The sequence below is a fragment of the Boleophthalmus pectinirostris genome, unplaced genomic scaffold, assembly GCF_026225935.1.
Source record: "Boleophthalmus pectinirostris isolate CB_2022bp ecotype Guang Dong unplaced genomic scaffold, ASM2622593v1 HiC_scaffold_21, whole genome shotgun sequence".
Taxonomy (NCBI): Eukaryota; Metazoa; Chordata; class Actinopteri; order Gobiiformes; family Gobiidae; genus Boleophthalmus; species Boleophthalmus pectinirostris.
Genome location: NW_026571175.1, coordinates 6,055,584 through 6,127,672, shown reverse-complemented (window position 1 = coordinate 6,127,672; position 72,089 = coordinate 6,055,584). Strand labels below are relative to the sequence as shown.

The following is a 72,089-nucleotide window of genomic DNA, read 5'->3' as shown; positions in this document are numbered from 1 at the left end:
TCGCCTCCAGTGGATTTTACAAAAGTAAAAGAAACATCATCCTGGGAGGAGGGATCCTGTTTGTGGCTGCAGGTAGCATGAAGATTATTCATTTATTCTGTCATATATATATATATATATATATATATATATATATATATATATATATATATATATATATATATATATATATAGTATGTATGTATATATATGTATATATATACATATATATCTTGAGATTGAAGCAGGTATCTAGATTTGAAAATAAAAAACTTAAATAATAAATTAATGAATAAATACCTTGATAAATTTAGCTACTTTTATTGATATAGTAATAATAGAAATGTGCATGAGGTAAGGTGGATCATTTTGAAGATATATATGTATATATTGTGATTTTATCATTTAAATTCAAGATTTCATAGCACATATATTAAAAACTCAAATCTCACACAGAGTTTTTGCAGAAGACATTATATTACCTAAGTATAGTAAATCCAGCCTCTTCTAAATGTGACAGTTCAATACGGTATTTTTCACTCAATAGATTTTGTAGCCCTGTGTTCAGATCACTGCTTTGGACACAAATGAATACTATTCATACTTTGTAATGGCATCATACTGGGGGTGTTCTACATGTATCTCTTTGGTTAGCGCTCTCATCTCAGAGCAAGAAGGTCCTGGGAAGGATTCTGGGGCATTGCAGGGCCGTTCTGTGTGGAGTTTGCATGTTCTCCGGGTGTTCTTCCAGGTGCTCTGGTTTCCCCTGCCACTAAAAACATGGACAATAGGATCCCCTTTGTGACCAGGACTCACCTGAAAAAAGAGATTCTTAATCTCGGCGGGACTATCCTGGTTAAAGTTCAAATAAAATAATAAAATAAATAAATAAAAATGTTCTGCACACATGCACACAGCCAAAACGACATTCACAGTCCTGTTGTGGGTGACTAACTGGCTGTAATTTTATGTGTGAGAGACTTGTTTAACAGCACAAATCATCTCACTTGTTGTAGTTCCAACCAAGTTAGTCCTTTCTGTTCAGACTGTGTTAAAATAAAGCTCAGTTTAAGTCTAACTTAAGATCTCGAGTCATGCTTTCTGTTAGTTTTACATGCCCAGGAAATGTTCATAACATCAACTGCAAAGCATCAATATTGTTCAGGCTGTCTCTAAACTACATATTTAATGTATCTTTTGGGTTTGTTTTTACTCCAGGTCTGAGTAACATCATCGGTGTGATCGTGTACATCTCTGCCGCCCTGAGTGACATTTCTCCCAAAAAAGATGAGGACAAAAAGTGGCACTACTCTTACGGCTGGTCCTTCTACTTCGGTGGTCTCTCCTTCATCCTGGCTGAGATGGTTGGAGTGTTAGCCGTCAACATTTACATCGAGAAGAACAAGGAACTTCGCTGCCGATCTCGCACGGACCTGTTCAAAAGCACCACCCACGCCGTCCTCCGCCTCCCCAGCTACCGGTTCAGACGGCGTTCCCGATCCAGCTCCCGCTCTACAGATCCTCCACGTTCCCAAGAAAATTCGCCGATTGGAGCTTCGAAATCTTTCAACCTGCCTCCTTCCGCACCGCCATTTTCAGTCGCGACCCTTCCCAATCCGCACCACAGCTCCAGCGCAGGAAGCGGAGGCGATATTTCCATGTATACCTTATCTCGGGACTCCAAACTGGGCGCTCCCCCGCTTTACGGCACGGTGGACAGGGCGACGCTGTACCAACTCCACAACTACTTCCCCAAAGATTCGACCGGAGGCAGCGCTGGGGGAGGAGGAGGGGGAGGAGCCATAAACAGCGGGACTCTTCCTTCCCATTCCAAGTCAAACCTAGCGACGGCAGCGGCTCAGAACACGGCGCCGCTCAACACGTCCACGGCGACGTCCGGGACCACCCAGCAGCCCCCGGTTTCCACGGCGACCATGGAGCGAGACCGCGGCAACGTCGGAACGCTGGATCGGCTCACGGCCAAACGGGATCGCGACAGCAACTCGGATACGCTCAACAGGAAGACCACCCCAGTGTGAAGGGGAGGGGTCAAGGCAGTCACCAGGGACTAGAGGTTAGATATAGAGAAAGAATAACAAAGAAAGCCATAGTTTGGAGTTTTATATGAATTAATGGCATCCAAAACTTGAACTACGCAACCTGTCGAAAGTTTGAACACACTTGTTTATTTCCATGATTATTTACGTTGTAGATTTTCACTGAAGGCATCGAAACTATGGATGAACACATGTGGAATGTAGTAAACAAAAAATTATCTCAAAATGATTTGTTTTAAATTTTGGGAGAGAGCTACCTTTTTCTTTTATCATTGCTTTAGACAGTTGGTATTCCTTGACCCTGACATGGCAGACCTTGAGGTGAAAACCATTTCAGGACACGTCATTGTAAAACTCATTGAGAGAAAGGTTTGTAGTTCTGTCAAAGCAAAGGGTGGCTCCTTGAGCTCCTTGTATAATTCTTCCTAATTCCACATATCTTGCTTCATATATTTGATGTCTTCCTTATGTACTGTATATAAAATGTAGAAAGCAGTAAACATAAAGAAAAACAACACTGAATGAAATGGTGTGTCCAAACTTTTGACTGGTATTGAGATTTAAGCTCCTAGTGAAATAGTTTGAATGAAAGCCCTTTTGTAGAGCCCTGTCCCAGACTATAAACAAATATACGAATGAATCTGATGTTTTGAACATGTAGAAGAAGATCCAGAACTAGAGCGACAGTTTAACTGAATAGCTTTTGTTGACTGATTACTAAATTTGATTAACATTTTTCTAATTACGACTAGACTAAAACTAAAGTTTGACGATATTGTAATAAAAACAGAAAGTTTCTGGTGACTGACTTGCTGTTTGTAAAGGAATCCTTATAAGGGAAATGTGTGGATAAACACTCAGACTGTGACTGTCCTTTGAGCCTGTGGTACCTGCAGCATAGACATAGAAATCTATAATTACAAACATACAACTTCTGACCAGTCCTGCCTAAATCTCGAGCTCATCTTCTGTATTTGTTGGCAATTGAACGGTAATTGTAATCTGACTGAAAATGCCAAAGAAAAGAACCATCAAAAATTGTTAGAAAATAAAGATATTAAGTACAGAAAAAACAAAAATGTGGCTGTTTATTGCCACATTGCTGCCACAGTGAGAACAGGTAGACGGTGCTCTTGAAATAAGGATCAAAACTTTAGACACAACAAAATCCAAGTACTCCAAAGAAGTTCAAGACCAGTCTTCAAGTCCAGTCATAGTCGAAACATGTTGGCTTTGGCCATTTAAATAAAGGCCTTTTAACAGTACTTTTCTTCGTGCGATGTTTACTTCTTAGGAGTGCCTGGATTGCATTGTGTCTAAAGATAAAGATAATATATTGGATTTACCGACTAATTTTGGTGACGTATTGACTTTCCGGAAGCCCCATTTAAAGACCCATATCAAACTCACTGATCATTTCAGAGCGGAAACTGACCTCACTACAAACTAACCAACATCAAGTCTATCTAGCTACTGCTTCACTCTACAGCGCACCAGCAGGGGGAGTCCTTGTGCCTTCAAGCAGGTGCACTATCATACCTAAGACTAATCGTATTATATATTTGTACTGCCATTCGCCTATTAACTTGCTCTTGAGTACCTTTGCTGTGGCATTTCCTGGTTTATAACTTAAAATAACGACCACACAGCTTTTTCCATCTTCATTGTTACCTATACGGGAATCTGGTGTGAGCTCGCCATCTTCAGGCAACAGAGGGAATTACCATGAGGAAAAAAATTAACTAGCTATTAAGCGACATGCCCCATTATATTAACCTAAACATGCAGTTGTAATGAGCGTGATTTGACGGCAGAAATGGTTAGAACGAGTCCAGTGATGATTCATGGATTTAAAAACAGCAAGTATTTTCTGAGGCAAACTAAACTAGACTGAAACTGAAAACTAAAAATACAGCTCCATGTACGTATGTATGTTACGACACTGTTAAAACCTTAAAGGTATACTGCGCAACTTTTCTGGTGGACGATCCGCTACCTGCTTGTCTCCAAAGACATGTTATTGCTTTGCCTGGAATGTTCCATAGTATGAATTTAAACATTTCCATCTGTCATTCATGAATTACAGGCGTTTCTATTGCTCAAAAATACAATGATCCCTTCTGTGAACAGGGGCGACTCTCCACAGATCTGAACTGTAATCGTCTCCCTCGTGATAGGTTAAATCTATACTGTGGAACATTCCAGACAAAGCAATAATGTTTCCATGGAGACAAGCAGGTATGGGACCCTCCACTATAAACGTTACGTCAGTTTTTGTGATAATGTGTTCTGGTCCCAAAGGCTCACGGGACGGTCCACAGCGAGTGCTCCACAAAGGGCTGTTACCGCGGGCGACGGGAACGGGGCAATTCAGTTTACACTCAGGGGGCGGAGCTACACTTTCATTCACAAACTTACCCCAAACCATGGAGCATACCCAACTAGAGATTAGAGACAGAGAGCACATTATAGTGTACAGTAATAGTCCGACTTTATAATGGACCAATGGTTAGTGTTGAACATATCAAAGGACTGCATACTCGAAATGTACATGTGGGGGAACTTTTTCAGTCTTCAGCGCTAACTTAACTAGATATATACTATTTCAACTACTAGAATAATGAATACACTGCACAAAAGGACGATCTAGAAATTAAAAACTGTTAAAGTGCATTATTTGAATTCAGGATTTTAATCTTTATTTGAGTAGTTTTGGCTCTGTGTTTGATTTTTACCGACTTCAAAACATGAAAACACAACACGTGCAGGTCCTTAAATGGTCCTCTGTGATTTTAGGTGTTTAGCATGTCTTATTAAGATATGATAATTTCAAGATATAGAAAAAAATAAGAAAGTGTAAATGATTTAACATTAAGTAAAATCATGTTGGACCTTTTAGTTGGGACGTAACAATAACCGAAATATTGTGATATCATATCGTCAAAAGTCTCACAATAATATCGTGGGCTGTTACAATATATATCAACTTACAAGTTCCTTTGCTTAAATCAGACATGTCCAAACTATGGCCCATGGGCCAAATGTGGCCCTCAGGCAAATGTTTCTTAGCCCTCAGGCTTCCAGATGAATTGGCCCAAATTACCTTGCATCAATTAAAAATTAACTTTTTACTGAAGGTTGTTTTTTTTTTTTTTTTAAATCTACCTTGATACAGCTAATATTTAATATTTAGTGTGCGATTTTAAGGATTTTAGCTTGAATAAAGACTGAGGGCTCATTCTAATATGTTAAACATGCACATATTTGAATTATTCACTGTATTGAGCACCAGTCTACGGCCCTCGATCAGCTCTCTGCTTCATCTGTGTTTGATGATGAAAGTTTGGACACCCCTGGCTTAAATACATGGTTTTATAGTAGCAACATCTTATGAACTTCGGAAACTACATATCCCATGATTCATTTCAGTGCAAACAACATATAGAGATATGTATTTTACTTGGGATTATGTTATTATTAAATAATTCACACCAAAATATTGTCAAGGTATTTTAAAAGCAAAAAAGTGTATTATCTACAACTAGCCTCTCCAAAATATCCAAAATATCACAATAAATACCGTACCGAGAGATGCACATCGTGATAATACCGTAGCGAGGCATTTGGATATCGTTACACCCCTACCTTTAAGTAAATAAGTATTTTGACTACTGCTAGTGTTAATTCTATCAGTGCTACTACTACCACTACTACTACTACTGTTGCTACTACTGCTATTACTACTACTACTGCTACTACTACAACTGCTTCTATGACTACTACTTATGCTGCTAAACTACTACTGCTAATACTACTACTGGTACTAGTGCTACTACTAATAATACTATGATTACAAATAGTGCGACTGCTGCTACCACTATTTACCTACTACTATGACTCCTACTACAAATACTACTACTGCTACTACTACTACTCAAACTAAGATTACAATTCTAAATTCAAATATAGTAAGTGAATCTAGAAACCTTTTTTGCAGTGTGTATTTTACAAGAAGCACATACATGTCTGTAAATGGTTTTGGGTTCTCTTGAGATTGTAAAACCTTGAATATTGGTATCTCATTATCTTATTCTTATCATGTTGCTGTTGTTTCTACAATTGTACTGGTAATTGCAGGGTATTTTTACATTTTCTATCTTTCATTTCCTTGCTTTTGTTGGTTGTTTTAAGTGGTGTCACGTGGACAGCATGTGCACTGGAGTCAGACCATGTCCTTGTTGTGGTTGATGGTTCGATTCCCTTTGTTTTGGTTTAGTTTTTTTGTTTTAGTTTTTTCTGGGGGAGAAAGAGGACTCCTCCAATGGGACTAATGCCTTGCTCAAAGTGTCCATTACCCCCAGTTGAGGTTGCTACAGCCATATTTACAGAACACAACCGGCAACCTTCACCCTGTTTCTGAAGTCGATGTTTGAGAATGTTTTTGTGTGTATTCATAGTGTGTTCAGACCTGCAATAACGTGGGAGATTGCGGTGGATGGAGTTTAAGGCTGCCATAAAATAAAACAAAACAAATGAACATATGAGGAACTGTTGGTTGCTCCATTTAGTCCTCTTCAAGCGAACTCGAGTTCGTAACACCTGAGGGTTCGGTTCGGTTAGTTTCATTTGGTGCGGACTATCGTTCCACTGAGGTTCGCTTGTGACGTGAACACTAACTGGTCTTGATTTGGCCCAGTGCAGATTTTTTTATTTAAACAAGCTTTTGTAGTGCTCTGAGCATGAACAACATAAACCCCTAGCCTGATTCATCAGCCGGTTTCACTTCATAGAAACTGTCTGACCTCGCAGTGTTAGAATTCGTTTGCTCGACGGTAGACTGGTACTTTTTATCATTTAACCAATCACTGCTGTTTGGTAGTCACGTATGTAATGTGCTGCTAACGGGGCTGCCAAATCAATTAGGAAGAAGGACAATAATGTCTTTCCCCTTGATAAAATTCACCAAACATTCTCTTTATTCCGGCTTTAAATCACCGGTCTCAGGAATCGCTGACAACACTGAATATATGGGCTCTTCGCTGATTGGCCGGTGCCCGAACTTGCCCTTCCTGGGTTTTTGCAAATCATCTAGTGTATTTTAATTCTTGACCTAGTCGCTGAAGAGAAATGAAATTAAGCGGGGGCACTAGGTGGCACCAGCCTGACTAATAAACCCCAGAAAGATGATCAAAACGGGAGAAACGGGCCATGACACGACGTACGGAGAGGAGAAAATTAATGATCGCTGTTATTTTATATACTTAGACAAAAGTATCACAATTTCTGGGACCGATCACCAAAAACAGTGGAATTGAGGCTAATCAGGTGCACAAAGTCATAAAGTAAAGAGCTGTGGCTGATCCTCACAACATATACATGGATTTATTCTGGTATAATTCTCTGGTGTTCTGTACAGTCATGTAGTACAGTCTTTATTTCACCGACAGTGGTAATAAACCTGTCATAACTCTGTGGTTAGTCGCCCGCACGTATCCTGCAGCCGTCACGTTGATGAAGTTACTTTCTCCTGCTCTGAGGCCTCGCCAGCTGTGCCCGATGGTCCTGTGTGGAGCGCATATGTCTCTTGTAATGCGAGATCCAGACATTGCCAAAATATGATCCATCTTAATTTTTGTTGACAGGTAACAGATCAGGTAGGGACTTTCCTCTAGTCAATAGGCTAGCACAGTTTTTACTTTATTCTTGTTCTCACCTCAGGCAAGGGGTAGAGTTTATTTTCTCCTGGTTCAGTTCATTTTAACTGAAGTTTGGTGAGAACGTGATCCACACCAAATGAAAACTAGTCCCCAAATGAACCGGACGAACACGTGTGAAAGCACCATAAGTGTTTAGTTCCACTTTTAAGGGCCCATATTACACAATTTTCTGATAATGCTGTTTTCTCATCACAAACAGACCTGGAGTTGTGCTTCGTTTCATTCAAACATGTTTAAAACACAATCCCTGTATATTTAAGCTGAGTTCTCTCTCAAACAGAAAACACTTTGTTCCACCTTGTGATGTCATGTTGTAATGAAACAAAACACAACTCCAGGTCTGTTTTTGAGGAGGTAACAATGTTCTAACATGTCTTAAAGCTCACAAGAGTCCGTTTTGTGTAATATGGGATCTTTAAATTAACTCTCTTTCCATCAGTCCAGTGAGGTTCATTTGGTCTTCCGATAATTTATGTTATTAGGTTCTTTTTTCAGACCAAGAGTTTGTTTTCATACCTGACAGTTTGGACTGCTCGCTAGCGCTCTTCCACAGAGTCACGTGATGTTACTGCAACGTGTCTGGTCATCTGATTTATACAAGTTTTGGCGGTGTCTTCCTACCGGTGGAGGCAGGACGACAGCAGGACTATAAACCGGGACGAAGGGCTTTTTTACTCTCACACACTTGAGATACTGACCTGAGGAAGTCGGACTGCAGATGGCGCTGTCGTCCTGCCTCCATTGGTAGGAAGATAGCGCCAAAACCTGTATAAATCAGATGACCAGACACGTCACAGCAACATCACGTGACCACTCTGAGGAAGAGCGCTAGTGAGCAGTCCAAACTTTCAAGTATGAAAACAAAGTCTTGGTCTGAAAAAAGAATCTAATAACATCTCTTTCCATCAGTTTTCATGGAATTTTATATATCACTGACATAGAGGGATTAGAATATGGATTTTTCTTTTTGCTTTTCATTTTTGTTCACCAACTTCCACTTATAAAACTATAAATATTTCCAGAGCGAACCCATGTTATTGCAGGTCTCTTAACCATTGCACTTTATTTCTCTGACATACTGGTCTTCTTGCACTTTCTCTTGTATTCACATTTGCACAATTTCACTTTAGTTTCCACACTTTGTCCAGGTTTGTTCAAGTTTTTAATGTTTTTTTTTTCTTTTCCATGACCAACGTAGCCTAAATACTGTGTTTTCTAATGTGAGATTGTAGTGTATGTATATGTAGGCAATAGACTTTATATTACCGTTTATTTTGGTGGTGATTTGTGATATTATCGTCCGTTTGTTTCTAAGCTAAAAAGACCTAACTGTGAAGTGGTCTATGGGTTTTTCAGCAGTCTACGCACTCATAGAAATATATTATGGAGTATTATTACGACTAAAAGTAAAAGCCATTGTAATGTAATGAGTGCTTAAACTTCTGATGGTGTTAAACTGGTGAATTTCCACACGAGACCGAAAATGTATAAAACAGGCTCAAACAGGAAGCAATACATTATTCTGATCCACTGGACAAAAAACACCCGTATAAGGTAGATTCATATAATTATAAATATATAGATATATTCAATAAAGTTATATATGAAATGTTGTGTCATGTATTATTATTTTTATTATTATTAGAAATATCCTCAACTGTTTTTGAAAAGAATAAACTATGAGATTCATATTTGGGGAATACACTGTTACCATGGTGATAATCTTGTGCAGGAGATATTTAAAGGTATATTATGTAATTTTTCTGGTGAAGGTATACATTATACTTAATTGCCTCTCTGGAAATGATAGTATCCATGGAGACAAGCAGGTGACACCACAAAGCCAAGTTACAGGTCAGATCTGTGGAGAGATATCCCCGCTTACAGTACAAATGCATGCTTTTTAAGATAACATTTAATTTTTGTGATAAAAAACACACACTTGATGAATTTTTGGCCTCATCCACACTAGTACGTATTCAAGTCATTTTCATTGCGGATGCAGTGCTCGTTCATACTAATCCGATGGAAAACGGCTCCAGAGATCATTCTTAATTCAGCCACTCCCCCGTTGAGAAAGTTTGTGGCACTTATTTCAGAGAAGACCTACCAAACTTTGAGGTCCATGGTCAGAGGAGAGCAGTGTTTCAAGATGCAGAAGCTCTTTTGGTCAGTCATCATTCTCCTGCAGAGCCACAGGCCTCTGGAACACCCTCCACATGAAAGTATATCATGTTCAAATGATGAAATGTTTGTAGCCTGGCCAAAAGCTTTTAACCAAACAAACTTGTACACATGAATCTGCCCTGTATCAATAAAGTAACATGAACTGTAAATGTGGCCATAGCGGCTTGTCAAAGCCTGATCCCTTCAGACCTCAGAAGCACAGAGGCCTGGACTTGGTAGTACTTGGATGGGCAGCTGTGGTTACAGTAGTATCTTACATCACTGAGTGTGGAGTGAATGAATAATGAACTGTAAAGCGCTTTGGGTATCTTGAAAGGCGCTATATAAATACAATGTTTAATGAATAATTAATTCATTAATTAAATATGTAACTAGTGTATGGATAGGGCTAGTTTTACTTATTGACTGACTGGATGAATGATTACATTGATACACTGTATTGTATTTTATTGGCATGAACACCATGTACAACACCAGCCTGTCCAGGGACTGAAGGTGGAAAGCAGCAATTTTGCTATAACCTGCACACACATATGAGCTCTTAATGTACCTCAATGTTTTAAGTGCATTGTCCCTAAAAAATAATCTAATAAACTAAACTAAACAAATCAAGTGTCTTGCCCAAGGACACAACAACAGTGCTGAACTTTTTGGCAAAACACCTTAACCAACTAAATTACGGCTGCCTTATTTATGTAGATGGAAATTCTGTAAGTAAAACTGTTCCATGATTAAAATTTTTTTTTTTTTTTTTAACGATCCACAAGCACCTTCTTATTAATGTTTAGTGCCTTGTCAAAAGACACAAAAACAGTATTTAACCAGCAACCTTTTACTATTTGATGAATTACTTTACTTACTTAATTACTTTAAAATTCTGTAAGTCAAAGTATATTTTAACAACAAAGCAATCTGTCAAATCTAACCTTTTCGAGAAGACGGTAGAGAAAGATGGATGATTTTGACAGCTCAGTGCGACATGAACCTCATTAGGCCCACACCGAGCAGACAGGGGGCGCTCTGGGACACGCTGTTAGCTCTGACGATGATTTGTGAAACTCTTTTAATTAGACAGGCCCCAGGTTTCATGTTTTTACACATTTGAGACGAAGTTTGACAACGAAAATAGATCCTCTGGCGCAGCAAAGAGACCGAGTGGGAGGTGGAGGAACGTACAAGTTGTAGCAGTGGGATTGTGCGCTGAGTTTGTGCTAGAAAGTGTAACAAGATACAGATTAGAAACACAATGTCTTTTTATAGAGAAATTAGCATTCAGATGATAATGTTAAAGAGCCCCTTATTACGCTGTTTTCTGATCTGTTACAATGTTGAGTTTTGTTTCATTCACATGTTTAACACACACATTCGACATATTTAAGCTGCGTTCTCCTCTCAAATCGACGACACTCTGTTCCACCCTGTGATGTCATGTTGTAATACAGGCAGTGTTGGGGAGTAACAGATTACATGTACCAGAGTTACGTAATCAGAGTACAAATTATGAGTAACTGTATTCCGTTACAGTTTCAGTGAGTGGTAATTGGATTACAGTTACTTTGTTGAAATAAATGGATTACACGGCAGTATTTTCCTGTTTTCCTGTTTTCACATTTTGGGCTATATCCCCCCCCCCCCCCCCCCCCCGCCTTTTTTTTTTTTTTTTTTCAGTAATTCCACTTATTGCTGGAAACTAAACTAGGTCTAAACTAGATCTAAACCATATCTAAAACAGGTCTAAAACAGGTCTAAAACCAGGTCTAAACTAGGTCTAAACCAGGACTAAGAGCAGGTCTAAACTAGTTCTAAACTAGAGCTAAACCAGGACTAAACCAGGACTAAACCAGGTCTAAACCAGGACTAAACCATGCTAGTCTTTGCTGCTCTACAGCAAATCAAGTAATCCAAAGTATTCAGATTGCATTACCCACTTTAAGTAATTTAATGGATTATGTTGTACGTACGTAATCTGTAATCTGTAGGGGAATACATTTTAAAAGTAACCTTCCCAACACTGAATACAGGAAGTGCTCCACTGTGATTCAAAACTCCATACACTTTCACTAGAATCATCTGGATGATTTCAGATCTGAAATTGCCAATCTCTACTGAATTAAAGGTAAAAGGTCACTGTTAACTTGAAAACTACAACGACATGACATCACAAGGTTGAACAGAGCATTTTCACTTTTGGAGATGTAGACAGGCTAATAATATAACTCAGCATGTGTGACTGAAATAAAACACAGCTCCAGGTCTGTTTTTGAGGAGGTAACATGGCTCAATGTTCAGTTACAGATATAGAATAATGATAATAATAAAAGAAATACCTTGAAAATCATGTATTCTTTATGTGAGTACACCTGCCTCTTCATAGATCTGACTTATAACTTGGCCTAGTGGCACTATTTGATTAGCCAGGCTGGCGCCACCCAGTGACTAGGTCAGGGATCAGAATACAGTAGACCAGGCATGTCCAAACTATGACCCGTGGGTCAAATGCGACCCTCAGACAAAGTTTTCTTGGCCCTCAGATGTCCAGGAGATTTGGCCCAAATGACCTTGCATCAATTAAAAATTTACTTTTTATTGCAAGTTTTTGAATATCTTCCATCATAAAGCCAGTATTTAAGTATCTTAGCATAAATAAAGAACTGATGGCTCATTCTAACATGTTAAACATGCACATATTTCAATTATTCACTGTACTGAGCTCCAGTCTGTGGCCCTCGATCAGCCCTCTGCTTCGTCTGTGTTTAGATATGTGGCCCTTGATGAAAAAAGTTTGGACACCCCTGCACTAGACAGTTTGCAACCCTGGAAGTTGCCCATGCACCAGCCAATCAGTGAAGAGCTGTGAAGCTGTGACATCAAATTCAAGCGCCTGTCTGGGTACCTTTTGTGGTACAGCACAACAGTAAAGTACCGGGGTGATTCATTTTTGAGGTTATTGCAGCAGCCCTAACTCACACAGGACTAAACCAGGTCTAAACCAGGACTAAACCAGGACTAAACCATCATCTTGATGGGGCTGCACTGCATGTTGTCTCATGAAAAAAGCACATTACAGTTTTTGTGAAGGGCCCCTCCCTGCACTGGACCCTGGTTAAACCGGACTCTTCAGACCCCTCCAGTCCAACGCCCCTGGTGGTAATAAACTATTGTAGCCACAGCTGCCCTGGGATATAGTTGAATCGACACTGCCAATCTGCACCATTGGCCTGTCTGATCAACAGTCACTAGGGATGTAACAATAACCAAAATATCGTGATATCGTATCGTCAAATGTCTCTCAATAATATCGTGGACCTTCACAATATATCAAATCACAAGTCTCTTTGCTTAAATTAAGAGTTATAGTGCAGAAATAGCTAAAAAAAAAAAAGAGAGAGAACTACATAGACCATGATCCTTTGCTCCATTTCAGTGTAGACTACATGAAGAAATAACAGTTCTAAGCACTTTTAAGTCTTAGTTCTTTGGATTAAATCTTATCAAGGCATTTGAAGAGAAAAAAGTAGCATATTAACAGTTTGGTAAGTCTCCACAAAATATCGCAATAAATATCATACCGTGAGATGTATATAGTGAAAATATCGTACAGAGAGATTTGGATATTGTTACATCCCTAATTGTGAGCCTCTCCACCATACTGTGAGCTTTCCCACGATATCGCAATAAATATCGTACCGTGAGGTTCATACCGTGATGATATTGTATCGTGAGACTTGGATATTAGTACACCCCTAACACTTACACACTGCAAATTTCTCTGATCTGGAAAAGATTTTGAAACTTATATCAGGTTATTCATCTTGTTTTCAGATTTATTATCTACTTACTAGTTTTGAGGCTGTTTCATTCTAGTCTAGACACAAAATAAGATAAGATAACTTGTCAAGTAAAATGATCTTGCTGCATGGACAGATAATTTCACTACTTTAAAGTCCATTTTTGATAGATTTAAGTGTTTATATCTTCATTGGCATTCATTGTGGGTGAAGTATGTCACCCTACGACAACAAGCAGGCTTTGAACCATCGACCTATAGATTGGGTGAGCATTCTAACCAATAAACCACTGCTAAACGAAGGCACTTAACTGGTCCCACTGAAGGAAATTACTCTAAATTATGTATATTTTATTGACAGCATTTGGTTTGTTGACTCGTTATTGACCCTCCAAGATATAACAACAAATGATACATGAAAGTTGCATTTGAAGGAAAATTGAATTGTTAAATAATGATAGAACCGTTTAAATGTCTACGTAGAGTTTGTAGGACCTGCATAAACCCCCGGATCCCGTGAGCAGGTTCACAGCACTGACCCCGGGCTCTGGTCTGTCCTCCTCATTATCTCTCATTACTCTGAAGAACCCTTTTCACCTCCTCTATCACTGTAATCACTCTCAAGAATCCTCCATCACTTTAATCAATGGAGCTCTGAGGTCCAACACAAACTGCTGAGTCCACACACACACACACACACACATATGCATGATGTGGTTTAAAGGGCCTTGTGACTCTTGTGTAGCCTGATTCATCAGCTCATTTTACTTTGTGGAAACCGTCTGACCTCGCAGCATTAGGATTCATTCACTCAACGGTAGGTGGATACTTTTTTTATTTAACCAGTTGCTGCTGTTTGCTTGTGACATAATATAATGTGCCAAATCCTGTAGGAAGAAGGGCAATAACGTCTTCCCCCTTGATAAAATTCACCAAACATTCTCTTTGTTCCAGCTTCAAATCCTTGATTTCGGGAATCGTTGCCAACACAGAATCCATCTCGACCGCTTTGTTTACTCTTGTGCCGTACCACAAAAGGGATCCAGACATGGTTTCACAGTTCTTCGGTGATTGGTCGGTGCGCGGTCTACAACTTCTGGAGTTCTTGCAAACCGTCTAGTGTATTTCGATTCTTGACCTCGTTGCTGGAGAGAAATGGAATTGAGTGGAGGCAGTAGGTGGTGCCAACCTGGCTACCTCTTGTGAGCTATAAAGGTGCATTGTGTAAATCTTCTGGTGGAGGATTTGTCAAATGCTTTTTTCCCCCCAGTTATTGCGTCTGGAATGTTTCGCAGTATGGCATTAAACCTTTCACTCTTCATGGAGACCAAACCAGACCAATAGATCAGATCCCGCTCACAGTCAGAATATTTTTGAGCTAAAAAATCAACAGTAATTGAATAAATGTAAGGTAGAGCTGTTTAATGTCATACTGTGGAATATTCCAGGCAGAGCAATGACGTATCCATAGAAACATGCAAGTGACAGACCCCAACTAAAAACTTACATAGTGCACATTTAAGCCAAGTTATAATGTTGTTACAAATCAAGCCTGGATGCATTTTGTTTCATTCACACATGTTTGAGTAATTCTTTTTACTAGTCTGACTACATCTCCAAAGTTCAAATTGCTCTGTTACACCTTGTGATGTCATATAGTGGTAGTTGATTAACAGTTACCTTTTACCTTTAGTTCAGTAGAGCTTGGCAGTTCTGGTCTGAAATAATCCAGATGATTCTAGTGAAGGTGCACAGCAGAGGTGGGGGCTTGCAAGTCGGGACTTGGACTTGAGTCAGACTTGAATCACTATTTTCAGGACTTGAGACTTGACTTGATAAAATGGACTAAGACTTGGGACTCTACCTGGACTAGAAGGTCAGTGACTTGGGACTTCACTCTGACTTGAGGCCTGTGACTTGAGAAAACATGAGAAGCATTTTCTGTTTGTATTCTCACTGCCTTTTTTTTAACTGTTTGGTACAATTGCAGTTTTTTGGTCAATTCTTATTGCTGTGTTTTTAGACTGACTATATTTACCATCTGTTCAGGGACTACAGATGAAAAATAGCCTCTCTGGCTACTTCTGGTACATTTACAGCAGTGTTGATTAATGTGCACTGTCCCTGTTAAATAAACCAAATAAATTCATTTTTAAATCTGAATTCTTTCTGACCATAATTATTCACACTAAAATCTTGTCAAGACATTTAAAAAGGACAAAATACCATTTCTAAAACTCTTATATAAAGACTCATATATAAATATACCATGACTTTTTAATTACAATTTAGTGTAAAATTCATGTAATTGCAAAAACCAAAGTTCTTTGGTTTAAAGACTTGAAATGATTTAAAGCTCAAAGGAGATGACTTGAACTTGACTTGAACTTATGGGCCAGTGACTCGAGACTCGACTTGGATTTGTCTGTATTTGACTTAGAACTTGACTCAGACTTGAGGTCAAAGACTTGAGGCTTACTTGAGACTCACAAAACAAAGACTTGGTCCCACCTCTGGTATAGAGTTTAAAAACACAGTGGAGCACTTCCTGTATTACCACATGACATCACAAGATGGAAGAGAGTGTTTTCTGTTTGAGAGAAGAACTCAGCCTAAATCTGCAGGGTTTGTGTGTTAAACATGTGTAAATAGAATAAAACAAAACACAACTCAAGTCTGTTTGTGATAAGGGAACAACATTAGAATATGGATCAGAAAATAGCATCATACGGACACTTTAATAATTATCAAATTTTTATAAAATTTTAAGAAAAAATAATCTGTATCTTACTTTTGATTATAGCTTGAGAGAGAATGGAGAGACGAGATGGAGAAGAAAGAGAGGGGAAAAGACGGAGGGATAGTTAAGAGAATGAAAGAGAGATGGAGAAAAGAGAGAGAGGTGTCATTCACGATTGCCTCCTGTCTGCTCGTGTTTGCTCCTGTCTGCTCCTGTCGACAGCCCCTTAAATCTGATCCAGCTCAACGCGCCAGGAGCAGAGACAGAGGGAAGAGAGAGGGAGCGAGGGATGTGTCAAGGAAATGTCTAGAAGCATTTAAACTCTCTGCACCCTCCTCGTGCTGCTGGGATCCTACTGTAGCAGGATTTATTCAGTTAGATTTTCCTTTAAGATCCATTATGTAACTTTTGAGTTGGGCGTCCATCACCTGCTTGTTCCTTTTGTTATGTCATTGCTCTTTCTGGAATGTTCCACAGTATGACATTAAATAAACAGGTGGTTTTATAGCCCAGAAATATCTAGAAAAACAGGCGTACTGAATGTGAGAGGGGTTTTCTCTCCACAGATCTGACCTGTAACTTGGTTTGGTTTAGTCTCCATGAAGATAGAAAGGTTTAATGCCACACTGAAACATTCCAGAGAAAAATCTCCATGGACAAAAGCATTTGACAGCCCATCCACCAGAAAAGTTACACGACGCACCTATACATTTCAAACTCAGTGATAATATTTAGACAATAGAATGTGATTTTCAACATTAAATCATAGTACTTTCTTTTATATTACAGTATAGTCTTGTATCTGCATATACTAGTCTATGTGCTCTTATAATTGTTCTGATACAGCTCAAGATCATTCTTAAGCGATTCAGGAAAGCTTCATTGAGGGGATGGAGGATCAGGTTTTGCATCTAACATCTACTGATGGAAAAAAAACAAGGTGGAACAGAGCATTTTGGGCTTCGGAGATGTAGAGATACTAAGGCCTCGTTTACATGTGCATGGGTATTTATAAAAACAGAAACATTTCCCTTCGTTTGTGGTCATCTTTTACACGGAAACAGCAAATTCACCTCTGAAAACGAATCTTTCTAAAAGACTCCAGCTAGAGTGGAAATTCTGGAAAACTATGGTTTTGCGTTTGCATGTATAGTAAGATAAACAAGAGTTTTAGGATCTGACGTGCCAAAAGTGAGACCAGTGTTTATCTTTTGCTCTGATGATGATGATGAAGTGTCAGAGCAGCAGTTGCATTTCTTCTGGTGTAAACACGGTAACACTTTATAATAACTACACCTTATTTAGCCTTAATAAAGCATGAACAAAGGCTTAATTAATAATGAACAAAGACTTAATAATGATTCACGCTTAGTAACTACTTAATTACTACCTTAATTCGCACTTGCACTTAATTTGCCTGTGCTGTAAATAGTTACTCATAATTATTTCATACTTAATTACTCATGAACTAACCTTTTGAGCATTTATTAATCATTGGTAAACTATGAGAGAATGATTTACTAATAATACAATGAAATGATCATTCAGGCAGCTGTCATCTGTTAAGTCTTTTTGAGAGCTTTTCTAAAGTCAAGACAAATTATGCTTTATTAAGCATTTACTAAGTGTGAATCATTTTTAATTAAGTCTTTGTTCATGCTTTATTAAGGCTAAGTAAGGTGTAGTTATGATAAAGTGTTACCGCAAACACTTTCATGTGTTTGCGTTTGCACACAGAGCTGATAGATCATATCCATGACCAGACACCAATGAGCTCAGAGGTCAGCAATTTTGCCACTTCTTTAACAGCCTGCTCAGTAGTGCACGTTTTTCAAGGTATTTTTGGGTAATTACTTACAACTGTAATGAAATAAATGCTACAGGTTTGAATCTAATCCAGGTGCCGCTCAGAGGCTCAGTGCAGTTATGATGGCGCTCGATGGTGTTTGTATGCGGACTGATGTAGACGAAAACCTTTTTTAAAACAATGCTATCTGCACAATGTCAGTTTGGAAAAAGGTGGGAGAGAAATATTTGTTTCTGAACATACCCAGCTATGTGTAAACGTAGCCTCATAATGCAGCATTACTCAAACATGCGTGAATGAAACTAAACACAACTCCAGGTCTGTTTTTGACGTGGTAACAGCATTAAAACATGGCTTAAAGTTCAAAAGAGTCTATTTTACGTCATATAGTACCGTTAAAGCTGCACTATGTAACTTTGCTGTGTTTTGTGTCTTGGCGTGTATCTTTAACAGACTTGAAGGTTAAGAGTATAAAACCCGTGGTGTTTTTTTTACGGGAGCTTTGAAGGAGCCAGAGCCGTGAGCAGAGTGAACAATGAGAGACAAGAAAGAGCCAAGCGCGTTCAATATTCATGTGGTGTTTAATAATAAAATCAACTCATTTATTCTCCATTGATTCAGTTCAAACAGAGCAGAGACTCTTCACTTCGCACTCACAGCTCCACACGACATCGGACCAGAACAAAACCAGACATTTTAGAACTTAAAGGTGCATTGTGTAACTTTTCTGGTGGGGGTTTCGTCAAATGCTTTTCTCCACGGAAATGTTTTTTATATGCTTTGTCTGGAATGTTTCACAGTATGACACACTTTCTATCTTCACAGAGACCAAACCAGAGCAAGTTACAGGTCAGATCTGTGGAGAGGCGACCCCACTCACAGTCACAATGCCTGTTTTTCTAGGTATTTTTGAGCTCTAAAACCACCTGTAATTGAATAAATGTAAGTTAGAGCTGTTTAATGTCATACCGTGTAACATTCCAAGAAAAGCAATGACACACCGTATCCATAGAAACAAGCAAGTGATGGACCCTCTACCAGAAAAGTTACACAATACACCTTTATAGTCAGTGTGTAACTTTTTAGCCAAAATTTTCTTCATTTTGGTTAGTTTTTGCACTTCATTGGACAAAATCTGTTGTGTATTTATCAAGAGTGGGCTTGCATCTCCACAAACCCGACTCTTACTTGGCTCAGAAGAAGGCCTGCTGCTTGTTTCCATAGAAATAATGTTCGTTTGACAATAATATTCCACTGTTTTTAAGTTAAAATGTATTTATCTCCATGAGTACAATTTTAACTTTTTATTTCCATGGAATTTTGCAAGTGACGTTTCACCTCCAGAAAGTTACATACTGCGCCTTTAACACACACTTTTTGTCACAGTAAATGTTGACAGTGAATAAACAAAAGCATCTGTACATAAAGCAAGGCGAAAACTATTACTCAAACATTACAACATGACTAAAGACTCTAAATAAAAATGTGTTTTAGCGAGAAGGACTTTTAAGAACTGTTCATTATTTTCAACATAGTAGTCCTGTGAAAGCGTAGTAATTAATGGCTTCAGTACACAGTAGTACACAGTATAAGTAGTACACAGTATAAAACAGTTCAGACGGTAAGCACAAAATACACAAACGACATGTAGCGTGTAGCTTTGTTTTTCATTTACATCACTGAGAAGAAAATAACGAGAGGAGACCGTTACCACCGGCTTCATTTTGGATTTGGTACTAAATTATAAAACAGTTAAGATCATTTTAAAAGTCTATCTAAATCATATAAAAGTTTCCAAACGAATGAAGCGGCTGTATGCGGTCTCCAAACCCTGCTTCAGAAGTTGTAAGACATCAGGACAGTTTCCCAAAGACATCAGAGTTTTACAAGAACGTGAAGTGGACGCTAAAGTGGAGAAAATGAACAAAATGCAAATATCTGTGTAGCAAAATGAAATTGTTTGGCATTTTCTTGATGCAGTGTAGTTTTTGTTTTGTTTCTCTGCTTTTGGCAACACACACTTCTCATTACATGTCCCTGGATCTTTTGAAAAAAAATACAACGTCAAATTGGTAGAATAAAGCTTCTGTCATGTCTTGAGTGGATTTGGAATTGTTTTGTTGTTTTGCCAATAGAACTTTTATTTTCTCGTGCAATGTTTTTCTCTCATTTCAAGGGAAAAAGTTCAGATTTTAAGACAAGACAAGAGTTTTTTGTTCTTTAAACTGTAATATGACTTTTTTCAGTTTCAATTTTTACCTCTAAAATGTACTTTAATGCAAATCCCCCCCACTACTCACTTTTTCAGCAGCACCCCCTTGCCTAACCAATTTTCTGTGGGAAACACTGATTACTGTTTTTCCTTGTTTAAAACTTGAGCACTTAAGTTTTTTTCAGACTATAAGGCGTACTTAAAATCCCTTTATTTTCTGACAAATCGACAGTGTGCCTTATAATCCGATGCGCCTTCTGTGTTAAATCTCGTTGTGCTCACTGACCTCGAACCAATTTTCACATATATTCCACTGAGTCGTGTCCTTTAGTCTGACAGAAGCTGATTTTATTTTTATATCATTTATAGTTTATGCAAATGAGCCATGTGTTTTAAGTTTTGTTTCTGTAAAATGTAAACAAATGTGTGCAAAGCTGCATTAAACACATTGTTACTCAATCTATATTTGAGTCGTCTTTGTAGGAAATAAAGTCTCAAGTGTCGTCTGTTTGTTTCACTTAATGCGTCTTATAATCCGGTGTGACTTATGCATGAAAATAGACAAGAGAATTTAACATTATTGATATTGCGCTTTATAATCCGGTGTGCTTTATAGTCCGAAAAATACGGTAATACTAATTGTTCAGAGACATGATCACTCAGTCAACAATAAAATATCCTCATTAATGTTTAATAATGGTCACAAGTTTATTTTGTGATTTATGAATAATGTCTGTTGACTTGGGTCGAGAAGATTTGTGACTTTTAAAATATGGGTTCCCAGAAAAGAAGTTTGGGAAACACTGCTCTAATGAACACTATTTAAAGATGCACTATGTAACTTTCCTGTTGAAGGGTCTGCCACCTTCATGTCACCATGGAGATGTCTTCTTTTGACTGGAATGTTCCACTAAACGTTTCTATCTAGTCTTTAATTTACTTACTGTTTTTATTGCTCAAAAATACCTTGAAAAACATGTATTCTTACGTGAGCGGGCTTGCTTGTAACTTGGCGTACCAGCTGGAATATTCTAAGCAAAATAATGACATCTCCATGGAGACAAGCAGATGCCAGACTCCACCGGAAAATTTACATAGTGCACTTTTAATTGAAGCAGTTTTAAAGGAGGGTCTATTAGAATGTTCCACAGCATGGCATTAAAAACTTATCTATGTTGCATTTATTCCAATTAAAAGTGTTCAATATCTCAAAAATATCTTGAAAAACATGTACTGTATTTTTTTGGACTATAAGGTGCTCTTAAAATCCTTTCATTTCCTCAAAAATGTATTAATTCTGGTTGTGCTTTCCGACCTTGTACCGATTTTATGTGGTACACAACGCTCAAAAATCTGTCCAAAATGTTTTAGTACAACTTTAGCTATGAAGTCACCACTTGATGGATTGTTGAAGCATTATGGCTACTGTAGTCAAGAGCCTTGCTGAGTAAAGGGCAAAGTATAGTTCTGTGTCAGCATTTATGACATCAATGAAATGTTACAGAGAATATATGTCCATTCTTATAATCTTGCACATTTTCTGTCACAGAAAGAACATATATATTCCACTGAGTCGTGTCCTTTAGTCCGACAGAAGCTGAACTGCATCAGGGCACAAGGAATGAACTGTTTTTTTTCAGCGCTTATAGTTTATGCAAATGAGCCATGTGGTTTTAAATTTCATTTCTGTAAAATGTAAACAAACGTGAGCAAAACTACTTTAAACACATTATTACTCAATGTATATTTGAGTCGTCCTCATAGAAAAAAAAAAAAAAAAAACTTAAACAAGCACAATCAGCGATAGCAACCTGGTCCCCGTGAGGCGTCGGTGGAGTCAGTTCATCACCACAGAAGCAGTTTATGAGGAGTCCAGCCCATATTACATGATCATTATATCCACAATGTAATGTGTGTATGTGTACAGGCCCATGAACATTTGTGTGATATTGGTCACACATGAGAATGTCTGTGTTTACTAGAGTGTAACGAAAATGTCATTTTTCATGAGTTGTGTGTGTGTTAGTTGTGTGACTGTAGATCAGTGTGTGTGTATCACCAGAAAAACAAGAAATGGAAATTATTTTCATTCCAATTAGAATTTTAACGGCTACACTGAAAGAGAAAGGAACTGTTATATTTAGTGATTATCTGGAAAACTATGAATATTTTACTATACAAATGCACAGAATTACCACTCCTGTTGCTCTAGCTTGATCGTTGCAGAGTTATAACCAAAGACGCATATTTGACCTTGGTTACCTTGACCTTCAAGTGACCGTGACCAGTTTCAACTTGTAACATCCAGTGTACCCTGGTTATGTGTGCGCCAACTTGTGTGATGATTGGGTGAATATTTTAGGCCGCAGATGGTTCAGAAATTGCCAAAATTGTCTAACCTTTATAATGGTGTGACCTTTCAATTGACCAGTGTGACCTCAAATGACCTCGGATCATCACCAAACTTCGTTTTTTTTTTGCGGCTTCAGGCACGGGAGCTTGACCCACGTACCAAATTTGGTGACAATCAGTCCATAAATGGCGGAATTATTGTGGGTGGACAGACACACAGACACACACACACAGACACACATACAGGGTGAATACAAAACCTGGTCAATCCTTCAGGGACCAGGTAATGATCCACCCACATTCACATTCATAATGCACATTCACCAAGACAAGGAGGCAACGCCGGGTGAATTATGCTACGATCTGCCAAACGATCGTGGACGCCTGGGCTAAGGATCAGTCTCAAGTGTCGTTCATTTGTTTTGCTTAATGCTACTTATAATCCGGTGCACCTTATAGTCTGAAAAATACAATATTTTTAGCAGCCCCTCCATGGATCTGACCTGCAGTGTTGGGAAGGTGACTTTTAAAATGTATTCCCCTACAGATTACAGATTACATACACCAAAATGTAGTTTGTAACACAATCCATTAAGTTACTTAAAGTGAGTAACGTAATCTGATTACTTTGGATTACTTGACTTGCTGTAGAGAAGCAAAGACTACGATATCGTAACATAAGATGTTTTTTCTGCTAAAAGAAAATAAAAAGCCCAGACTTTACTGAACCGTATTAAAAATATTATTGATAGAAGATGAGGAGACACATCCACACAGCATGGTTTAGTCCTGTTAAATCCTGTTTTGGTCCTGTTTTAGACCTGGTTTAGACCTGGTTTTAGACCTGTTTTAGACCTGGTTTAGACCTGGTTTAGATCTAGTTTAGACTTGGTTTTAGTCCTGGTTTAGTCCTGGTTTAGTCCTGGTTTAGTCCTGGTTTTAGTCCTGGTTTAGACCTGGTTTAGATCTGGTTTAGATCAAGTTTAGACCTGGTTTTAGTCCTGGTTTATTCATGGTTTAGATCTGGTTTAGATCAAGTTTAGACCTGGTTTTAGTCCTGGTTTATTCATGGTTTAGATCTGGTTTAGATCTAATTTAGACCTAGTTTTAGTCTTGGTTTAGTCCTGGTATAGACCTAGTTTAGATCTGGTTTAGTTTCCAGCAATGAGTGGAATTACCGGGGGTGTATAGCCCAAAATGTGAAAACAGGAAAATACCGCCGTGTTATCCATTTATTTCATCAAAGTAACTGTAATCCAAGTACCATTCACTGAAACAGTAACTGTAACCGAATACAGTTACTCATAATTTGTACTCTGATTACGTAACTCCGGTACATATAATCCGTTACTCCCCAACACTGCTGACCTGTGACCTGGCTTTGTGGCTCGTTCACTTGCAGATCGCTGAGTTCAACACCATTCTGTACGATATTTATTCAAGGCCAAGCAATAACATCTCCATGGAGACAAACAGACGGCAGACTCTCCCCGAAAAAGCTCCACAGAGCACCTTTAATTCTCCATGGTCTCAGATGAACATGTGCTGAGGATACTTTTACACAATTTAAAGTGGTTTTAATGTGGTTTATGTGAGTTTAAATGGTCTATATTTGAGTATTCAGGAGGTTTAAAGTCTTGAGTGAAAGATCTGAGAGGGATTTGAACACAGCGGGCTCCAGTCTGTTCACATGAGACTCACAGACGACGGAAACTGCACACATGGAGAAGTCTAATCCGATGTCTTATATTATCTAGTATCTTTGACATGTACTTTGGAGGTACTTTTATGACTTAAAGGCTCTGTGCACTACTTTTATTTTGTGTAGTTCAGGAAAATGTACCATGCAGTGTGTTGTTGTTGGCCTTTGCTCGGTCAGCTCCTGTTCTGCAGCTTGTTCTCAACACCTCAGCTGACCAAAACTTTGATCTGCAAATCGACAGCACTGTCCAGTATCTTCGCTCTGATTGGTTATTTATGTGGGCGTGGTTTATCTGCTTTCTTGCCGGTGTGGAGCAAGAAAAAAAATGTATGGTTTTGAGTCACAGCTGGTGGAAACGATGAGAAAATACAAACGTCTATACAACACGACGCATGACTATGAAACTGGCAAGAAATTCATGGTGGGAGATCGTGGACATTTTAGGCTCAGATAAAAATCAGTGTAGAAAAGTGTTTGTCAAGTGTTTGTCAAGTTTGTGAAAGCCAAAAGACAGGTCACCAGAAACAAAGAGTGGTCAGGTTGGAGGATGAAAAGAAATCCCCTTGCTCTAAACCACAGGTGTCAAACATGCGGCCCGGGGGCCAGATCCGGCCCTCCAAGACCTTTAATGTGGCCCTCGGCTGATTTTCTACTAAAATATTTTAATTATATTTTCTATTAAAATATTGGTAATTTTCTGCAGTGCTTATCAGAGCAGCGTCTCCAGCGTCTCTGTACGTGGCCCCTCCCACCAGAGCAGCACAAATGAAGACTTGTCTCTTTCCAAACGCTCTTAAAGGACGATCGTTTTGACTGTTGACCGTGACACCTTCATCAGTAAAATGTCAAAAATGAGAAAAGTGGAGCCAAGTGCAGAATTTTCCAAAAAATTGACTTATTCTTATTTGTAAACAAGTTCATGTTAAAATGTTGAAACTGCATTTTTCTTAAAGTTTCAGGTTGTTCATAATATTATAATATTTTGTAAAAGAAAAAGTTCATCAATTTAAAAAGATTTCTGTAATAGATTTGTGTTTCTCTGCACAAATATTTGAACTTATTGTTATTTTTGGGGGTTTATATGTCATGAGTTTTCTGATCCGGCCCCTTTGGGATCAAAGTAGATTGGATACGGCCCCCGGACCAAAATGAGTTTGACACCCCTGATCTAAACCTCCCTGTAGTGGCTGAACTCCTTCATCAAACACAGGGAAACGTCGCCAATATGACTCTTGATCCAAGTCAAGTGGAGGTAACATATAAGCGAGGGGGCGGGGCAGAGCGAGGGGGCGGGGCAGAGTGAGTGGGCGGGGCAGTTCGGCAGCAGAACATTTTTTGAAGTATGAAATGTCAGAGCCCAAACAAATTTTGCTCTTGTTCTTATCACCTGGTTTGCGTTTCGGTGTTGTGTTTTAATAGACGAGTATCATAAAGAAATAATTAAGTGTAGCCATAGACTGTATATATAAATGGACATTGTCCCAGCCGGCTCCACTGACTCTGGGTCCAATTCACTTTGTATTGAAAAACCATCGTCCCTCTCTCTGTAACTGCCTCAATATTTTGGTCTTAAAATGTTCATATTAACCCACTCTACATGATCCTGGTGTTTTGTTTGGTTTTTTTCTTATTCCTAATATGAAACTAGGCTTCAAATTCACACTATAACCTTTGGCCTCAGTGAGCTTCATTTGACTGGACCTGAACTAGCTCTGAACTGAGCTCTTTTTCATTTGATTCAGCGTGTTTTTGATTCTAACCAGTAGCAGCACCTGTCAGGGACTATCCCACTCTCTATGTTACAACTACGAGAGAGAGAGAGAGAGAGAGAGAGAGAGAGAGAAGGCGGGAGAGAGAGAAGAAGGGAGCACGAGGGACAGAGAGAGAGGAAGGGAGAGAAGAAAAGAGCGAGAGAAGGGGGGGGTGGAGGGAGAGGGAGAGAGAAAGAGAAGAGTGAGAGGCAGAGAGAAAGAGAAGCAAGGAGGGAAGGAGAGGAGAGGAAGTGAGAGAGAGAGAAAGGGAGAGACAGTGAGAGACAGAAGGTTGGAGAGAGAGAAGAAGGGAGTAGGAGGGACAGAGAGAGAGCGGACGAGAGAAAAAAAGAACAAGAGAAGGGGGGGAATGGAGGGAGAGGGAGAGAGAAGAGAAGAGAGAGAGCAGAGAGAAAGAGAAGCAAGGAGAGGGAGAGAGAGAGGAAGTGAGAGAGAAAAACAGAGAAAGAGAGAGAGGGAGGAAGTGAGGGAGAGAGAGAAGGAGGGTGGGAGAGAGAGGAAGGGAGAGAGAGAGAGAGAAGAGAGGAAGGGAGGAGAGACAGACAAAGAGAGAGAGAGAGAAGGAGGGAGGGAGAGAAGAAAGGAGGGATTGAATAAGAGACTATTCCCTAATTAAATTAATGACTTTTAATTATTGTGTTATTACTGAAAAAACATTGTATTATAATATTTAACATCTACAAAAAAAAAAAAAAAAAAATTCAACAAAACAAACAAAACAAAAGTTGCTTTGGGGACATATTCATCGTCGAGTGAGTTTGTGGTAAGACATGACTACACTGCAAAAAGTCAAATCAAGTTCAAATGACTGGAGAAAATATGACCTTGATTCGAGCAAGTTTCACATGACAAGTCAAATAATCTACCAGTGGAACATGTTTTTCTACTGGAAATATGAAAATACATCTTGTTACATGATAAAATCTCACGAGAGTTAATTTTGTGTAATATAGGAGCGCTAAAAGAAGAAACTAAATCTTACTGCTTCTGCTGCTACTGCCCAGATTTTACTTATAAACTTTCCCTTATGTTGTCACCTCCTTGTTTCCATGGAGACAAAGTTTAACGCCAAATTGTGGATCAAGACAGACAAAAGCAATGACATCTCACAAAATAATCCCACTATTTCTCCTCAGCTCCACTTACACAGAAACAACTTGATGTCATTGGGAAATCTTGAGCTCTTTTCACCTTCCAGACCTGACCTGCAGTGCTCCCTCTCTCCACTAGGTGCCCCCTCTGCCGCTGCTTCTGCTGCTGGTGCCGGCTTGGTTCTTGTGGGGGAGGCAGCGTTGCCAGGGACTGTAGGGCAGAGCGAGCAGCAGGAACAGGACTCCGCCCACGATAAGCACCGCCCCCGCACACCCGATACAGGACACGGACCAGGCGAGCTCGTGGTGAAGGGGCACGCTGTGGTCGCTCGACAGAAACGCCAAAACCGACTGATGGAAGACGAGCAGAGACAGGAGCACCAGCACACCTGAAGACACAACAGAAGAGCGCAACAGATCAGCCCACATCAAATTCATTTTACCCCTACATTTATAAAGAGAACAAATTACGTTATTTTCTGGTCTATGTTATAATATTGTCTCTTTATCACAAACATATCTGCAATTGTGTTTTGTTTCATTCACTCATGTTTAACACACAAACCCTGCACAAGTTCTTCTCTCAAACAGTTCTTCTCTCTGTTTTTAAACTTCATACACCTTCACTGGAATTACTGGATTACCTCTATAGTTTAAAACTACCACTTCATGACATCACACGGTGGAACAGAGCATTTTTATGGAGTAGGAAAGCTTTCAAAAATATTTGTGTGCATAGAATAGAAATCCATGCATATTTATGAAATCCATGTATATTTGTCTGTAGTTGAGCATAAAATAAATATTTGTAAATTCTTGAATGAGTCCAGTTGTACATAAAATGTTTTGTATGTCATTTATCCATCAGAATACGAATTGAAAGGTTACGACATCAAGAATTACAATCACAAAATGAAAATTTACAATTACGCTTTCTTTAGTATGAATACGAATTCACAGACGCGACTTTACTGTCAAAAATACGTGATCACTTCACTGGCATTATTTACTGAGGAGAAGAAACATCAATCGAGATGCTGGATTTTTACACCGCATACGGACTGAACCAGGACTAAACCAGTGTAGGGACAGGCCCAGAGGTGCACCTGTGTAGACTGTCGAATGACTGCAGACGAAAGGACCGGCACGGAACCCCACAGGGTTAATTGCAGCCGTCGCCCGATCGCACATTGCGGACACCCTGCTCCACAGGCTTGGGGTTCTCTCTCTCTCTCAAGTCTAAGTTTCGTCCTGGTTTAGTCCTGGTTCAGTATTTGTGAAAACTTTCTTACTCCATACATTTTGAGCTTTGGAGACGTAGTCACACTCATAAGTGTTACTCAAACATGTGTGAATGAAACAAAACACAACTCCAGGTCTGTTTTTGATGAGGAAACAACATTCTAATGTGACTTAAAGCTCAATCTTGCATAATATAAGACCTTCAAGAATAATTTCAATACTTGCTATAACGTACAATACAAAACAAAACATTTCACTAAAAATGTCGTATCATCTATGTTTTCGTTTTACTTAATGTATTAGTTGGTTAGTCTTTAATCTGCAGTTAATTGTTAATATTTGAGTTTTGGGGGGAAAAAATCACTAGGATGACCTATGATTCATTTATTAACTAATAACAATCATCAAAACATCAGAACAGTTCTGATGGCCAACTGCCTTTATATTTGTGTAGCTTTAGAGTGATAGAATATTAACACAGTTGCCATAGCAATTAACAATTCAAGACAAAAATCATCTTTTAATGGCCAAAGTGTCATCTACAATAAGCAATTAAAAGTGTTAAAGTTGGTGAAGCCGACTGACACCTGCAGTCCAGCTTTTACTTTCCTTTGCACACCTCACTGCTTTTCTTTAAAACCACACTATGGAACTTTATCTAAAAAGAGACAAAAAAGAAAAGAAAAGAAAAATGTCGTTGTTTTGATTGTGTTTATTGGATTGAAAAATTCCTTCTCCTTGTTTCCATGGAAACGTTCCTTTGGCTATTATCCTTCACAGTATGGAAGTAAAAGTATCTCTCTCCATGGAGAATGGTTACATAATGACATTAAACTCCACACATCTGACTATATGTCCCTGTGCTGCACTTTACTCCTGATGCCCTGTCTGCTGCTGCTCACACTCTTACATATGAGCTGCACTCAGTGTCTTTATTGTGCTCATGTTTACACTAGAGATAGACCGATATATCGGTTGGCTGAGCTTATCGGCCATTGGTTGCTCTGGATTCCAAACAATAAACATAAAAACAAAGTATCACATCTCTACTTTACACTCTGGGTTTATTGGATGAGCTTTTGCTCCTGGTGTATTGCACTTTACATCCAAACTATGCAATGTTTGATGCTCTAAACCTAATTTTGTTGTGACAATAACAATAAAATCTCTTAAATCTTGAGTTTGATTTTAACTTTCTATTTCCATTCAGTCATGCAGGTGGCATTACACCTCCAGAAAGTTGCATACTGTACCTTTAAGCTCTCACAACAAATATATTTAAAAGAGTTATTTTTAAACTCACCAAACATCATCCACCAACTGTTGTGAGCGAGCTTTCAAACAACACTTCTGTGACCCAGACAAGAGCAATTAAACTCCATTACTGTGCTGTTAACCCCTGACCTCCTCCAAACAAGAGCTGCTCTCAAAGGTCTCCTCTGACCATGTTTCAAACCAAATATTTCTGATTATTTTTGTCTGTGCTACAAAAGTCCACTCTCAGTTTGAGGCAGTCTCACAATTCTGGGTTCAGCCATTGATCCAGAATGAACAGGGAGTTCAAATGAACCAGGTCAGAAATCTGTCACCTGCTTTCCCCAAGCTCGTCCCTCTGGATATGTTACTGCTTTACCTGCAGTGTGATATATGTTCAACTTATTTATCTTCTACTGATTCAACTTGTATTGCTTAAAGGTCCTATATTATGCTAAATATTATGTGTCTGTGTATATATATATATATATATATATATATATATATATATATATATATATATATATATATATATATATATATATATATATATATATATATATATATATATATGTATGTGCATATGTGTGTGTGTGTGCATGTGTGTGTGCATTCTGACCTGAGAGGATGAAGCAGACTGACGCAGGTTTGAGGAAGAACAGGATTTCTTTGCTCAGGGCCATGGTGATGCAGATGGCTCCCATCACCATCAGGAAGAGGCTGAACATGGCCAACATGGCAGATGCCATGCTCAGGTCTGTGCACACAAACAAGAGGATTCATGTCAAATACACTCAGAAACAACTCTAGCTTCCATTGCAAAAGAAAACTCATCAACTGTCAACTGGACAAGAGATTTGAAGAGTGAATACATTTCTCTGCCAATCAAAGAGGCTTCTTCAGTTCTGACAGAGCGATGTCAAAGTCTCTGCCTTCTGTCTCAAACTAACACTAACACAGGGGTGTCAAACTCAAATTCACAGAGGCCAAAATTAAAAACTGGGACTAAGTCGTGGATCAAACTAAATATTTATTGAAAACTTTTGAACAACATCTGCAACAACATCTGCATAATATAAAATAATAAAATTGTATTTCTCTATAGCCTATCTGTAGTTTTTGAACTTCTTTTAAATTTTGTTTTTCTGTTTTGTTTTGTTTTCTTCAGAAGCCACCAACCAGTCAAAAATAACAACTTGCTTCAATGAAAATCAAATGTTTCAAATATGAACAGTCAAAAATCATAAAGAAAACATTGATCCCAGCTCACTGTGCTAGACTGTGATTTACTCTGATTCACATGGCTCCAAAGCAGATACAAATACTTGGCTTCTCTTCTTAGATACAAGTTCATCAAAGTAGTAGTATTAGTACTAGTAGTAGTAGTATTAGTGGTGCATGTGCCATTTGATATGAGCTCGTGGGCCAAATATAATTATATTGCGGGTCAAATTTGAGTTATTTGTGGTAAGGACTGACTGTTATTAGACCATAAGTGTGAACTGTCCCTGGGTCTGATTCAGGATTGTTCCAACTCCTCATGGCTGGTGGTAAAACAGTAAATAGTTACAATGGCATTTTTATACAGCACTTTGCCACCTTCAGGTCACTCAGAGCTCATGGAACCAATCACACATTCACACGCACATTCACACACACATTCACACACACATTCAAAGGTGGGTTAAGTGTCTTGCCTGAGGACACAATGACAGCATTTACCTTTAATTCATAGGTAAATGTATATATCACTTTCAGTACAAACATAAAGGTCCCAGGAAAAATCTGTCATATTTGATATTTGTTGGGGTTTTTTTTACTCAAAATGACATACATAAATCAGAGGCTACAACACATGTGCCCAGGACTGAACCAGGACTAAACCACAACCAGACCGGGTCTAAACCAGGACTAAACAAAGACTAAGCCAGGACTGAACCAGGACTAATCTTGTACTTGCGATCGAGAGAGAGAACCCCGAGTTCGTGGAGCAGCATTGCTCTGTAGAAGCTGGAATCGCACCGCTAAACTGTGCATCTGACCACTCTACCAGTGATCTGTTATCACACTCTGCATTTGACCCATTCTTCAACCCCACTGGACAACCTGGTCTTGAGTTAGTCTTGGTCAGGAGTACCTTAACTGGAGGATTTGATCTGAGTATGGTGCCTGTTCGGGGCTGATAGTAAAAACCAGAGTGTCTATTGTAAATTGACCCAGGCACAGGGAGAACTCGCAAACTCCACAGACCCGGGCGACCAGAGAACGGCACTTTCTAGCTGTAGACGAGAGTGCTATATCCAGTGTGGAGAATATGGATTGCCATTATATTCCAGAGCCTTGAGTCGTTTCTGTGGCTGTTACTGTGCGTGTCTTGTAGAGCGATCGGTCCCAGTTGTTAACAGTGACATTTTAATATATGCTTTCCCCTCTGAGAGCCTAATGCATGATGGATGTGCTGTTTCACCGACGCACTTGAACGCATCGTGGGTGGAATAGATCTCAGCCACATAATACAACCAGGCCAGAGGACAAAGAGACAGAGAGAGAGAGAGACAGGGACATCACAGCATCGTATATTCATGTAGTGTTTAACTGCACAAAGCTAAATGTGTGCTGTGAAAGAGACCATTATACTGTTTTCTGATCTATGATATAATGTGTCCTCATCACAAACAGACCTGGAGTTGTGTTTGTTTCGTTCACACATGTTTATCGCACAAACCCTGAATATTTAGGCTGAGTTCTACTCTCTGTTCCACCTTGTGATGTCATGTGGTAATACAGGAAGTACTCCACAGTGTTTTTTATTTTGTTTTGTTTTTCTGGTATTTCCAGTCTGCATTGAATTAAAGATAAAAGGTAGCTGTTAACTTTAAAACTACCACTACAAGGCATCACAAGGTGGAACAGACCTTTTGAGCTTTGAAGATGTGTACAAGATGTAGAGAAACAAAAGTTGGTGAATGCTTGGCTTCACACAGTAAACTAACCAAACTTACTTCTGACTCCGTCTCAGTGATTGTTTTATCATGTCTGTGGGGAAACTGGCCCAAGTGGTCGAAGTAGGAGTCAGATGAAAAAAATGCACCTTCACCAAAAAATATTTATTGCATCCTCCACCGAGTTGAGGGCAAAATTAAATACATATTTACAAAAATAACTGTGCTTAACTAAAGCAAAAGCAACAGAAACGAACAGAACAAAAGAAAATACCCCACAGGCACCCGGCTGCACTGATGGTGATCTCCTGACTGGTTAAACCGCTTCCACTTTTATAATGCCCAGAAAGGAAGTCCCTCCCCCTGGGTTTGCACCAACTCACAGGTTAGATTATTGTAACTTCCCTGTTTTCCTGGTGTACATACGATACTACATATGATTCTTATATCTGAGGCCTAAATCCCCCTTTAAATTAAACAGTGCTCCAAATAAACTAGAACCACTGAAACCAAAATCTTACAAACCAATTTCATTAAACAAAAAGAACCGAAACTGAGGCTTCCCTCCACATGGTCTGGGCCAACACCTCCCCCTGAGCCTATAAACCCCCTCTTTTGTCTCCAGACCATGTGGAGTCACAGGTAAGGTGGTAAGTTAAACAAAATGAATTTAAAGTAAGTGTGTACATGGTGATCAATTTAACTAAACAAAGACTAAATAAAACAAACCCGGGATAGTAATTATTTAGCTGTTTAGTTGACTTGATAGATGTAAATGAAATAAAGTGAAAAAATGGGGACAAAGGCTAGTGATGGGCAAATGAAGCTTCAAGACACATTGAAGCCTTTCATCCAGTTGGTTCACTCTAGCGCGAAGCTTCTTGAAGCTTCATTTGCTCTAGCAGGACATCTACTGGACACAAAAATATCAGTTGACATGAATTTGAAGTGTGTGACATTTTGCAGAAAGCCTGTGAATAAAACTGTCAGCAAAATAAAGAAGTATGCAAAACATGTTTATTGTAGTGATGGCAGTGTACTGTGTATCTATGTACTGGCAGTATGGAAAATGATTATTTGAAAATGATGAAAATGGAAATCGCAGCAAAATCCGAACCATTTCCTGAATCAGTCACGTGGTACAGCCGGGCAGCGAGGCTTCGGACGTCATCATTTTCAGCTCCTCCCCTAAATGAAGCAAGCCTCGATACGCGCATCGTGGAAACGCCCCCTCCCTACTCGACTCACGCTTCGAAGCCTCGACACGGAACGTCACATCACTAGACAAAGGCCCTATTTGTCACAATGTCCTTTATCCAATAAGGGACATAACAAAGTGGGAGCTCTTCCAGGATTTGAACCCGAGACACCTTGCAGTAATAATAAAAGGTTACTTGAACGTATGAATGAAACAAAACACAACTCCAGGTATGTTTTTGAGAAGGTAACAACATTATAATGAGTGTAGAATCCCTCAGTCGTCCAGGTAGAATCCATGGCAAAGATAAACTCAGTTTGTCAACTGGACAAACGTGTAGGTCGAAAACGTTACACAGCTCATCCAAACTGCAAAATGTTTTCAATCTAAATAAGCATTTGTGCAGCTGACAAATTGAATTTCTCCTTTGCCAACATTATAAGATGGCTTAAAGATGCATTGTGTAACTTTTCTGGTGGAGGGTCCATTAAATACCTTTCTCCATGGATTATGTTATTGATTTGTCTGAAATATTTCACAGTATTTCACAGCATTAAACTTTTCTATCACCATTGAGACCAAACCATGCCAAGTTACTGATCAGATCTGTGGAGAGGCGACCCCACTCACAGTCAGAATGTCTGTTTTTCTAGGTGTTTTTGAGCTATAAAACCACTTGCAATTGAATAAATAGACTGTAAGGTAGAGCTTTTTAATGAACATAGAAAAAAGAAAAAAAGAAGATGATGGACCCCCACCAGAAAAGTTACACAGTGCACCTTTAAAACTCACAAGAGCCCATTTTGCGTAATATGGGACCTTTAAAGCCCCACTGTGTACCATTTTGGTCAAATAGACTTACTTTTGTGCGTAGTTTTCTGAAACATCACTGCAGTTTCTCCTGTCGTGAAGAACTTGAAGTAGGTGCAGTTTGTCTCTGAAAAAACAAAAGAATTAATCATTAGGTTTTGAGACACGCAAAAATTGCATTGGTTAAAGCTGCACTATGTAACTTTTCTGGTGATGGTTTGGACTGTTGTTTCTCCTGCTTGTCTCCTTGGTGATGTTGTGTAATTATGTTGCAGGTGTTTTTATTGCTCAGAAAAAACGGGAATTCTGGTGTGGTCAAAAGCTTGTCTCTATGGAGATAGATGAGTGTAATGCCATGCTGTGGAACATTCTAGACAAACCAATAACATCTCCATGGTGACAGGTAGTGTTGTTACTGTATATAATGCGCTGAATTCAAAATCGATATAATGGATTGACAGACCTACTGAACTTAAAAAGATTCTTCTGACAAATGGATTGATAATTTGCAGGTGATGTAGAGCGACCAGATGTCCTCATTTACCCGAGACAATCAGACCAGACGTTCCAATTTACTCAGGACAGTCCCAGTTTTAAGCCCTGTGTCCCCTGTAACAGCAGATTTATCCAGAACCATTAATTTGTCTCAGTTTTATACAAAAATGTTCCAGGCGTCTCTATTTTAGACCAATTTGATACCTGCAAAAAGTAAAGAGGCATAAATTGTCATTTGTTGAGGTAAAATACAGAAAAGCTGCTTAAAAATGACCAAAACACAAAGACTATGTGTCTATACTGACTCACATGTTCATCATGAATGGTCTCAGCAGAATAATTTTCCTTAATTATGCACCCTTTTCACAATTTTATGATTACTAACCACCAAAAAAAAAAAAGATGATTTTATTTTGAAAGTCTGGTCATCCTAAGCTGATGTCATTAACATTCCCTGGGGGTGTGATGCTAACTAAAGGCACTACTCCGTTTGAAGCTCTGTTACTCAAGTTAGACATGAATACATAATTGGAACTACCACAACTGAGCAGATTTTTACTGTTAAACAAATCCCTCTGGTGGAAGTATCGATCTATGTTCTCTCTAACATTTTAGTCACATTAGTCAACAATTTTTCACTTAGTTCAAAATCAAATTACTAAATAGCTCGACTTGCTCACAGGCTTTTTAAATGTGTTTTTTATATCAAAAATTAAGTTTAAATTTTTTGGCTGCCAGCAGGTAACAGGGGGGTGGGACCACAGGGGGCTGGGACGGGCACAAACTGAAAACAACATCAGAGTACCTCAAGTTTATATGCTCGGTTTAGCCAAAACATTTTAAGTTTTAAGTCTGGGGAAACTACTTTTAAGGGAAAAACAGCAAAGGGCAAACTCGTTCTTAAAAATTATAATAACATCTTTCACCTATTTTGGCTGCACCTTTTGACTTCTAGTTTGGTTACAGATAGGGCCAGACAAACTCATATGGAGTTGATGGATTCAGGTGATTTGATGCTTTCCATTGATAAATAACTTTCATATGTGCACATGCATTAGAATTGTTCTTTGCAAAAGGTAATTCTAAAAAGGTAGCATTTGAGAATTCAGATAGGTTGTGACATTTGGGGACATATTTGCTCTTTGACTGAACTGTGTTCATTTAATCTGAAAGTGATTGGTCTGGCTGTTCTGTTGAGTTTCCTCTGATTACATATATATTGTATTTTTCGGACTATAAATTGCACTGGATTATAAGGTGCATTAAGCGAAACAGACGACACTTGAGACTGATCCTTAGCCCAGGCGTCCACAATCCATTAGGAGATTGTGGCGTAACTCATCCGGTGTTGTCTCCCTGTCTTGGTCAATGTGTATTATGAATGTGAATGTGGGTGGATCATTTAAATTTGTTTTTTTTATTTCCTACAAGGAGGACTCAAATATACATTGAGTAATAATGTGTTTAATTCAGTTTTGCGCACATTTGTTTATATTTTACAGAAACAAATCTTAAAACTACACGGCTCATTTGCATAAACTATAAGTGTTGGAAAAAATCAGCTCGCTCCTTGTGCCCTGATGCGGTCAGCTTCTGTCGGCTGCTGATGGTGAGTCTGTTCTGTGTTTCTATCAAGTTAGAGATGGTTCATGGGAACTTTTCAGAGATAAGTCTGCAGGTCATATATAGTCCATATATATGAATGGACATATATTCTCTGTACCATTTCATAGACGTCATAAATGCCGACACAGAACTATACTTCGCCCTTTAATCCGCAAGGTTCCTGACTACAGTAGTAATGTAGTAATGCTCCGACAATCCATCAAGCGGTGTGGTTTAGTAGCTTAAGTCGTGCTTAAACATTTGGACAGATTTTTGAGCACCGTATACCACATAAAATCGATTCGAGGTCAGTCAGCACTACCAGAATTAATACATAAGGCGCACCGGATTATAAAGCGCACTGTCGATTTTTGAGAAAATTAAAGGATTTTAAGTGTGCCTTATAGTCATAGTTATAAAAATATGGTATAGAGGCTTTGCACCGTCACGTGTCCCCCATGGCAACGGTAACTACACCGCCATGACACCGGGTACGCTATGTCATTGACTTCAGTAGCATCGGAGAAACATGGGCAGGTTTTGTTGTGTATTTGGTTCTAGACGTTTTGAATGGGATAAAACATTTCGTTTCTTCACTGTTCCTCTGCAATTATCGAAAGAAAGACACGGATTATGGCTAGCAAAAATAAACCGCAAAGAGATTTCCTATGGTACCATCAAGACACCTGAAGTTTCATCAAGGTATTTGCTATTTAAATTGTTTCATAGCTTATTTACTGAAAGAAGCACATTTACTGAACTAAAATTTCATTCATTTATCCAGGAAAACCCGCACTAGTTTACAATTCAACGAACCCACACTGGGCTCCTATGATCAACATGACACACGAGTCGAAGAGTCTGTGAGCCGAACTTCGAAAGAATCGGTCATGAAAAGATCCTCGCGAACGTTAGAAAGATCCGCTCACAAAAAGCGATTAATTCTAGAAGATATAGTTGTGGATAAGCAAGACAATAAAGAAAACATGGGTCCTACGATGTGTGACATGTTTATATGTGCGATGGAAGATACAGTTTCTACTGCCACTCACACTGCAAATGTTTTCTTTTTTAATTTTAGTTCAGTAAATGTGCTTCTCTCATTAAATAAGCAATGAAACTATTTAAATAGCAAATACCTTGATGAAAGTGACGTGAGTGTGTCTTGATGGTACCATAGGAAATCTCTTCGCAGTTTGTTTTCTAGCCATAATTCCCGTCTTTTTTCGATAATTCCCTTGTTTGAGCTCCTGATGAGTAATTTACAGAGGAACAGTGAAGAAACTAATCATTTTATCCTTTTCAGTGCTTCTAGAACAACCAAATACACAACAAAACCTGCCCATGTTTCTCCGATGCTACTGAAGCCAATGGCATAGTGTGCCCGGTGTCATGGCGGCATAGGTACCGTTGCCATGGGGGACATGTGACGGTGCAAAGCCTTTATATGTCATGTTGGCATTGCTATTATCAGATTTTTTATGGCAGTGGTGAGCGTGACAGTGTGCGTGATCTGGACCCATGGGTGGACCCGTCGAGCTTAGTCTAAATTCTAAAGTAAAATCAAGAAACTGTGCAGAGTTTTATCCCATATGTACAGTATGTATCTACAATTCCACTTGCAATATTATAATAACCTTTTTTTCACGTTTGCCTAAATTTCAGTCACATTCATATGGCTGAAGAGGTGTTTTGCCCAAGTGCACAACATCAACAACATCGATACATTTCCAGTGGCAAGCGTCTGTATTAAATGAGCTCCTTCTGCCCACTTTTAGATGATCTGATTGCCTTCACCTCGTATATCCCGTAGTGCATCATTTGAGCAGCACATTGCATAAGTAACACACTGGATCGTCTTATTGACATTCAGTCTGCCTCTGCATCTCTCTGTTCTCCTTTTCACTCTCCATCAAATACAATCCTCCTGGGGCCTCAAAGACAACCTGAAGGAGAGCTGTTCCAGTAATTAGACCGTGCCCGGCCCCTTCATGTGTTCAGTAATTAGACTGCGCCGTCATCCGTTCACACTCTTCAGTCTCTATTAAAGTGATCAAAGACACTTCCAGCTTGTGCTCTCTAGCCCACGCATCCAAACGCTTTCTATTCCACATTCAAACAGACAGGATTGGATGGTTAACAAGAGCTGGGGCAGATGGGAAGTCGAGTGTTATTTAGACATTAGCTCGTTTTATAATACTGATGGAGATTTGAATTTGTTTTGACACGGTTCTCTAAGCGCCTGCGTTATTCTTTGGCTGCTGGAAGCTCCTTCTGTCGCCACACCTGCCCCGTCCTGCAACTGCAATTGGCTCTCTAACCATCGCCAATTATTGTTTCACGCACACAACAAATAATACCGGCAAGATGGCTGACATGTGTTGCCCAAGGACACAACAGTATGTATTAAAGCTGAGGTTGAATTGTACACCATGTGGTTTTTACTACCTAAGCCAGTGTCACTCCACAGTTATAAATGTACTACTATAGGAATTAAATCAAGGTGAAAAACCAAAAAAAAATCCATCCAGACTTCTTATTTTCTTTCTTTAATAAACTTCCCTTTCTCCAGTTTAGACAAGCTGGTGATCCCACAAGTTCAGTGCAATTACCAGACCAGTTAGAATCACACGCTTTGACAAAACTTTACAAAGACGAGTGGATCTGGAGCCGTGTCCTGTCTCCCTGATTTCAGAGGGTGTGATTGACAGGGCAATTAACCAATCAGAGACACATGCTCTATGCGCTTCACAACCAAACGTGGCTGCTTACACATTAAACGGAGGAAAATCAACATACATGTATCATCATCTCATTTCATCTGTGCAGACACGGCAGATGGTGATGATAGATGTATAGACAGTGTAGGATGCTCTATGCCAGGAGTGGGCAAACTTTTTGGCTTATGGGCCACAAAGGGTTCTAAAATTTGACAGAAGGGCCAGACCAGGTGCAGATGGATGGAGTGGAGAGAATAAAATAAATAACATGGGATATGTAGAAAACATGAGCTTGAATTTCAATTGAAAATCATTACAAAGCATTACAAAACTTTCAAGTCTCATGGTATTTACTATTTAATGAAATTACTCTTAAAACACTGAAAACTAAATTAATAAAATACAGCTTTTTTTTTTACTATTTTAAAGCACTGAAATTTCTGGTCTCCTTATTATATTATCATCATCACGCTCTTCCTTCTCTTCAGTGTGCGTCCCCAGTGCCAAAAGTCAACAACGACCAGGGCAAGGACGGAATAGTGTGCCAGTATGCGTGCATGTTATATTTGATCTGGTGTGCATTATATTGGGAAAGTATGTGCACCTGCACCACTTATGTGTACACCTTAACAGAAATGACATGTAACATGTAAATGCATTTTTACATAACAGAAGAGAAACTTACTTTTGATTACTCCTGAATTGCAGGAAAAATACAGATTAAAAGGCTTAAAGGGCTGCATACGGCCCCCGGGCCGTAGTTTGCCCACCCCTGCTCTATGCTCAGGCAAATGCATAAGTTTGGTTCTTACACCATTGTACACAGCCCACCTCTGGATTCATTACAAAAAGCCACAAAAGACACAAAAAGGTGTCTACAGTGACACTTTGCAGTGTTTTTGAGGAAGATGTTTGTTATTGCATGAGTGAACACTTTGCAAAGTGCACTAAGAATTTTAATGTACAGGTTTATTTGCAGGCTGAACAAATCAGACAATGAAACAATAATGTCTCTCATAAATATGAGATTCAGTGCAATAAGATACCAGTCCAACATGTGGAGACACTGGTATGGTTGTCGATTAAAAACATAAATGTTTACTGTTTTGTAATGTCACTGTCCTTGTCTGTTTTTAAAATCAACCATGAGTCCAAAATAAAGATGAACTAAACTGAACATAAATGACTGAGATATAGTGTGGATTTTCACGGAATCATCTTTCAAAGCATCAAACTATCACTTAAAAAGAGTTATATATTTTGTTTTGAACAGAATGTAAAAGGGACTGGATGGTCCAGTGTTACAAGTCAAATCTGTGGTGTGGCAAGCCTACTCACAGACAGAATGCATGTTTTACAATTTATATAAGAATAAAAACTAGAATTACAATATAGTGGAACGTTCCAGGGCAATGACATCCCCATGGAGATAAACAGGTAAACAGATCTTACACCATAAAGTTGCAGAGAGTATCTTGTATGTATAAAATTATAATCGGAAGATTTTGGTACATTTCCAAATTATATGGCAGCCATTTTGTCCACTTTGAACATATTTCAGTTCTTTGCTCTGCCATTTCTTCATAGAGCGATTATATTTTTAAACCATAACCTGAAGCCTCATGTCTTCCTATTAAAACCCTAATATTGTCTTTATGAGCGCTGGCACGGTCCCTGTGGTGCGTGGATTATTTTTATAGACATATTCCGTTGCATTAAAATAGATGAGCAGTTCCTGGAGGAGCAGTTCGTGTCAGACGTCTCACCTCCACAGCCCTCAGTGGACACATCAGAGGAACTCTCACATAAAGGAGTTTAAAGTAGTTTGTGTACGTGCTGTAGGACTCTTCTCTTAGTAGTACAGAGGGGTTACATCAGCAGTTAGATGGGCCCTGTACACATATATTGCATAAGCCGCTCTTGAGGTCAAAACATGTCCACTACATGTTAAATCTTTTTATTGTCCGACTATCAGGAAGTATGTGTTAACATGTTAGTTGTTGATGGCAAATCTGAGTTCTGGTCTTTGAGTTGAGTTGTGAAAATTGCTCATAAATTCATGACCAGATTTTCAAAATAAAAAACTGGGACATTCCTGGTTTGGGTTGGTAATAATAAATTTTTTTAAACAACTGCCTAATTAAGAAAAACTGTTTTGCACCCGGCACTAATGTGAGTCAGTAGTTACATTTTCTTTATGTTTTTGTCGTTTTCAATCAGCTTTTCTGTATTTTACCTAAACAAATGACAATGTATGCCTCTCTTTACTGTTGGCAGGTTTTAAATTGGTCAAAAATACAGACAGTAGGAACATTTCTTGTGTAAAACAGGGACAAATCAGTGGTTTTGGATAAATCTGCTGGGACAGGGGACACACGGCTCAAAACTGGGGCTGGCCCGGTTAAAGTGGGATATCTGATCACACTATTCATGGCATGAATTTTAAACTTTTACTCCTTCTTGAGTAATAAGTTTGACAAAGTAACAGTAGTCCTACTTCAATACACGTTTTGGTTTCTCTTCCCAATGTGAGTAAGTCTAAAAGTGACAAAATCATTATGTTGATAAAATGAAATGATTTGAACATTCATTTTTGTGTCTATCTTTTGACGTTTTGTTGCTCCAATTACTTTAACTACTTATTGAGTAGTAGTTACCCCAAATACTTTTACTTGAGTCATGTCTTGGACCACTTCTTACTACAGTACTTGTATACAATTTCTGTCCACATTTTGAAGCAGTGCATGACCAGATTAACATTATTCATTATCATATCTGGATGTAAGGGTCACCTCCGGGCAGCTCGGCCGGTCCACAGGTCTCTCTCTCTGGGTCGATGTCTGCCACCCACAGGGTCTTGGTGCAGCCCTTCCACAGGCCCAGGTGAGCCGTCAGACACGTCTACAACACACATGTCAAGCACACACATCAAGAGGAGCGATCAACACTGTGCTTCTCAAACTGTGGGACATGTACAAGGGAGTATGTGTGCTTGTGGTATGTGCACCTCCCCTACAGTATAGTTAAAGATCCTATATTACTCCAAATTGAGTCTTTTGAGTCATGTTATGATGCTGTTCTCTCATCAAAACTTACCTGGAATTTTGTTTTGTTTCATTCACACATGTTCAAGTAATATTAGTTTATTAGGCCCCGTCCACACAAGTACAAAATCCGAGTTGTTTTTGTTGTGGATGCAGTGTTCATCCGCACTAATCCGATGGAAAACGGCTCCAGAGACAAAACGATCTGGTGCCGCCAGCTCCCATGAATTCATTTGAGTACAGATCTGACCCGGCACTGTGTGGACGCCTGAAAACGCTGACGTAGGTCTATGCGCCGTGAAGTAATTCACCGCCAATATGCTAAGAGTCTAGAATATATGTCCATTCATATATACGGTCTGTGTGTACGACCTGCAGACGTATAATCTCTGAAAAGTTTAGCATGAATCATCTCCAACGCGATAGAAGTACAGAACAGACTCACCATCAGCAGAACACCCCTCTGTCACAGAAAGAACACATATAATCCACTGAGTCATGTCCTTTAATCCGACAGAAGCTGAACAACACCACGGCACAATAGTGATCTGTTTTTTGAGCGCTTAGTTTATGCAAATGAGCCATGTGGTGTCAAGTTTCATTTCTGTAAAACGTAAACAAATGTGCTCAAAGCTGTGTGAACAGGGAAGGCTTGCGGACACAGAAACAACGTGTCTGTACACAAATCGTTTCTGATACGGTGATACAGTGATTTGTTTCAGTGTAAACGTAGCCTTGGCCAACAGCCCCCACAGTGGAGCGTTTTAAGTCTCGTCTTAAAACCCACTTCTACTCTCTGGCTTTTAACACTGCTTGAGTTGTGTGCTCCTCTGTTTTAATATATTTTATTGGCTTTATTTATTTATTGCAATTCTATAATTTTGCTGGTTTTATTATTTTAAGAGTAGTATGATTAAATCTGAATGTTCATTTTATCATTTTATTATTGTTGTTATTATTTTGTATTTGTGCAGCACTTTGGAAACTGTTTGTTTGTGAAATGTGCTCTAGAAATAAAGTGGATTATATCGGGTTGGATGGAGGGCTAAATATTTTCTTGTGGTTCTGAACGTGAAAAGTTTGAGAATCACAGCACCAGAATAGACAGTGTGAGACATTTTAGATTAACCATAGGGCAGTGGTTCTCACCGAGCCCCAGCAAAGATCATATCCCTACATCTAAACCTGGACTATACTCGTATAAAAGTATGTGTATGTTATGACTATATGGTATACAACTGTGTAACTGGGTGCTCGACTTTCTACTACCATATTTTTTGGACTATAAGTTGCACTTTTTTTCATGGTTTGGGTGTTTCCTGCAACTTATACTCCGGTGCGACTTATATATTCAAATTTCAGACTGACAGCTGCGAGAGGACGCTGTAGGCTTGTGTGTCAGTATCTAGTACTCCTTTTACTCCTGTACCACTGTCACTTCACACTCAATTGTGCATGTCTCCTGTAGAAATAGCCGCTGTCTCGCTGCAAATAGTGAAACATTCAGACAAAAACAGTAATCAAGCAGCAGAAAGAAAGTTTGGAGTGAGTGAGAAACTTGTGAGGGACTAGCGGAAAGTGAGGATGGAGAACACAGCTTCACGGGAACCAGGCGGGTGCACCATGCAACTTTCCTGGAACTCACTGGATGAATCGAAAAAGCCTGAACTTCAGTGATACCGAAACCATCCTGTCAGGATTCAGAAAGACCAGAATAATTCTAACTGGAACTGATGCTGAGTTTGACGACAGCGACACAGAAGAGGAAGCGACGCATTGTTTACCTCATGGATCTATGGTTAATCTCCGGAGGAAGTGACACCGAGGATGAAGAATTCAGTGGATTTAATGATTTGGAGTGAGATCGTGAGTTTGGTAAACTTATGTTCTGGTGTTTATGCTATAATTATCTGAATAACTGTTGTATATGTTACATTAAAATATTAACTCCTATAGAGTCTGTTGTTCTCTGTTCTGTTGTTATTACTAGAACTTGCCTTTCAAGATGAAATGTCGGTTCCTGGTCTCTGATTTTATAAAATGCATTTCCCCAAAACGTGCGATTTATAGTCCTGTGTGACTTATATATGTTTTTTTCTCCTTCTTAAACTCCAGAGTGATTTATAGTCCGGAAAATACTGTAACTGGGAGCAGACTGTTAACAGCTGCTTCTCCTCACCAACCGCTCTCAACACCGGTTCCCTGCTGTATACTCTGCTAACATAAAACAGTTCGGCCTGCCACCTGACCTGTCAGGTTGTTAAATTTGCAAATGACACTGATGTTGTAGGTTTAATCTTACAAAACAACGAGCAAGCGTACAGACAGGAGGTACAGCTGCTGGAGACCTGGTGCAGACATAACAACCTCTGCCTTAATCCTTTCAAATCAAAGGAGTTGATAGTGGACTTTAGGAAGAACAGCTGCTCACTGCCCCCCTCTGCATCATGGACACACTGACAGCCTAACCTGCTCCACTAATGCAGCAACATTGTGAAGAAGTCGAACCAGTGCCTGGACTTTTTGAGGAGGCTCAAGGCTGCTGGACCAGGCTTCCAAACCCTCGTCTCTTTTTTATAGATGTGGGGTGGAGAGTGTGCTGATCCAGTCCGTCACAGTGTGGGATAACCACTGCTCAGGACAGGACAGGAAAGCTCTTCAGCGTGTGGTCAGATCGGAGAAGTGGAGAAGATCACTGGATGTGATTTCACACTCATCAGTGACATTTATGAGGAACCCCGCAGGAGACGAACCTCCAGGATCATGGTGGACCCCTCGCTCCCCTACCACCACCTGTTTGTCCTTCTCTGTGCAGAGACTGAGCAGCATCATAGCCACAACGTCTCAGCTGAGCTCCAGTTTCTTGCACACTTTTAAACAGTGCACTCCGACTTCCTGCTTAGGCTGGACGTTTTACTTGTACATGTCTATTGGAACTGCTAAATGCTCTTAAAGTACTATTTAATCTTGCTTATTTATCATTGTTCTTATCTCTTTTAATCACTGGACCTTGAGGAACAAATGTCATTCTTTTATGTGTTTCTCACATCCTTGAATGACAAATAAAGAACCTTGAACCTTGAACATAAGGGCACATTCACACTTGCACAATCACCACATCAAAATTGGGACTAAAGTAAACCAAGACTAGACCAGGACTAAACCAGGACCAGAACAGGATTGAATCAAATCTGGGCAAAAACCAGGACCAAACCAAGAGGTGACTAGCCTGATTCATCACCAGTTTCACGTCACAGAAACTGTCTGACTTCGCAGTGTTACAATTTGTTCACTTGACGGTAGGCGGGTACTTTTTATCATTTAACCAATCACTGCTATTTGGTAGTCACGAATGTAATGCTATGTCAAGCTTTTCCCAAATCCCATAGGAAGAAGAGCAATAACGTCTTTCCCCTTGATAAAATTCACCAAACTTTCTTTCTGTTCCGGCTTTAAATCCTCGATCTCGGGAATCGTTGACAACAGTGAACATATGACTCTTCGCTGATTGTCTGGTGCCCGAACTTGCACTTCCGGGGTTTTTTGTGAACCGTTTAGTGGGTTTGGATTTCTGACCTAGCTGCTGGAGAGAAATTAAATTGAGTGGAGGCACTAGATGGCGCCAGTCTGGCTAGGAGGTAACCACAGTGTATTCTAAAACAAATTCAGAGTCCGAACCGAAGGCAGCAGTCAGCACATGTCCCACAGTTTGAGAAACACCCCGACAGCACGTATATGTCTGTTTTTGTACCTGGTTGTTGTAAAAATGCTTCGGAGGAGATAGTTCCACCCAGAACTCCGTCCCAACACCGAGAACCGTCAGCACCACGCCCACAATGGCAACGAAGAACGCCAACTTAATCTGCAAATAGAAACAGATTTTGCATTAAGTAATTCATTAACTCTGTTCCACCATGTGATGTCATGTAGTGGTAATTTTCAGTTTAGCAGCTCTATTTGAAATGTGTGGGCAGAGTTTAAGTGTTTAGTTCCACTTTAACATTCTCATTGTCCCTCTCACCTTCCCTTCCTGGGCCTCGCTCATGGCCTGTGTTCCAGAGGCCGTCCTTCGTCTCTTATTTCCTCCTCCGAAAGTACTGCGTCCACTCATCAGACTGTTCAGACCCACAGGCCCCTGAGCCGGACCCCCCGCCAAGGGCATCCCCCCCACCTGGACCCCCCACCCCCCAGGACCCCCCACGGGCCTCCCCTCCTCATCTGTCACGAAGAACGTCGACCACATGATCCAACAAAACCTCCAGCAGATGTCTTCAGTTTAGTCCTAAGTCAATGGTCAAAGTCAAAGATTTAAAAAAACAATAAATGTCCGAGCTGAAAGGAAAACTCAAAAGTTCATGACAGTGGATGGTGTTTGGTTGAAAACCTCAGGGACAGTCTCTGAAAGGCCAGAGGACAAATGGAGGTTTGGATGACAGAGAGTTTGAGAAATGCGTCATGATTCAAACCGGTGAAAATTGTCGAAAATATAATTGGAAATCCAAGTTCATCCGGTGATCATGAAGAACCTGAGGAGGAAAAGAAGGTGTTAGAACATATATATGATTTGAAATATTAAGACACGACAGATGCTGGAGTTTTTATTTCACCATTTTGTCATTAAGAAATTTCTGCTCCAAATATGGGAATTCACTCTATAACTGAGCTTCATTTGACTGGAGCCAAACATTATGGATGACGTCACACTCTCTTAGTCCACTTGTGAATAGAGTCTATGGGACACTCTTGGGTCATGGCGCTCTGGCCTGGTCTGGAGTGTGGAGTGTCTGAATGAGCAGCTGTCCCTGTGCTCCAAATGAAACAATGTGATGACAAGAGCCCTGAACCACGACTGAGCTGTCAGAGCCTCACACACAAGTAGAAGTGCACTCTCACTCCTCTCTCACTACCGCTGGGTTAACAGCACTTAGAAAACACGTCAACAGGTAACATGGCTAAAGCCATATGGATTTCAGTGGGCTAAAAGGGTTAGTTGTGCCTCACTCTGGAAGGTACGCGTCGAATACTTGTGAAAATACAAACAGAGAATTAGATTAACACTATTTGACATACAGGACTTGAACAACAATATACTCACTGAAATACTGTGAAATACTGACCAAAGTACTACACATTAATAGGCCCATATGACACTATTTTTGATCTGTTATAAAGTAGTTTCATTAAAAACATATCGGTGTTGTGTTTTTTGTCACATGTTTAACGCACAAAGCCTGCATGTTTAGACTGAGTTCTTCTCTCAAGCAGAAATGTGATGTCATGTGGTAATACAGGAAGAGCTTCACTGTGTTTTTAAACTCCATACACCTTCACTAGAATCATGGAATAATTTCAGCCCTGGAATTGCCGATCTCTACTGAACTAAAGGCAAAAGGAGCTGTTCACTTGAAAACTACCACTTCATGACATCACAAGGTGGAACAGAGCATTTTGAGCTTTGGAGATGAAGACAGAGTAATAATGCAGTATTACTCAAAACATGTGAGAATGAAACAAAAGACAACTCCAGGTCTGTTTGTGATGGAGTTGCAATATTATAACATGCTCACAAGAGTCAATTTTGTGTATTATTGGACCTTTAACCCCTTTTTTCTGGACAGATTTATCAGACATCTGCAGCATGAAATGGGGAAAGAGATGTAAAGACGTTTAGCAAATGGTAATAACCACATATGTGCAACGCCTTGAATTATTACATCACCATCGAGCAGCATTAACCACCTTTTGAACTATTACTGCGTGTGTGCAAATCCACTCTCTGGTCTGCATCAGACATTCAGTGGAGTCAGTGGATATTTGAATCTGATTGGTTGAAATGCCACAGCAGTGGACCAAACTGAATCAAACTTTTGCTACATCCAGATGAGAGAAAAGCACAGACATCTTCCCTGTCCACAAATGCACAAAGTGTTTACTGTTGTTTTATGTCCTCTGCATGGTGTCAGCAAGGACACCTCCAGTTCACTGTTGACATTTCTCTGTGGTTAGTTCTGGTCTCATCCAACTATTACAGATATTGCTCTTCTTTAACATTATCAGTTTCCTTGGTCTGCTCATCTCACAGAACTCTCTTCTCATTTTATCTCGGCCAGCTTGTCTCCGGGCCGTCCTTCTTATCTTCTGTTTAAACCTCCGTGTGTGGAAGCATAGTCAGGCTTGAAGAGACAATACTAACACACACTGTTGAGTATTCAAGTTCACTGGGTCCTGGACTGAGGGTAAATAAACTTCTCCTGCCTCAGACATTCAGAGTCTCTGTCTCTCTGTACAACTCTAGGACTCATTAGGAAAACACTTATTTTCTTTAACACTTACCTTCTGCATGTTTTTCACAAATTAATAGTTTGTACTGTGGCTAAAATAGACTGAAGTACGTCCATCGGTGTCGCCATGTTTGTTTTGATTTGTTTGGGCGCTCTTCCACCTCAATGATGTGACGTGATTGGTCACCACCACCTGTTGGGCCCTATCACACCAGCGGGGCCAAGATGGATTCTTGTGAGTTTGTGAACATCATGAGTCTGATCCATCTGTCTGTGTAAGGGTAATATTGTGGAACATTCCATGTAAAGCAAAGCTCCATGGAGACAAGGAGGTGATGGACCCTATTAGAAACATTACAACCAACTTTAAGTATTAAAGCAGCACTTACGTATATAAAGATACATACTTCAGAACATTCTCCATGGAGACACATCTGTTTTATGCTGTAATGTGCACAGCAAGATGAATTCTCCCAATATATGTGAGCTCACAAAGAATCAAGAATCCACTTTGAGAGACTCCTGCTGTATAGTTAATCGGGTGGGCAACCAGGAACAAGTCGCAGCATTGAGGTTTGTGAACAGGAAGTCGACAGACTTTAGTCTGTTTTAGCATCTTAGTTTGTGAAAAATGTTCAGAAGGTAAGAACTTTGTGCATTTGTGGACAAGGAAGATGTCTGTGCTTTTCTCTCAACTGTATGTAACTAAAGTTAAATTTTTCATCTTGTTCCACTGTTGTGATGCTTCGACCATTCAGATTCAAACAATCATCATGATGATCTTCCAGAGAGAGAATGATTCCAGATTGATGATGTGTAGAACTCAATTCAGAGTGACACACAAATGAATAAAGAACGCATGTTTTTGTACATTTTTCAGTACAATTAAAACAACCAAATGAAAATTAAAAAAAACAAAAAACATGCCTTTATTTTAGTCTGTTTTAACTCAAATATGATTACCAGCCGTATTAGCAGTACAGTTTTAGATGTTACATAATATTAGCGTCCATTCTTAATCTTGCGTCTTCCTCGATCCCCATGAGGCTGGTCTGATGCTGAGTGTGCAGAAGTGTGCACAGATCATCTCACTGTGAGTAAACCAACCCTCTCCCTCTGCTATATGAGCAATACACTCCAGGAATCTGACCCCACACCATATAGCAACATAGTAGAACACTTATACACCGCCCCATCTTTTGGTTTCTTAAGGTAAACATTTGTATTCATGTGCAGGTATTACACCCTATTCGTTTGGCCTGGACCCAGTTTAGGCCTGGTTGAGACTTTGGATGGTCTAGTCCTGGTTTAGTTTCAGCTTCAGTGGTGGAGCGTCACAAAGTTAATGTATAAAGTATTGCGTTTAAGTATACATTTTAGGAATCTGTACAAGTACATTTTGAAGTCAATGCTTTTCAGTTTTACTTCACTGCATCTGAGAGCAGGTACTTTCTACTCCACTACATTTTTGAACTGTTTGTGACTTGCTACAAAGGTTGAAGGTTTATTTTTAACATATTCATAGTCAGAGAAAACAAAAATATAAATATACAAATATTTTCTGCACAAATCTGCAACAAAATCACTGCACTTGAAGCTTTATTAGGCCTCCAAATCTGCACAAAATGCTTTAACTTTCTACTTTTTAAGTACCTTTTTAGACAGATACTTTAATCCTTTTACTTAAGTAGTTTTTCCGTACTACTAGTGTTAGTTTAGTCCTAATTTTGGTCGTCTATATGTCTAAGTGTGAAGCCTCAGATGTGTGTGCAATGTCAGCTGTTAATCAGGCTTGACAGTCAAGTTATGTCATTAAAATAGCTTTGTTTTATATATTAAAATACAGCCAATTAAATCAGTTTTGATAATTAAACAAAAGTGGAATTTGTCAAAACATATAGGCAGTTTAACTAATATGAAGTTAGTGCAATGTCCTTTTGAAATGCCCTACAAAATTTGCACTTGAAACTTCATGCATGCAATGTCATTTTCTATGTCGATATCAAATACATGAATAAAACAACTTTTTTTTTTTTTTTTTTTTTTTTTTGCAGGGTAATTTTGGGCTCTATAAAATCCATATCAGCAGAAATTTCACATATATATTAATACTGATTTACCTTAAAGCCAGTCCTTAGTCCTTCAAAACTGCGTGTACTCCTTATACTGCTCCTATTTTTACAGCCAAAACTAAAGTAAAAGAAATAGACCACTACGGGAGCCTCCTGCAGCGTCTCCAAGTCTCTTCTATCTCCAGATCCAAAAATAAGTCCCGTCCGGAGAAAGTTTAGGAGTTATAGCCAGCTCCTGTTTAGTCTGACCCCCTCCCCCGCAGCCCCAAACTCACCCGGGTTTAAATTAGACCCCAGCGTTTTTATTTTTTCACTCTTTAGCACGTGCGTCTGCCCCACCGCCCATTCCACAAACTTCACAACAATGAGATTAACGAGCCGCTGACCTGCTTTTTGTGCATCGGGGTGCCGAGCGAGGAGGGGAGGAAGAGGAGGAGGAGGACGACAAGGGGGAAGAGGGGGACAGGTGGAAAGGGGAAAGGGGGAGTGGGGTTACAGACCCGGTGTGTAAAGGGGTGTACAGTATTAACAGGACTACACCAGGGCCAGAGGGTTGATACTTAGCAGTGATATCATGCTGAGGGGGATTCTAGATGTATGTGTATGGTGGAATGTTCATCAATCAGTGTTGGGAAGGTTACTTTTAAAATGTATTCCCCTACAGATTACAGATTACATACCCCAAAATGTAGTTTGTAACGTACTCCCTTAAATTACTTAAAGTGAGTAACGTAATCTGAATACTTTGGATTACTTGGTTGAGAAGCAAAGACAAGGAAAATGTAACATAAGAAGTTTTGTCTGATAAAAGAAAATCAAAATCCCAGACATTACTTCATCAAATAAAAAATATTATTGACAGAAGACGAGGAGACACGTCCACACAGAATGGTTTAGTCCTGTTAAATTCTATTTGAGACATAGTTTGGACCTGGTTTAGTCCTGGTTTGGACCTGGTTTAGCCCTGGTTTAGTCTTGGTTTAGTCCTGGTTTAGATCTGGTTTACACCTGGTTTAGACCTAGTTTAGACCTGGTTTAGAACTGGTTTAGTCCTAGTTTAGACCTAGTTTAGACCTGGTTTTAGTCCTGGTTTTGACCTGGTTTGGACCTGATTTAGTCCTGGTTTGGACCTGGTTTAATCCTGGTTTGGACCTGGTTTAGACCTGGTTTTCAGTCCTGGTTTAGACCTGGTTTCAGTCCTGGTTTAGCCCTGGTTTAGTCTTGGTTTAGTCCTGGTTTAGATCTGGTTTAGACCTGGTTTAAACCTGGTTTAGTCCTACTTCAGACCTAGTTTAGACCTGGTTTTAGACCTGGTTTAGACCTGGTTTAAACCTGGTTTAGTCCTAGTTCAGACCTAGTTTAGACCTGGTTTTAGACCTGGTTTAGACCAGGTTTAGGCCTGGTTTAGACCCGGTTTAGTCCTGGTTTAGACCTGGTTTGGACCTGATTTAGTCCTGGTTTGGACCTGGTTTAGTCCTGGTTTGGACCTGATTTAGTCCTGATTTGGACCTGGTTTAGTCCTGGTTTAGACCTGGTTTGGACCTGATTTAGTCCTGGTTTGGACCTGGTTTAGTCCTGGTTTGGACCTGGTATGGACCTGGTTTAGCTCTGGTATGGACCAATGAGTGGAATTACCAAACAAAAAATATAGCCCAAAATGTGAAAACAGGAAAATACCGCCGTGTAATCCATTTATTTCAACAAATTAACTGTAATCCAATTACCACTCACTGAAACAGTAACTGTAATCGAATACAGTTACTCATAATTTGTACTCTGATTACATAACTCCGGTACATGTAATCTGTTACTCCCCAACACTGGACACGATACACACATTAACAAACACTGTCATAAAAGTTTGTGACTGTAATGTTATTTGAGTGAGACTTGTTTAACAGCACAAAGCAGCTCACTTGTTGTAGTTACAGCAAGTTCTTTCTGGTCAGACTGTGTTAAAATAAACCTAAACTGAGTAAGAGAGCTTCAGACAGAGCAGAGCCTTAAGTTAGCTTCACCCCCCATCGGGAATGTTGATGACATCAGCTGCAAAGTATTGTGCACTTCACTACACACCAAATGAGATTGGCTAAGTTACATAACCTTACATGCTCAAGATCAAGATCGTTTAACTGAGCGTGTTGCACAAATCACAAATGACTTCAGCAGCTGTAGCAGTATTAGGCTGGTATTAGGGCAGACTGACTTGAATGTGGTTGCTATTCTGCACCAATGGCCTCTTCAGTCACCAAGTAATCACATGTGCACTGCATCTCTGAATGTCTTAAATGTGTTAATATTAATAAAAAACATTTAAAAATCTGAAAACTATAATCGTACACAAAGTAGTCTTTTCAGTATCAAAATAAGTAAGTTTCCTGCACAGACAACATATTAATATAGAAAATATAGAAAATATTCATTTACATATGAAGATGACAGTAGCTTGGTTGGTGGAGTGTTTGTGATCCGAAGGTTGGTGGTTTGAATCCAGCTCTTAACACTCTAAACATCATTGGTAGAGCGGTCAGAACCACTGACCTACAGGTTGGCTGTGCAATTCCAGCTCCTACAGATGAATAGGCGAGTTTCAGCTGACGTCATTGTTATTAAAAGCCCACGTTGCATGCTGGGAAATATTTTGGTCGGAGGCAAGAAACACAATAGAGGTCAAACACAGTGTGTAACCTCGTGTATTTCTCCCCGATAATGGTCAATTCCTGCTGCATTATCGGATGCACAAATAGAAGCACGGAAGAAGGAAAATGTCTTTTTCAGATTCTGAGTGAAAAGAACCACTAACGGTGAATTAAATGACTTTCAAACATTCGCAGAGCAAACGTAGAAGATCCTAGCAAACTGTCGACTCCAACAAGTTCAACAACACATCGAGACTCTTGGAGGTTTTCATCTTTTCTGCTGTGAATGGCCCAGGAGTTTCCACCAAGTAACTGTGGACATCGCCGAAGTGAATATTTAGCCAGGTAGTTGACAATTCTGACCAGAAATTTGGTTTGGTCCACCTTTTGTCGGGGTTGAAAAGGGTAATTTGGCGTCCGTCGATGCTTATGACCAATTTCTGGTCTTGGGTCCTCTGCCGTTAGAGTGGATAAATAACCGGGATCAATACCCTTTACGTGCTTTCTCGCTCTGTCCGTCATGTTGAATTAGTTTTTCTTGCCGCTGACCAAAATAATTCCCAGCATGCAACGCGCGATTATCTGTAGACCCTCGATCTTCTGAACAAGGGCACATGTGATCTTCATTCATATTAGAGTTTTGTTACTGCAGTTCCTTCAGTATACACAACCGACCCCCCCTGCACACAACCTGACCCCACTCTAAGGACCTCGCTATGGACATTTGAGATGCTGCAGGCAGAAGGCAGAAGTACGGAAGCCGAGAGGAGTCACAACAAACGCAAACACCGCAACAAATACAAATGCGACAACACGACAAAAAGCCACAACACACCAAAAAAAGCCACAACGGAAATGACCGCAGGACAAATACAATACAATACAATACAATACAAACGCCACAACACAAACGCAAAAGCCACAACACATTAAAAAGCCACAACGGAAGTGACTGCGGGACTCTATTTTCCAACAGACCGATCAAGCGGCAAGTGAAGAAGAAGAACTACAACGTGAAATGAGCAATGATAAAACAATAAATTACTTTTACTTACTTTTCCAACTTCTCCATTCCTTTACTTTTCACGTTGTAGTTTTAATGTGTTGTGGCTTTTTAATGTGTTGCGGCATTTGTATTAAAATAGAGTCCCGCGGTCATTTCCGTTGTGGCTTTTTTTGGTTTGTTGTGACTTTTTGTTGTATTGTCGCATTTGTATTTGTTGCGGCGTTTGCATTTGTTGTGACCCCTCTTCTGTCGGCCTTCTCGACAGAAGACCTTCCAGAAGAAATACTTTGTGGGAATGAACCATTTCGTCGCCAACTGAAGCATCAGAGCAGAGTGAGAACAAGGCCTTTTCTGTTGTGTTCACATGTTTCCCTCTGGACACTGCTGTGACGCTGCAGGACACAGAGGAGGGACACTTTTGTTCAGAGGACTGTTCTTCTCTACTTCTGACCCTGACTCTATTTTAATGCAAACGCCGCAACAAATACAAATGCCGCAACACATCAAAAAACCACAACACATTAAAAAGCTTTGTTTGTTTGGCATTTGTATTTGTAACAGCGTTTGCATTAAAATAGAGTCAGGGTCAGAAGTAGAGAAGAACAGAAGACCTTCCAGAAGAAATACTTTGTGGGAATGAACCATTTCATCGCCAACTGAAACACCAGAGCAGAGTGAGAACAAGGTCTTTTCTGTTGTGTTCACATGTTTCCCTCTGGACACTGCTGTGACGCTGCAGGACACAGAGGAGGGACACTTTTGTTCAGAGGACTGTTCTTCTCTAGAGTCGTCTTGTTAAACTGGACTGAGACCTCTGACTGAGACATAAAGGTGACTGAAGCTCAGAGTTGCTGCAGCAAATCTTTCATTTCCCTTGGAGTTAATAAAGTATCTCTCTCTCTCTCTCTCTCTCTCTCTCTCTCTCTCTCTCTCTCTCTCTCTCTCTCTCTCTCCACACCACTTAACCCCTCCCCTCCACAGCACTGACGTCTTATTTGTGCCTCTCCAGCCTCTCATATGGAGCCTCCACCTGAGCCCACTGTAAGTCTATCTGTTTGTTTACGCTCATGTACACTCACTCTTTCCTCTCTCCCCCTCTCCACACTCTCTCTCTCTCTCTTTTTCTTCTCTGCTCTCCTGTCCTCTCACCACCTCTTCCCTCATTTTTCCTCCCTCTCTCTCTTTCCTCGCCTTCCCTCTTTCCTGTCTCTCCCCCACTTCTGCTCCTCTCTTTTCTATCCTCCCTCTCTCTGTCTGTCTCTCTCTCCCGATCGCTCTCTCACCACTTCTAATCTCTGCCCCTCTCTCCCTCTTTCTCATTTTACTCTCTTTTCATCCCCCCCTTTCCCTCTCTCCCCCTCTCCTCTCGCCCTCTTCCGTGTTTTAGATAGAACTGGACCTCGCTCCGCAGCGTACGGACGACAGTGAACGCACCACAGCTCGTTGGCTATTTTTAAACCACACCTGTTAATGACATTAAAGCCCTCAACCCCGAGAGAGAGAGAGAGAGAGAGAAGAGGAGAGGGAGAGAGAGAGAGGGAGAGAGAGCGAGAGAGAGAGGAGAGGGAGAGAGAGAGAGAGAGAGAAAAGAGAAGATAGGAGAGGAGAGAGAGGGGAGGAAGACAGAGGTGAGGAGAAGAGGAGAGGAGAGGTGAGAAGGAGAGAGGAGCAAGGGAAGGGGAGGAGAGGTGAGAGAGAGGGAGAAAGGAGAGGGGAGGAGAGAGGAGAGGAGGGGGGGAGAGGTGAGCAGAGAGAGAAAGGAGGAGGAGAGAGATGGAGAGAGATGAGGGAGAGAGGTGAGTAGAGAGAGAGAGGAGAGGAAGAGAGGGGAGGAGAGGGAGAAAGAGAGGGAGGAGAGAGAGGGAGGAGAGGAAACGTGAGGAGGAGAGAGGAGAAAGGGGAGAGGAGGGAGAGAGGAGGGGGAGGAGAGGTGAGGAGAAGAGAGAGAAAGAAGAGGGGAGGAGAGGAGAGAAGAGAAGAGAAAGGGGAGGAGAGGTGAGGAGAGGGAGAGAAGAGAGAGAGGAGAGGAGAAAGAGAGGGCAGGAGTGAGGAGAAAGGAGAGGGGAGGAGAGGAGAGAGGAGAGCGAGAGATCGGAGGAGAGGGGAGAACAGAGGGAGAAAGGAGAGAGGGAGGAGAGGAGAGGGGACATGAGGAGGAGAGAGGGGAGAGCAGGCAGAGAGGAGAGGGGAGGAGAGGAGAGAAGAGAAGAGAAAGGGGAAGAGAGGTGAGTAGAGGAAGAGAGGAGAGTGGAGAGGAGAAGGAGAGGACAGAGGGGAGGATAGGAGAGGAGAGGCGAGAAGAGCAGAGGGCGTAGAAAAAGGGAGAGAGAGGGGGAGAGCGTGGACGAGGGAGGAGAAAGGAGGGTGCTCAGAATATAGGAACGAGGGGTGAAAGGGAGTTAGGAGAGGGCAGAGAAAGGCGAAGATGAACTCGTACAGGGGGAGTGGCAGAGGGCAGGCGAGGGGAGAGAGGAAGAGAATAGAGGGAGAGGAGGGGGGCGCGGACGGAAGAGGGAACTGAGGACTCAACACCTCGAAAATCCAGGGCTGCTGTCGGCTGGACTTCACATGAGACCCGCGGACAGACGAGTAAAGACCGTTCAGAGAGAGGGAGGGAGGACAGAGAGAGAGAAAGAGAAGGGAAGTGGAAGGAGAGAGACAGAGAGAAAGGGGGGAGAAGGAGAGAGAGAGAGAGGAAGAAGAGACAGAAGCAACATACCACAAATCAGTGTCTGTGTCACAGTGTAGCCTGATATGAAATAGTTTGACATTCCCGTGCCTGCAGTGGCTTAGTGGTAGAGCTACAGTCCATATGCAGGATCACAAAGCTCTCAGCAGATCTTCAGCGCTCTCACTCCTCTTAACCAACAACTCTGTGAGACCTGAGACCTTTGCCAGGAACACACAAAACATCTACTATCCAGTGGTTTTCGTGTTTGTAATTTAGAAAACATGGGTCTAGATATAGTCCTGGTTTGAGTCTCGTTTTGTCCCGGGGCACACTTGGTTTATTTTTGGTCTAGTCCAGGTTTACTTCCAGTTTTAGTCCCAGTTTTTTTTTTTTTTATTATTTTTTATTAATTTTTTTTTTTTTTTTATTAAGGATTAAGTTTTTTTTAATGAAGGATTTTATTATTATTATTATTATTATTATTATTATTATTATTATTATTATTATTATTATTTATTTATTTATTTATTTATTTATTAAGGATTTTTTATTAAGGATTAAGATTTTTTTTTTTTTTTTTAAGGATTAACATTAAAAAAATACAACGATCAACATTTAACAATAATCAGCATAAAACAAAAGACAAAATCATAAAGCAACACCCACAACAAATACAAAACAAGAACAACAACAAAAAAAAGCCGCCACCACACACACACAGTAACACAAATCTAGCCAAATTAAACAAAAGTAATATGGTAGTGCCCCCCGCTTTTGTCATTTATTACCCCATTTTTAGTCCCTATACTTTTTAGTCCCAGTTTAGTCCTGTTGTAGACTCGGTTTGGTTATTTTATTAATTAATTAATTTAATTATTTATATATTTATTTATTTGAGATGGGGACAGCGCACAAGTTTTGCATTTACCTTAACAGGAGAGATGCACTGTACATCAGGTTGCAGCATCAGTGCTAATTTCCACCCGTCGTCCCTGGACAGGTTCACTGATTGATTTTATTTAACTGACCTTGACTATCAACTGTTCTGGAGATCTGTAACATGTTTTTTGGGTTGATGGGGGAAACCGGAGCACCCGGAGGAAACCCATCCAGACTCGGAGAAACATGCAAACTCCACACAGAAATGCCTGGCCCGGGTTCAGGTGTCCTCGTTTAGCTCTTGTTTAATCCCAGTCTAGTCCTGGTTTAGTCTTGGTTTGGTGTACTTCTAGTTTTACTCTCTATTTAGTCTGGCGCCACCTAGTGCCTCTGCTTAGTTTTATTTCACTCCAGCAACTAGGTCAGGAATCGGAATAGGCGAGTTTCAGCTGACGTCATTGTTATTGAAAAGCCCGCGTTGCATGCTGGGAAATATTTTGGTCGGAGGCAAGAAACACGATAGCGGTCAAACACAGTGCGTAACCTCGCGTATTTATGACCGATAATGATAAATTCCTGCTGCATTATCGGATGCACAAATAGAAGCACGGAAGAAGGAAAATGTCTTTTTCGTATTCTGAGTGAAAAGAACCACTAACGGCGAATTAAACGGCTTTCAAACATTCGCAGAGCAAACGTAGAAGATCCTAACAAACCGTGGACTCCAACAAGTTCAACAACACATCGAGACTCTTGGAGGTTTTCATCTTTTCTGCTGTGAATGGCCCAGTAGTTTCCACCAAGTAACTGTGGACATCGCCGAAGTGAATGTTTGTCCAGGTAGTTGGCGATTCTGACCAGAAATTTGGTTTGGTCCACCTTTTGTAGGAGTTGAAGGGTGATTTGGCTCCATCGATGCTTCTGACCAATTTCTGGTCAAATGGTCTTGGGTCCTCTGCCGTTAGAGTGGATAAATACCCGGGATCAATACCCTTTACGTGCTTTCTCGCTCCGTCCGTCATGTTGAATTAGTGTTTCTTGCCGCCGACCAAAATAATTCCCAGCATGCAACGCGTGCTTTTGTCAACAATGGAACTCGCCTATACACTGCAAGAGATAAAAGCACATTATGAGCTGGAGCAGTGTCAGGGTCATCGATGCTCAAAGCAACAAATCCCAGTGCTGGATCAGAGAGGCCATCAAAATCCACAATCCAGGTTCAAGGAGCTTGAACCTGTTATCACACACACGAGATGCAGTCCTGGAGAAAGCGTCAGACAGTGAGGGGTGTAAGCTTCCATGTAAAGCAGCCTACAAGACACTTCACTACTAGCCAGGCTGGCACCACCTAGTGCCTCCACCAAGTTTCAGTTCGCTCTAGTGACTAGGTTAGGAATCAGAATACACTAGACAGTTTACAAGAACCCCAGAAGTCTGAGTCCGGGCACCAGCCAGTCAGCGAAGAGCCATACATTCTGTGTTGGCAATGATTCCCGAGATGGAGGATTTAAAGCCAGAACAAAGGGAATGTTTGGTGAATTTTATCAAGGGGAAAGACGTTATTGTCCTTCTTCCTACAGGATTTGGTGAAAGCTTAATATACCAGTTAGCCTCCTTAGTGATGCATTACATACATCATGATCAAATAGCAGCGATTAGTTAAATAAAAAGAAAGTACCCACCTACTGTCGAGCCAATGAATCCTAATGCTGCGAGGTCAGATGGTTTCTACAAAGTGAAACCAGCTGATGAATCAAGATACATCACTACACCATCACATGACACTTCTAATTGTATAAATATGACTGTTAAATATATTCAGATTTCCTTTTTAGTTTTTTTCCCTTTTATTTCATTGATTTGTTTCAGTTTTCAACTCATTGCATTTCAAAGTTAAAAGGGTATGAGAGTCATTTGGATGTAACTTTCTGGAGGTTTTACATCACCAGAAAAGTAAATTCACGCTGCAGAATATTCTCCCTATAGTTGGATCAGTTTTATGCCATACTGTGGATTGTATAGTCACATGAACAACATGTCCATGGAACAGGACACACTCAGAATTAAAAAATAAATAAAATAAAAAATTAGTATGTTTTAAATGAAGTTACACATTGTGGCTTTAAACTCAGTATGGTTAAAAAAAAAAAAAAGGCCTATTCATTAGAACAATTCAGTCTAATCCGATAATAAAAAGCCTGTTGTGCGTCTCTTAATCTTGTGTGCTGTAACACCCTGGATTTGTGCAGAGTAAACTATAATAAAAGAGTCTTATCAGCTCATATAACAGGACAGGGCGGTGGTCAGTGGGGGAACTGAAGCAATGTGAAGTGTTTCATCTATCTCAGGATCTATAATCTGTTCATCTGAACCAGGAGCACTGAATCACGCTCAAGTCACGTACGCTCCGCCATTTTGTACTGCTGCATAACTCTGCAAGAGAAAGAAAGATGATCAGATGTATACGAGTTATAGATGTACAGAAATAGCAATGAAAACATGTTTAAGTAAAGTTTAAATCTAAAAATTTGTTGTCTAATTTGAGGTTAAAGGCGCATTGTGTAACTCTGTGGTTATTGATATATCTGGAATGTTTCACAGTATGGCATTAAACTTTTCTATCTTCACGGAGACCAACCAGACCCAAGTTACAGGTCATAGGCCTGATCTTGCCCCCAGTCTTAGCACTTAGCGCAAGTGCAGTGTGTGGAGTAAACAGTCGGTGTGCCTGAACGTCAGGTGGAGTGGAGCAGACTGAGGGCAGGTGTGGAGCGTACAGTGAATTGCCAGAGTCATACAAACAAATATTAAAGAAGTTCACTGAAAAACAACATGTAACATGCTCAAGACTTCTTTTATTTGGAAATATATTAGGGTGATAACTGCTTAACATTCATAACATGTTCGTGTGCTGTGCGGGAGTCATCCAGATGCCCTCCCGCAGCAGAGCACAGCCCCTCGCCCGCTCCCTGTATCCGCTCAGCTCTGTGCTATAGTTTGGTTTGATCTGGATCTGTACAAAATCTGCTCATTCACATGAGGCCATTTACAGCCATGTCCTACTCTGTCTGTGTCCTAATGCTGCAATGTCAGATCTCCTCACATTTTGGCGGCTGAACTCTGACAGGGATCAGCGTGCACATTCATTAAGCTCGGGGCTGTGACAGCAGAGCAGACGCTCTTATCATATCTGTGCGCAAATCGGTAACATCAGAAACATTTATATGACAATAAACATATTCCATAATCCGTGAAGACATTGACCTGTGTGGGACCAAATGCAGTGGACCTGAAAGACAAGAATGTGAAAGGTCAGCGGTAGCAGAGGTGGACATTTGTACCTCAGGTGAGTCTGTGGGAGCAGACTGTCGGGACAGACAGGAGCGGGTGAGAGAAAGTAGTGAGTCTGCTGTGGGATGGGAGCACATTAGACAGACACTGGTCTTAAATGAACACAGAGAAAAGTATAAAAGGTTGATGTGTGCACAGGTGTGGGCGGAGTGTTTGTAACACAAACCCAGTCAGTTCTGACACGACCCATACAAAATTCTACATTCCTGGTGCCTCTGCTGGTGTGTACTTCAACTTTTCCCCACACTCCTCTGTGCTGCCTGATAATGAAAAGCTTGTAGATATTACCCACACTGGCAGTGCTTTTGAATGCCACAGTGGTCACAGATTGGTTCAGATGCCGTTACCATATATGTACTTGTACCATCCCACTCCAGCCTCCAGCAGCGAAGTACAGCCCCACCTGGACCCCCACCTCAGTGCTGGCGTTAGTGCTAAGATTGGCCCAGATCTGTGGAGAGGCAACCCCGCTCAGTCAGAACACCTTTTTCTAAATATTTTTAACGATAAAACCACCTGTAATTGAATATATGTAAAGTAGAGCTGCTTAATGAACATTCCAGGCAGAGCAATGACATATCCATAGAAACAAGAAAGTGACGGAACCTCAATCAAAAAGTTACATACAGAACTTTTCCACCATCTGCGACTCAAAACCATCCTTTTTGATCTTGCTCGGCACCGGCAAGGAAGCAGATAAACCACGCCCACATAAATAACCAATCAGAGTGAAGATGCCGGACAGCGCTGCCGAACTGCTGCGCAAAGTTTTGCTCAGCTGGGGTGTCGAGAACAAGCCTCAAGAACTGCAGACGTTGAGGCTTGTTCTTAAGAAGAATAGGCCTTTACAGATCAGAACTGCGGAGAGGCGACCCAAACTCACTGTAAGAAGACAGCAAGATAGATAAGTTTAATGACAGGTGAACAGACAGGTGAAAAGTGACAAAGTGCATCTTTAAATTGAAATTCGTGATTAAATGTGATGTGACGACCGCTCAGTTACAGTGCGGAGCGGGAGGTTCAAAGCTGTGATCTGATCTTTTTCCACAGGGCTGTAAACATTTAAATAGACAGATCTGAGTGTCTTATTTCAAAGCGAGGAGTGATGAAGAGCAGTGAGTGTGTCAGCAGGTTTTTATCTCATCACTCACACTTTTAAAGCCATGTGTTTGAAAGCTTCAGTGTGTAAGAGGAGTACAATGTAAATATAGATACTCCATGTACTGCGCAGCGGGAAAATAATGTGTCTCTGTTCTATAAGAATGTGAGGAGGATTACTGTGCAATAACATGTCAAAAGATAGTTGAGCATTGTGTAACTTTTCTGCTGGAGTTTCAGTCACCTTGTTTATATGTCATTGCTCTACCTGGAATGTTCCACATTATGACATTAAACAGCTCTACCTTATATTTATTCAGTTACAGGAGTTTTATAGATCAAAAACACAGAGAAAAACAGGCTCTGTGACTGTGAGCAGGGTCGCCTCTCCACAGATTTGTAACTTGGTCCGGTTTGGTCTCCCTGAACACAGAATGGTTTAATACTGTTATATTATATGTTATAAAGTTTTTTGTCTGAGTTGTGTTTTGTTTGCTCCACTGTGTTTTTAAACTCCATAGACCTTCACAAGAATCATTTGTATGTTTTCAGCCATGGAATTGCCAATCTCTAAAATGTAAAAAGTAGCTTTTAACTTGAAAACTACCACTTGTGCTTAATACTGGACCTTTAATATCCTGCTAATTATCATACTTTGCAAGCATTATTATTGCAAGTATGTAACTATTTAGGCTTAATAAATATCAAGTAAAGCCATGTGGCCATACTGGCTAATCCAAGCCTCACCCTGTCAAATCTCAGAAGCTCAGCAGGGCGGGGCCTGGTCACTACTTTGATGGGAGACACTGGGAAAATCAGGTGCCACAATGGGGGCCACTCCCAAAAACTGCCGTTGTGTCCTGCAAGGCACTTCACCCCAAAAAAAAAACAATTGTAAATTGTAAATGAATAAGCAAATTAGCAATTTCAAATGAGTCTGAATGTTTTTGTTTTTTGTTTGTTTGTTTTGTTTTATTTTTATTTTTTTAATAAAGATTGTTTAGAATCCAGAGCAACAGATAGCAAATCAGCTCTGCCAATATTTTTAAGAGACTTTTTATTATTTTCCCTCAACTTTTCAAATTGAAATTGACTACAAACTCACCTACACACTGTATTTGACTACTTCATACTTTTCATCTAGCGAGCTTTTCATATAGCTAACTCTAAGTGTTCAGTTAGTCTGTCCCAGGGCAACTGTGGCTACAGACGCCTTCCGCCACCTAAGTGCAGGAAGCTGTATTTGTTTCCATGTGTCACTCTGCATCGTGGATCTGCTTCAAAAGGTCCATGTGAGTTTAGAACAAGGATGGGCAAACGTTTTGACTCGTGGGTCACAAAGGTTCTAAAATTTGACAGAAGGGCCGGACCAGGAGCAGATTTTTTGTTAATCCACCTCATAAGAGAAAAATAATAACATAGGATATGTAGAAAACATATCCCATGTTATTGAAATATCCCATAATTGGAAATCATTACAACAAAATATGTGTCTTTCAAGTGTCACGGTATTTACTATTTACTGAAATGACTTTTAAAACACTGAAAATGATGATTATTATTATTTATAATTCAAGTTCAGTGGGCTGCATATGTCGCCCGGGCCATAGTTTGCCCACCCCTGGGTTAGAAAGTATGGCTTGTCCTCATAGCAAAAATATAACAATAACTGAAGTTAAAATGATTAATATAAAAGTTCTCCCCGTTAGCAGCACATTACATACTTCACCACCAAATAACCGCGACTGGTTCATTTTTAAAAAGTACCCTCCTACCGTCGAGCGAACGAATCCTAATGCTGCTCACACAGTTTCCATGAAGTGATGATTCAGGCTGGGTTTTCCCTGAGTCCCAAACGCAATAGAATGCAGCATATGAGTCAGATCTGTGGAGATGCAAGCCTGTGTGAGGACCACAGACTGTACAGACTTTTAAAGGGCCCATCTCATGCAAAATAACTCTTTTCACATTGTATCTTCTGCACATAAACAAGCACTATTTGGGTTTTGGAACATCCATTACACAATAGTTCTGAAATCTTCCTGATTTCTTGGAGACAGTCACAGACCAGGAAGTGTGAACCACACTCTAGGACTCTATACGTGTTTTAAACTTCATCCTCTTCCTTTTGAGCACCAGGTCCCAAATCTGTTCATGTACATATCCCTGTTTTGTTATTGTTTTTGAATGTTTGCTGTACCTGGCTCAAACAAATAAATAAATAAATGAAATGAATGAATTTGTAGCAGATGTCATTAACATTTGGTGGTGGGGTGAAGCTAACTGGAGGCACTGCTCTGTCTGAAGTTGTGTTACTCAAGTTAGTCTTTAATCGGAGTTTTGTTTTCGCACTATCTCATCGTACTGTCCCCCTTCAATAATATCACAGTCACAAGATGTAGGTCGTTTAGAGATATAGATATAAGTAAGGAGCCAACAGTTTTTCAGGTTCAGTTTTCAGTCACATGATTGGTCACAAGTTCGGTCACATGTTCACATGTTCTGTCTCCATGGTAACAACTCAACATTCCAACATATCGTATTCCATGTTCTATCACCGTGGCGACAGCTGTTATGTCATAAAGGTGGCCAGAGTATATATGCCTGGACTTGAACTGAAAAACTTCATTCTAGACTGAATCTCACAGCGAGAGACATGTACCAAAACGGCAGAAAAAACAACTATCCAACCATGAGGGCAACGGCTCAGGCTACCGCAGGGGGTGCCTCTCCTCTACCCGAGGAGAGCCCACTTGTGAAGGACCTGAGACGGCGACTTCAGGAGGTCCAACGAGCCCATCAAGACCAACTCCAAGTCAATGCTAAACAGACAAGGAGACTGAGAGAGTTAGAGGAGGTGTTACAGCAGAAAGTAAACCTCGAGAAGAAGTTTGAGGAGCTCCAGAAAGAGCTGAGCCAAGCTCGAGAGGAAAAGGAGGCAATGATAGAGTTTGGGGAATATCTGCTCGAAGAAAAAGACAAGGAAAGAGATCAAATGTTAAAGAAGGGTAGACAGATGGTAAACCAGTATGTGGAGGGCCTCTACCAGGACAACGAAAATCTTAAGAGGTTCTCCCAAGAACAGCAGAGTCTCGCCAGCAAAAACCAAGAAAAGGTGAAGCAGCTGGAACAACAACTGAAACTGCAGAAGGCAAACAGACACTACTATAACTCTGACCTCTTTGAGGAGCTAAAGTCTGCCCACAACACCATCAAGAACTTGAAGGTGACCAGTATGAAGAACACACAGGAACTTGAAGAGTGTATAGAGCAGAACAGGGCGCTGAAGAATACTCTTCAGGAGCTCCAGAGAACCCACCAGGAACAACTCCACATCAGTCGAAAACAGACATGGAGACTGAGGGAGTTACAGCAGGTGGTTCAGGAGAACGAAGCCCTCCAAAAGAAGCAGGCTCTCCAGAGGACTATCGAGGAGCTGAACACGGCTCTGAAACACAGTGAGCAGGAGAAAACCTCTGCTCTCCTCAGATGTGAAGAGCTGCAGCTGTCCCTGCCCAAGTCAGATGATCAGCTGCAGCAGATCAAAGTCAAAGCGGAGGAGCTCCAAGTCCAAGTGTACTATAAAAACAAGAAGAAGAAGAAGAGGAGGAGCTGTTTAGGTGGTGACAGTCATCAGTCTCCAGTCTGAATCCTGTGTCTGTGTATCACCACACACAGGTCCTGTAAATACATTGTAAATAAAGAAGTAATTTAGCAATTTCAAATAAGTCTGAATGTTTTTGTTTTTTAATACAGATTGTTTAGAATCCAGAGCAACACATGGCAAATAAGCTCTGCCCATATTTTTGGGAGACTTTTTATTATTTTCCCTCAACTTTTCAAATTGAAATTGACTACAAACTCACCTACACACTGTATTTGACTACTTCATACTTTTCATCTAGCACAGGGGTGCTCACACTTTTTCATCATGTGAGCTTCTTACAAAATGACCAAGTCATAATGATCTACCTAATACAAAGCCAAGCAAACTGCACTGAAACACTCTGTGCCCCTTTTCTGGACCCTCACCCACAGTTTGAGAACCTCTTCTTTAAGAGAACTTCCTCTGGCACTTTACACAAAACTGTGAAAAAACTGAAGGAAGATTTTTAAACCTGTTTTTTAAGTTTGAGTTTGATTCTTTTCTGGTTTTGCAGTGATATTTACCAGCCTCTGCACATTTACCAAACCAAACGCACATCGTGACAAACACAGATGCATTTGTGCACTTTTGTTAGACAAACTTCAGCCAAATGTGGCAGTAGGTCTGTTCTGTAGATCTGCTCTATGGTGTAGACCTGCTTTGTGCCAACACTGGAACACAAATTTAGGCTGGTTTTTGCTTCACGTTTGGTCTTGCTCTTCTAATCAGCGCACTGTGGGAGGGCTTGTGTTTGCTGTACGCAGGAAGGAGCGAGAGTGTGAAAAGGCGAGGGGCGGCGTGCTGACGTGAGGCAGATGGACAGGTAGGATGTTTAGGAAGTTGAACCTGCCCTGTGATGCACGCTGGTAACAGGGCACACGCTGTTGCAGACGAGCCGTGCATAGGGAGCGTGTTGTTTTGTGATGTGCCGTAGAGTCTCCGCGGGTTTCAAATGAGCGCACAGGCTGCGCTGAGACGCCCCACACGCTCCTGCACCCGCTACAAGTTTATCAACAGCAGCGGCCGTAATGAAATATGATCGCACTTGTTGAGTGTCAGACCTCGAGTGAAAGACAAGACCGAGTCCAAAGGGGAGTCTGAGATGAGACACGGCGATCAACCCACACGACCTTGGCGATCGACTGGTAGATAGCGATCGACGTATTGAGCACCCCTGATCTAGCGAGCTTTTCATATAGCTAACTCTAAGTGTTCAGTTAGTCTGTCCCAGGGCAACTGTGGCTACAGACGCCTTCCGCCACCTAAGTGCAGGAAGCTGTATTTGTTTCCATGTGTTACTCTGCATCATGGATCTGCTTCAAAAGGTCCATGTGAGTTTAGAACAAGGATGATCAAACGTTTTGACTCGTGGGTCACAAAGGTTCTAAAATTTGACAGAAGGGCCGGACCAGGAGCAGATTTTTTGCTAATCCACCTCATAAAAGAAAAAAATAATAACATAGGATATGTAGAAAACATATCCCATGTTATTGAAATATCCCATAATTGGAAATCATTACAACAAAATATGTGTCTTTCAAGTGTCACGGTATTTACTATTTACTGAAATGACTTTTAAAACACTGAAAATGATGATTATTATTACTTATAATTCAAGTTGGGAGGGCCAGATTAAAAAGATTAAAGGGCTGCATATGGCCCCGGGCCGTAGTTTGCCCACCCCTGGGTTAGAAAGTATGGCTTGTCCTCATAGCAAAAATATGACAATAACTGACAATGATTAATATAAAAGTTCTCCCCGTTAGCAGCGCATTACATACGTCACCACCAAATAGCAGCGACTGGTTCATTTTAAAAAAAGTACCATCCTACCGTCAGAGCGAACAAATCCTAATGCTGCTTAGGGCAGTTTCCATGAAGTGATGAATCAGGCTGTCATTTCCCTGAGTCCCAAACGCAATAGAATGCAGCATATGATAGATCTGTGGAGATGCAAGCCTGTGTGAGGACCACAGACTTACAGACTTTTAAAGGGCCCATTCATGCAAAATAACTCTTTTCACATTGTTCTTGTCCTGCACATAAACAAGCACTATTTGGGTTTTGGAACATCCATTACACAATAGTTCTGAAATCTTCCTGATTTCTTGGAGACAGTCACAGACCAGGAAGTGTGAACCACACTCTAGGACTCTATACGTTTTTAAACTTCACGAGTCCTTTTGAGCACCAGGTCCCAAATCTGTTCATGTACATATCCCTGTTTTTGTTATTGTTTTTGAATGTCTGCAGTGATGCCTGGTCAAACAAATAAATAAATAAATGAAATGAATGAATTGTAGCAGATGTCATTAACATTTGTGGTGGGGTGAAGCTAACTGGAAGGCAAAGCTCTGTCTGATTGTGTTACTCAAGTATCTTTAATTGGATTTTGTTTTCGCATATCTATCGTACTGTCCCCCTTCAATAATATACATACAAGATGTATCGTTTAGAGATATAGATATAAGTAAGGATAGCCAACAGTTTTTCAGGTTCAGTTTTCAGTCACATGATTGGTCACAAGTTCGGTCAATGTTCACATGTCTGTCTCCATGGTAACAACTCAACATTCCAACATATCGTATTCCATGTTCTATCACCGTGGCGACAGCTGTTATGTCATAAAGGTGGCCAGAGTATATATGCCTGGACTTGAACTGAAAAACTTCATTCTAGACTGAATCTCACAGCGAGAGACATGTACCAAAACGGCAGAAAAAACAACTATCCAACCATGAGGGCAACGGCTCAGGCTACCGCAGGGGGTGCCTCTCCTCTACCCGAGGAGAGCCCACTTGTGAAGGACCTGAGACGGCGACTTCAGGAGGTCCAACGAGCCCATCAAGACCAACTCCAAGTCAATGCTAAACAGACAAGGAGACTGAGAGAGTTAGAGGAGGTGTTACAGCAGAAAGTAAACCTCGAGAAGAAGTTTGAGGAGCTCCAGAAAGAGCTGAGCCAAGCTCGAGAGGAAAAGGAGGCAATGATAGAGTTTGGGGAATATCTGCTCGAAGAAAAAAGACAAGGAAAGAGATCAAATGTTAAAGAAGGGTAGACAGATGGTAAACCAGTATGTGGAGGGCCTCTACCAGGACAACGAAAATCTTAAGAGGTTCTCCCAAGAACAGCAGAGTCTCGCCAGCAAAAACCAAGAAAAGGTGAAGCAGCTGGAACAACAACTGAAACTGCAGAAGGCAAACAGACACTACTATAACTCTGACCTCTTTGAGGAGCTAAAGTCTGCCCACAAACACCGTCAAGAACTTGAAGGTGACCAGTATGAAGAACACACAGGAACTTGAAGAGTGTATAGAGCAGAACAGGGCGCTGAAGAATACTCTTCAGGAGCTCCAGAGAACCCACCAGGAACAACTCCACATCAGTCGAAAACAGACATGGAGACTGAGGGAGTTACAGCAGGTGGTTCAGGAGAACGAAGCCCTCCAAAAGAAGCAGGCTCTCCAGAGGACTATCGAGGAGCTGAACACGGCTCTGAAACACAGTGAGCAGGAGAAAACCTCTGCTCTCCTCAGATGTGAAGAGCTGCAGCTGTCCCTGCCCAAGTCAGATGATCAGCTGCAGCAGATCAAAGTCAAAGCGGAGGAGCTCCAAGTCCAATTGTACTATAAAAACAAGAAGAAGAAGAGGAGGAGCTGTTTAGGTGGTGACAGTCATCAGTCTCCAGTCTGAATCCTGTGTCTGTGTATCACCACACACAGGTCCTGTAAATACATTGTAAATAAAGAAGTAATTTAGCAATTTCAAATAAGTCTGAATGTTTTTGTTTTTTAATACAGATTGTTTAGAATCCAGAGCAACACATGGCAAATAAGCTCTGCCCATATTTTTGGGAGACTTTTTATTATTTTCCCTCAACTTTTCAAATTGAAATTGACTACAAACTCACCTACACACTGTATTTGACCACTTCATACTTTTCATCTAGCACAGGGGTGCTCACACTTTTTCATCATGTGAGCTTCTTACAAAATGACCAAGTATAATGCTACCTACAAAGCCAAGCAAACTGCACTAAACACTCTGTGTTCTGGACCTCACCCACAGTTTGAGAACCTCTTCTTTAAGTTCCTCTGGCACTTTACACAAAACTGTGAAAAACTGAAGGAAGATTTTTAAACCTGTTTTTTAAGTTTGAGTTTGATTCTTTTCTGGTTTGCAGTGATATTTACCAGCCTCTGCACATTTACCAAACCAAACGCACATCGTGACAAACACAGATGCATTTGTGCACTTTTGTTAGACAAACTTCAGCCAAATGTGGCAGTAGGTCTGTTCTGTAGATCTGCTCTATGGTGTAGACCTGCTTTGTGCCAACACTGGAACACAAATTTAGTGGTTTTTGCTTCACGTTTGTCTTGCTCTTCTAATCAGCGCACTGTGGGAGGGGCTTGTGTTTGCTGTACGCAGGAAGGAGCGAGAGTGTGAAAAGGCGAGGGGCGGCGTGCTGACGTGAGGCTGGACAGGTAGGATGTTTAGGAAGTTGAACCTGCCCTGTGATGCACGCTGGTAACGAGGCACACGCTGTTGCAGACGAGCCGTGCATGGGAGCGTGTGTGTTTGTGATGTGCCGTAACTCCGGGGTTTCAAATGAGCGCACAGGCTGCGCTGAGACGCCCACACGCTCCTGCACGCTACAAGTTTATCAACAGCAGCGGCCGTAATGAAATATGATCGCACTTGTTGAGTGTCAGACCTCGAGTGAAGACAAGACCGAGTCCAAAGGGGTCTAAAGACACGGCGATTCAACCCACACGACCTGACGACTGGTAGATAGCGATCGACGTATTGAGCACCCCTGATCTAGCTAGCTTTTCATATAGCTAACTCTAAGTGTTCAGTTAGTCTGTCCCAGGGCAACTGTGGCTACAGACGCCTTCCGCCACCTAAGTGCAGGAAGCTGTATTTGTTTCCATGTGTCACTCTGCATCATGGATCTGCTTCAAAAGGTCCATGTGAGTTTTAGAACAAGGATGATCAAACGTTTTGACTCGTGGGTCACAAAGGTTCTAAAATTTGACAGAAGGGCCGGACCAGGAGCTGATTTTTTGTAATCCACCTCATAAAAGAAAAAAATAAAAAACATAGGCTATGTCGAAAACATATCCCATGTTATTGAAATATCCCATAATTGGAAATCATTACAACAAAATATGTGTCTTTCAAGTGTCACGGTATTTACTATTTACTGAAATGACTTTTAAAACACTGAAAATGATGATTATTATTACTTATAATTCAAGTTGGGAGGGCCGGATTAAAAAGATTAAAGGGCTGCATATGGCCCCCGGGCCGTAGTTTGCCCACCCCTGGGTTAGAAAGTATGGCTTGTCCTCATAGCAAAAATATGACAATAACTGACAATGATTAATATAAAAGTTCTCCCCGTTAGCAGCGCATTACATACGTCACCACCAAATAGCAGCAACTGGTTCATTTAAAAAAAGTACCATCCTACCAAACAAATCCTAGAACTCAGAAGTTGCCTTTTTCCCTTAGGGCAAATTATGAAATGTGTCTGTCATTTTCAATAATGTATATATAAATATAAATATATAATTTATTTTAATAAGTTTTTTTTGGAAATATTACAATTTTTGTCCTCTCTGGGTGGGTGGAGAGTCCGTGCCTGAAGTGGAGGAGTTCAAGTATCTCAGGGTCTAGTTGAGCACGAGTGAGGGGAGGATATCGGTTAGCAGAGTCTGCAGTGAT

At 40.4% G+C, this 72,089-nt stretch overlaps 2 protein-coding genes across 2 annotated transcripts in view; one reads left to right on the top strand and one right to left on the bottom strand.

The window, feature by feature from the left end:
- The window catches only part of LOC110175561 (voltage-dependent calcium channel gamma-4 subunit-like), a 16,455-nt gene extending 14,437 nt beyond the window's left edge, over positions 1-2,018 (top strand). Inside the window, exons 3-4 of the mRNA XM_020941762.2 lie at positions 1-72; positions 1,198-2,018. The exon at positions 1-72 is cut by the window's left edge and continues 69 nt beyond it. Of these exons, the coding sequence (XP_020797421.2) occupies positions 1-72; positions 1,198-2,018 (893 nt within the window). The remainder of the gene's footprint in view (positions 73-1,197) is intronic.
- A 25,520-nt stretch (positions 2,019-27,538) lies between these two features.
- On the bottom strand, positions 27,539-46,956 carry LOC110174872 (voltage-dependent calcium channel gamma-6 subunit-like). Its single transcript, XM_020940983.2, has 6 exons — positions 46,735-46,956; positions 46,465-46,575; positions 42,462-42,570; positions 34,902-34,976; positions 30,519-30,656; positions 27,539-27,792 (listed from the first exon to the last, which is right to left on the bottom strand). The coding sequence occupies exons 1-6, from the start codon at positions 46,954-46,956 to the stop codon at positions 27,539-27,541; spliced, it is 909 nt and encodes a 302-aa protein (XP_020796642.2).
- Between the last annotated feature and the right edge of the window lie 25,133 nt (positions 46,957-72,089).

Bases quoted from the DNA above. Each gene is read 5' to 3' on its own strand.
- LOC110174872 (XM_020940983.2), bottom strand. From the start codon at position 46,956: ATGTGGTCGACGTTCTTCGTGACAGATGAGGAGGGGAGGCCCGTGGGG. The intron at 46,576-46,734 runs GTGAGAGGGACA...TTCTATTTGCAG, and splicing joins GCGAGGCCCAGGAAGGGAAG to ATTAAGTTGGCGTTCTTCGT. The intron at 34,977-42,461 runs GTGACCCTTACA...TTGTTTTTTCAG, and splicing joins ACCGGCCGAGCTGCCCGGAG to AGACAAACTGCACCTACTTC.